Source organism: Rhinolophus sinicus, chromosome 5 (genome assembly GCF_057876585.1).
Source record: "Rhinolophus sinicus isolate RSI-liver-muscle chromosome 5, RSI-T2T, whole genome shotgun sequence".
Taxonomy (NCBI): domain Eukaryota; kingdom Metazoa; phylum Chordata; class Mammalia; order Chiroptera; family Rhinolophidae; genus Rhinolophus; species Rhinolophus sinicus.
The window spans coordinates 18763980-18834512 of record NC_142505.1 but is presented as its reverse complement, the minus strand read 5'-3'; the positions used below and the strand labels follow the sequence as shown (position 1 = coordinate 18834512).

The 70533-nt window shown below is 41.8% G+C and overlaps 1 long non-coding RNA gene and 1 pseudogene across 1 annotated transcript; one reads left to right on the top strand and one right to left on the bottom strand.

The window, feature by feature from the left end:
* Positions 1–21530: 21530 nt before the first annotated feature.
* Positions 21531–41136, bottom strand: LOC148758224 (uncharacterized). Its single transcript, XR_016021431.1, has 3 exons — positions 40749–41136; positions 22094–22222; positions 21531–21687 (listed from the first exon to the last, which is right to left on the bottom strand). It is a non-coding gene; the product is annotated as an uncharacterized LOC148758224 (long non-coding RNA).
* On the top strand, positions 29765–30238 carry LOC148758225 (UPF0538 protein C2orf76 homolog pseudogene; annotated as a pseudogene).
* Positions 41137–70533: the final 29397 nt, after the last annotated feature.

Here is a 70533-nt window from a genome sequence, read left to right as displayed (position 1 = left end):
ACCAATGGCTATAATTTTCAAAGGGATTATTATGTTAATTATTTCACATTTGTTATGAGTGACAGTGGGATGGTGAATGCAGAAAAGACCTTGACGACTTGAATTCGAGGGCACAGACCAATGATCTAGAATGAAATACCACTTTTCATTTATTGAACACAGCAATGTGGTCAGCATTGAACACGAATTTACATACCATTCGTGAGTAACCGCCTTGCAATCTAAATAGGCAGATACAAACCATCCCGGGAAAGTGCCCACCAAAGAGAGCAAGTGCCCACCAGCAGCAGACAGGAAGGTATTCCTTTATCCTGTAGTGTTATTTATACAAAGCCCACCTTGGTGTATACCTGCTAAGAGGACTTGTGAAGTCAGCTGTCTTCAGTCAACCAGTCCTCACCTATCATTCTGTGTCTCCCAACTAGATCAAAAAAGATCAAGCTTTTATTTTACTAACTAGGGAGAACCTCTGGTAAATTTGTAGGCAGTCAATACAAACATTGGTCCAGTGATGTGCACGGATCAGCTGGAGACAATCAAGGTGCCTACTCAATGTCAAGAGGGTTCCTGTAACTTTTGCTTCCTATGCAATGCTCCTTCCTACTTCCAGCAGTCTCAGAAGGGAAGAGGCTAATACAGAGGCATTCTTGGCAAGGTCAGAGTCACTTTCATTGGTCGCATCAGTGTGTGATATGTGTCTAGTATCAGTTGGCCTTCATATACTTTACTCCTAGGAAGTTAGGCCCAATTCCCAATATGGCAGGCTTAGAGCTCCTAAATCAATGAATAAGAGTCAAAAGGCCAAGGAAGTAATGAAGATTTGGACTGAGAATTTTAGTTCGATAAATACTGAGTGCCTATTATATGCTATCATAGTAAAAGATTCAGAAGGGGTTCCTCCCCAGATGAATCTTAGTGTTGAGGGGAGACCAACACATCAACCCAAGTTGTAGGTGAGAAAAAAAAGTAACTACAATATGGTGAATATTTAAGATGTATCTGTTCATTTCAGTTCAGCTGCACAATAATAGCATCAGGCATACATTAATGTCCCCGTGATACAGATAATAAAACTAGAAGCTCTAGAGGAAAGGTCACTGGTCCAAGTCTGTCCTGCTGGTAACTAACTAGTGGGACCCCAATCATCACCACTCAGTTTGAGAAGATTTCTGAAGACATGAGAAATGGGGAGAGGGTGGGGAGAGGCAGTAATGTCGGAAGAAGGGAGGAACCAGACAAGGAATCTTTTGTCTTAATCCCTCTTCCACCACCTTGGTCTGTTCCCCTACTATTCACCTGCCCTGCTGAATCCCAGGAAAGGAGGGAGGGGATGATAAACAGAAACAAACAAACAAATAACGCTGGAGATATTTGGAGAGCCAATAGACCTGGGGGAACCCTAAAGAGATGGCAATATCCCATCACGAAAAGGAGCAAAACGAATGTCTGAGGGTATGTGCAGGTGAGATGGTATCTTCCAAACATTTTGCCTGATTCGCAGTAAGAAGCGTGCATTACATAACAACTCAGTATATGTGTATGTTTATATAAACGAAACCGAAGACTCAAAAAAAGAATAGCTATTAGGTTCTCCACAGAAGCAAAACTAATAGTGTGTGTTTGTATCTCTGTGTGTGTGTGTGTGTGTGTGTGTGTATGAGACAGAGAGAGAGAGAGAGAGAGAGAGAGAGAGAGAGAGAGAGAGAGAAAGATCTGCAGAGCACGCAGGAGGCTGGAGACCCAAGGAAGAGTTGACACTGCAGTTTGAACTCAAAGACTGTCTGCTAGCAGAGTTCCCTCTTCTTCATATGTGGTTAGTCTTTTTCTTCAGGCCTTCAGATGACTGGATAAGGTCTACCGACACTATGGAGGTAATCCGATTTATTCAAAGTCCATTGATTTAAGCACTAATCTCATCTAAACAATTATCTTCATGGCAACATCAGACATATTTGATTGATACCTGGGCAACGTGACCAAGTTGACACATATAATTAACCATCACAGTTCCCTTAACTATGTGTGATATACTCTGATATTTTCCTTTCAATTGTCTTCTACTCTTGAAATTCTTTTTAATGCTTGTTGTAAACCACTAGATTGATTTAATGACTCTCTCAGGGAACACAACCTGAAAATCTGAAAAAGCTGACTTGGGAGCCCATCTGAGAGAGCCTCACAGACTTTCTTGCGGGGAAGGAGCTGCAGAAATGTTCTTTTGCTGTCAAGAGGCACAGGGGAGTGGAGTTTCCAGAAGCCCAAAGTGGAGTGGTAGAATGTATCCTCTGAGCCTGAGTGTGGCATGGAAATAGTTGCAAAGTTAATAGACTTGGAAAGGTCTTAGGTTTAGGAAGAAAGACAAAAGTGACCACCATGGAGTGGTAACTACAGACAAAACTGGAACAAAAAGCCTCAGTGGACACAGCATAGGTAGATGACAACAGGAAGGAAAGCATGACCAAATGCTCCCCATGATGGCAAAACACACCGGAACCCCTCCCAACCCAGACAATTCCATAGAAAGAAGAACAGCATGCTGAAATAGCTGAGCTTTATTTTTATCACCCAATGCATGCGAATTTGATATAGAAGTTGTTCAGTTTTGCATTGCTGCATAAAAAGCCATCCTAAACTAGTGGCTTAAAGCAACACCAATTATTTCACCTTTCCCCACACATTCCTGGGGGTTGGCTGGGCTTAGCAAGGCGGTTTACGTTCAGGTCTCTCACATAATAGACAGGTAGGGAGTGGCTAGAGCAAGAGTCTGCTGAAGACTGGCTCACTCACGTGACTGGTGCCTGGCCTGGACAGCTCCAACAGCTGGCGCTGCAACAGGTGGGACTCCTCCGGCATCTCTATCTCCAGCACAGAAGCCGCACAGTAGCTGGAGTGACAGAGCCAGGCAGAAGCTGTTTTGCTTTCTAAGACTTGGGCTCAGAAGTCACATAGTATCACTTTGCCATACTCTAATAGTTCAGGAAGTCACAAAAGGCTGCCCAATGTCACAGGAAGGAGACAGATGCTCTACCTCTTGACAAAGGAGGAGCGAGTCCTGATATTACATATGGAACCAGAAACACTGTCACAGCCATTTTTAGCACATACATTCTGTTCAAAAGAGCTTACTTAGAGGGGAAGAATAAATACATTTCTTGCAAATCTAAGTTGATGTACTGAAATTTGTATCTACACTCTAGTAACCATTTGAGTGAGGCTCATTCCTCACATGACAGCTGAGAACCACTGATGTAGCTCAATGTCCTCATTTTATAGCTGAGTAAACTAAAGTATAAATGGGGTCGGTTACTCACATAGAATCGATTACACAGCCAGATAATGTCAGAACAAGGCAGATCCTAGGTCTCTGAGCCCCAGATTAACTCTTACCAGTCTCTTCCCTGCCAGTTTTCCCACTAACCTTCACATGCTCACTTCTTGAGCAAAGCTGAGTGGGCAAGAACACATGAGTCCTTGCTCTTACATACCTGGCGGAAGTGGTAGTAGAGGTCTCTGTCAACAGGGCCACGCTGCATCCAGACATAGAATGGAAGGAAACCCCAGAGGTGAAGTGGGCAAAGACTTCCCCCAGCAACTATGTTCTAAACATGACAGGAAAACCCACCCTTCAAAATAGACACCACCACAAACAACTGCTCTAATGTGTTCCAACTGGGGAGTACCTTTGCCTCCCCTCTTAACCAAGTTAAAAAGACATTTTTTCTCTGTTCAAACCCAAGACCACAGCACAAGTCTTCATATATTTGGTCTAAGAAACTTCAAGCTTAAAATCCATTTGTTCTGGAGGAAAATAAAATGTGAGTTTCAATTTTCTGGCAGAAAAGAATGTTAAAGTAACTCCCTACATACTTTTTGGAAGTTAAATCACTTCTGCTGAGAAAAAAAAAAAAAAATGATGAGTCAATAGAAAATAAGTCATGATCAAATGGATTAAATTTTTCTCAGTAAGACAATTTTTTAAAGGAAGGGCAAAATATTTAGAAGAATAAGTTTCCAGTAAATTCTATATTAACAATCATCACTTTTCTGTACTTAAGGCTTCTCCAGCCGGTTGTTATGGAAATACAGGATGTGGTCCCAAATGCAACAGTATCATTTCACTGCAAGATTCACTGCAAGAGGACAGTAAAAATCCTAGTTAAAATATAACACTTTGGTATCCTATTAAGTACAAGGAAAAAGAAAAATACAGGAAGGAATCTACATTGATGTCTTACATTTATAAAGCTTTGGTTCCGATGGGGAGATTCCATTTGACTGCCTCTCCCTTGTGGATGGGCATGTAATGAACAATATGGACTTCAGAAAATCTCAGCATATTAGAGCTGGACAAGGTCTTAGAGAAGCTGGTGCCCAAATGCTTCATTGTATAGGTTCTGAGAGGAGAAGTCACTCACTGAGTCACAGTTGGCGGAGTGAGGACTAGAACACAGGACTCCTGATTCCAGTGCTGTGTTGTCCACATTACCACCCATTTAAACCTCTTAGAAACAGTTTAGCAAACACATGAACCATTGTTAGAAACCAACGACTCCCACAGGTAGAAGGGATTTTCATAGACATCTGCTCTTTGCCTCTCTAGCATTCATCTGCCTCTTCTGGCAACAGTCTATATTTTTGTTTGAAGACCTCTGGGTCCCCCACGTTGGTCCACAAGATTAGATAGTCATACTACTAGCCTAAGGCATGCAGCAGGTGACCCAGGTATAGCCAATCATCACAGTGCAACCAGTTCCACTGTGATTGTTTCAGGGATGGATGTATCACCCAACCTCAACCAATGGAAAACAGATTTTTTTTTTTAAGTTGGGAAAGTGTTTCATTTTCTGTCTTTCAGTTTGAAGGGGAGAAAGTATGACACTTGAAGCCACTGCAGCCATCTTCCCACAACGTGGATATTGAGAATAAAGCTAGCATACCAGGAAGCAGAGCCAAGAGATGAGAGAACCCATGTATGAGACAGTGTTTGAACCCTGAATCCATTCAAGTCTGAAACCAGCAATAACCATGTGCCTTTTAGTTACATGTGCCAATAAAATCCACAGTCACTCAAGCAGGTCATTTATTTGGAAGATGGTCTGAGGAAACACCAATGGAGGAGTGGAAAAAGGAGGCCGGGAAGGCAGAAAGCAAATAAAGAGGGTGCCACCAAGCAAGTAATCAGCATGGGCAACTGCAGCTTAGTCCTAGGGCCAACTCTGATAAACAGCACAGGACCCTTCCTTCCCCAGCTCAAGAGCTAACTCACCTAAGGGTCAAGGGAGCTGGGGTACTTCTACACCAACACTCATAAGTCATTGTTGGAGGGATATGAATTCGCTTCTGGGCACTTCTGGCCGGCTATGCATGTGGGCAGAGGGGGTTCAGGTGGCCAGAGAAGCCCTCAGGGAAGAGATTCATGTGGTGATCCTGGCAGTTGGATGTTGGACTGGCAGGTACTGAAATGGAAAGGACCAAAGCGATACAGGGGGTTGGGGTGGGGCTGAACATGCCTGCTGTACCGCCATGTTCAATACTCCATTCTCCTTCTTGCCTCTCAGATGAAGGGAGAGGATCCAGGCCTCAGAGGAGGGCGGATACACAGGACTTAAGCAGCCTGGGTCCTGACGTGATCCCCCAGAAAGCTGCTCACCAGCCAGGAACACCCAACTGGACTTTACATTAGCAAGAAATAACAATTGTACAAAGCCACCAAAATTTGGTGATGGTTTGTTACAGCAGTTAGCCTACCGTGACTAACACAGGGAGAAAGCAGAGGTCTGTACAGCAAGCCATATTCATGGCTGAAATCCTGGGATAAATGGGTGACAGATGATGCAGCCTTATCACTTTCTTGTTCATAAAAATCGGTGAGATGCCAGGTGAAAAGCCCTTGAGGCTACAAAGGCACGACATGCAGGCAGGCCTGAGAAAGAGCTCTGATTTATATGCAAAGAAAGCCCTGGCTCAGAAATGCAGAGGGCAGGCAGCTGGATAGCTCAGTTGGTTAGAGCGCGGTGCTCTTAAGAGCATGGTTGCCGGTTCGATCCCTACATGGGCCACTGTGAGCTGCGCCCTTGGCAACTAGATTGAAACAAGTACCTGACTTGGAGCTGATGGGTCCTGGAAAAACACACTTAAACAACAAAAGTTAAAAAATATATATCTATGCTTGATTCATCGTTTTGTTAGGAAAAAAAAAAAAAAAGAAATTCAGGGGGTTTCTTGAGTTTGTCCTTTGGTTGCATTGTTACAGTGTTCTCTCCAAGAGGAGAACAGGCCTGATTAAAAATTCCAGCATCTAAGATTGTGGAATAAACCTCCCCAGATGGCAGAGACCAGCACAGGATTTGTTCCTGAGCTTTAAACAATGACAAGGACAGCGCACTCTCCTACCTATGGCTCCTGCTCAAAAAAGAAGACAGCTTTGTCACGACAACCCCAGTGGGGCCAGTGATGACAAGGGGGTGAGGAACTCCAAGGAGGAAGAATCGGATGGGCTGATGGCTATGGTTAAGGGTTTATCTCAGGCCGGGGCACGCTGCCAGCCTTCCCCACAGAGGAAACTTGTTAACTGCATAGCACCTGCCAAGCACCGCTCAGTACTGTAACCCATTTAATCTCCTGACAGCCCCAAGAAGTATCACCCACATTTTTCAGATGAGAAAATTGAGGTTTGGGGAGGAAGAGTCCTCTGTGCAACGTCAAGAGCAAGGGAGTGACTGAGCTGCCAGACACAAAAACAATGTGTATTCCATCCGTCACGTCATACTTCCTCCTGCTGTGAGCTCTCTTCCACATGGTGCACAAATGTGAGAACCTGAACATCCTGGGAACTTGCAGGGTTGGCAAACTTAACATACAATCACATGTTTATCTTAATTTTCTAAGTACTCATCTAAATATGTTAAATATTAACTAGTTAATTTATGTAAACAGTTATCTCAGTATTTTCTTCCAATAACTTGTGTGCTATAAACAGACTTGTCTAAAAACCTTCCTGCTACAGGAATAAATGAATGCAGTACATGTGCTTTAATATCCTTTTTGTGTACTGACAAGTTTTCTTTTTTTTTTGCCATTCTCATATACAATTGGTAAGATTTCCCTTTCTTGGTAGCTCCTTTGTTTCATCATTGGTCCACCATTCCACCCCACTATCCCTTCCCCACCCCCAAGAATAATGATAGCAACAAAATAGCACATCTCAAAAATCTTTCCCAGCAGCTGTAATCCTCAAGACCCTACCTCCCCCTCCTTCATCTGCATTATCCCCTTCTTCCATGGCAGCCTTCTCCCTGAGGGAGACCACCCCGTGAATCATCCTTGACAAAAATGACCAACATTTTGTAAAACTACAACTCACAGAGCAATCTCCCCAAGGTTAAGTCATTCGATTTTCATAGCAACCCAGAGAGGAAGGCAAGACAGGTCTCAATCACTCTTGTTCCAAATGAGAAAACTGAGGCTCACAGGGGCTAAGTGATTTGCTCAGGGTGATGCGACTGGTAGATAGTGAGGCAAACACACAAACCCTGTTTTCTTCTCTCCAAACCCCATACTCTTTATTCCAGATGATGCCGCATCTCCTTCTGAGGCAGCTTGCCAAGTGACCACAACCCACCTGTCTCCAGGCTCTGCCACCTGAATTCAGCTACCAGCATCCACAGCATTGAGTTGGGTTCACAATGGAAAGCCACCTCCAACATCCCTCTTCCAGGAAACAAGATTGCCATAGAGACAGGTGAAGAAATGAGTGGAGCTGATGGCCGGAGAAGAGACTGTGGGGACAAAAGCTGCTCACACAAGCATGGCACGACCTTCTCCAGCTGCTCACAATCCCCTACAGTGTTCAGAGAAAAGCTCTGGGCCCTAAAAGACTTTGAAGTCAGGACCATAAGTGTTTAAAGTGAGCTCTGCAGCTTCTATAACCTTGGGTAAATTTTGACCTCTCTGATCTTCTGAAATGGGGATGAGAATGTTAACATCATAGCATTTTTTTCAGCATCAGCTGAGGTGGGTTAATAAGGTACTTTAGAATAAGATCTCAATAATGAGAGCTATCATTGATATTTATAACATAACTATGTATGTCATATTAATAATATACGTACATATAATACATAATAAAAATATACGACAATTGTGTCCAATAAACAAGACATGGAAGGACAAGGAAACAAAAAAACTACCTAAGGAACCTTTGATGATAGTTACTCTTTTCTGTATCACCACACAAGCATCTAGTATCGGTCCTGTTTCATCCTACCTGAAATTTTTCATAAATAATGAGGTGGAAACCCAAAATTCTTTGTGTGTGAAAGGAGCTGAAGAAAATAAACCTGTGCCATGCACTGGGTACCCCCAGTGTCTTTAGTCGCATTGTCATGACTATCTCCATGTCCTGAATCGATTCAAATCATTTACCTTTCACGGTCATTTTGACATTGGGGAAGAGCCAGGAGTCTCACGGTGGCAGATCCAGTGAGTAAGGTGGATGAGGACACATCATAATGTTTTTCTTTGACAAAACTTGCCGTACCAGAAGTGATGTGTGACATGCAGTGTTGTCATGAGGAGGATGAAGTAAAGACACTCACAAAAGAGGACTTCCAGAACTGCTTCAGAAAGAGGCAAGAATGATGAGATAAGTGTGTCTGAACTGAGGGGGAGTATTCTGAGGGGGATTAATGGCAGTATGTCTTTTACTGTAATAAATTGTTTTTGTTTTTTTTAATTTATACAGTCACTATATTTTTCGATCAACACCTCATATACACACTGACTGTCTTCTCTATTCCAGGTGCTGTGCTAAGTTTTGAGAATAAAGAATAAAATCTGATTCATATCTTCAACAAGCTTACGGTCTAGTAAGGCAGATGGATGTACATTAGAAAACAGTAAGTGCCAGATGAAACTGTGGTAGACTATGTTTTCCAGAGATGTTTGTAACAACATCTCCCATCTCACATGCTCTTCGAGAACCCTGCACTCTCCCATCAAGAAGTAGAGCCTAATTCCCCTGCACTTAAATCTGGGCAGGATGGTGACTTACTTCTAGATGAAAGAATGCAGCAAAAGTGACCCTGTGTGACTTCCCAGGCTAAGTCCTAAGAGGCAATGTAACCTCTGCTTGCCCTGTGGAAAACTCACTCTTAAAACCTTCTGCTGTCCTATAAGCCTTCTGACTGCCCTGAAGACGTCACATTGTGAGGAATCCCAAACTAGCCCATGCAGAGAGACCACAAGGAGAGGCTCTGAGGCCACCTTAAAAGACACAGCTGCTTGGCTAGCTGACAGATGCCCCAATACCCTCTGCCCTTGCTGTTCCAGCGGCAGCCACCATCTAACTACAACTTCATGAGGACCCTAAACTAGAAGCACCCAGCTGGAGCTTTCCTGAATTCCCAACCTCAGAAGCCACAGACAGAAAATGGCTACTGCTGGAGAGGTCTGTGGCGATTTATTACAGGCAGTCTTCACTGGAATGGGGAACCCTGAAGGAGAAGCCTATTTGCTTTGCTCACCCATGTTTACTCTGTGCTAATCACAGTGTTTGGCACATAGTTATCATTTCAGAAATCCTTGCGGAGTTTTGTTAAGTCCTAGGTACATTGGTAACATAAAGAAAGAATTATTAATGATATTGAAATAGGAAGTGTTTCCCAGAGGAAGTGATAAGTCAAGTGAATCTCAAGGGATGAAGCAATATTTTTCAAACAAACAAGGGATGGTAAGGGAATGGCAGGTAGGGAATGCGAGTGCACAAAGTCCCAAAAGAGCTAGATAGATTTCGGGAGGCATAAGTAATTGAAAACAGGCAGATAATGGGGGTAAATGATTGGGGGATGTGATTGGTAAGTAGGTAAGTGGGGCCAGATCCAGAGAGGCTTTGTATGTTCAAATGGGTCTCAGAGCCATGAGGGAGAGACATTACAGTCTCCCCCAGTCTCCAACAGAAGGCCTTCTTGGGCCAGTCAGGCCTGTCTTCTATGTCTTCTACTATTCCCATGCCTGTACTGGGCATATGGGTCTCTTCTCTTGATCTCACAGAGCGGGTGAGAACTCTGTGAAGTGACTCAGCTGTAGACACAGCTTGAAGACCTTCTTGGCTCCTCACTGAGCTAGTGAGGGCTTTTCTAGAGATGGACATGAATCCTTTCAGCTCTTGAATCCCCCAGCCTCTCTGGCATTCTAGAAAATCTTCCCACCTCTCAGAGACACAGATGGGGAAGAGGGTTCAAGAATACATTGGTGTCTAAGCTTCTTGCTTTCCCCACAATTTTCCATAGTTTTTGTTCTTTTGTTTTTTTCTTTCTCTAAGTTCAGGGAATCATTATTTTTCTAGCAAAGGATAGTTTGGATCTCCACCTGGTCTTTCAAATGTGTTATTTGTTCCCTCTGGGCCTTAGGCTTTTGAAACTGAAAACCACGAATGAGCTCCTTTGCTATCAGTGCCCTGCAGTGACATCGCTGAGGCAGTGAATCAGTTAGAGCAGGCTATATCATGCTGTAGGAACAGGTAGCCCAAGACTCAGGGGCTCGACACAGCAAACATCTATTTCTGTCTCTCTCACATCCAACGTGGAGGAAACTCTGCTCATCTGGTCACTACGGACTAGACATAACTTCTGTCTCAAAACGCACCTCCACAATCGTCCTGTCACAGAAGCAGAGAAGATGTTAAACTGTGCCCTCGCTTTTAAAGCTTCTGCCCCCAAAATACACGTCACAAAGGTAGCTGAAGAACAAACCCTGCTATAGAGGCTACAGAAAAGTACTGAGGGAAAAAAAGCCTTAGCTAATTTTCTTAGTCTGCTCAGGCTGCCATAGCAAAATACCACAGACTAAGTGGCTTAAACACAGAAACTTATTTTCTCACAGTTCTGGGAACTAGAAGTCCAAGGTCAAGATGCCAGCATGGTTGGCTTCTGATGAGGACTGTCCTCCTCGCTTAGATGGTCAGCTTCTCACTGTTATAACATGACCTCTTCTTCGTGCCTGCAGGGAGGGAGGGGGAGAGAGAGAGAGGGGGAGAGGGAGGGAGGGAGGGAGGAAGGGAGGGAGGGAGGGAGGGAGGGAGGGAGGGAGGGAGGGAGGGAGGGAGGGTGGGAGGGAGGGAGAGAGAGAGAGAGAGAGCTGGTGTCTCTTCTTATAAGGACACTAACCCTATTGGATCAGGACCCTACTCTTGTCATCTTTTGCAACGTAAATTACTCTCTTACTCCAAATACAACCACCTTTGAGGTTAGGGCTTCAACATATGAATTTTGGGGGGCCATATACACTCAGTCTACCACAGACACCATCTTTGAGAACAGTAAATATGAAGCCTGAGCTATGACTCTCCCTGTAAGAAAGGATTCAGTGATAATTAAGAGGGAACTATAAAACAATAATCATGGATATAAAAACTCTTTCTACTTTTTAGATAATGTAAATTGTGTGATTTTTAAAATGGAATTTATCACCTAGTAAATTATATATATATATATGTTTTTTTAAGTTTTCACTTAACTGACTAATCAACAAAGTCTAAACAAAGAAAAACCAGTTTTGGTTCCTCTGTGTTCTGCACATAAGTTATAGTTTTCAACTGATGTAAAGGGATAAGGATCACACTGTTTTATTACAAGAATCTGTGTCCCTATCGGAAATGCAAACCTCTGCTTTTGAATTATCGAAGATCACATTATAGCAGAACATCATTAAACGAGCCAGAGAAGCAGATTCTGATAGTTCGTAAACTGACATCACGGAACTGAAAACCTGAATTTTCTGCAGGGATTTTGTTCTTGTCTTTGGGTCATGGTTCTCTCAAACAATGGTTTTGAGATGGTTATTATGATTTGCTAGCTCTTTTTTTTTTTTTTTTTTTGCAGCAGTTTAACACAAACCTAAATCAAATAAAAGTGCTTCTGACTATTTCTAGACCTAAACATGATTCAGGATATAGTTTGTATTTCAATAAATCTTGGTCAGTATATCCAATTAATAAAAGAAAGCAGGGACAGGAAAGGACAGGGCACAGGGGAGAGACAGACAGAGAGAGACAGAGGGAGAGAGATACACAGACACCATGTCTACAGCAGTCCAAATTTTGATGTTATAGTTCCTTTGTCTCAAGCATCTCAATTTGAACACCAGCTATGTCATAGCTGGTGTTCAATAATAGCAACATCTGGACAATTTTGCAAACTATCAGGTCTACCCCAAAGAAGCAAATTTATGGGAAACAATTTACATGGAACCTTTTATATCTTCTGAAGGGAGCAAGGGTAGATTCAATCCTAAGCAGCTGGATGAAGAGATGAGGGAGAAGATACTTCCTTCCCAACCTGGTTTCATGGACCATGGAGTCACTAAAAAAAGAACTTTTTTTCTCATCCTGAACTCCTGTTGACCCAAAATTAAAGATCTACTCTCCCACAAGTATTTTTCTCTTGGCTTCTCCCCCAAGAGGAAAAGTGACATTTCTGAGTAGTGAGACAAGGAATGTATCATTGCAGCCACATGAGCTTTCTTGGTTATCTGTCTCCTCACCTGCCCTTCTCTCCATGTAGTAAGCCCTATGGGGAGGGCCGTGCCTACAGAGAAGGATATGAAGATGTCCTGTGGCTGGATGTGTAAGTTCAATTCAGAAGGAAAGAACAGAAAACCCATTTGGCCCCTTGTCTGTATGTCACACTCTGAAATCTAGCCCTATAGTAATAACACTGCTATTTTTGACCTTTGTATGAAAATATTAATATCCAGTCCTTATATAATGCTTACAATGTGCCAGACTCTGTTCCCAATGTTTTACATTTATTGATTTATTTAGTTTTCATAAAACCCTGTGAGGTATGTGGCAGGCCTTACAACGATGTTCATATCCTCATCTCTTAAATCTATGAATATGTTTGGTGACATGGCAAAAGGGGAATTAAGGAATTAAGACTGTGAATCAAGTGAACTTAAAATAAGATTATCTCAGATTATCCAGGTGGGCCCAGTGTACTCACAAGGGTCCTTAACAAAGAAGAGGGAGGCAAAAGAGTTCTTGCAGAGTGAAGCAACATTAGAAAGGCTTGGTTGACTGTTGCTGGCTTTGACAGTGGTGGAAGGGACCCATGAGCCAATGAGTACAGGTGACCTCTAGAAGCCAGAAAAGGCAAGAAAATAGATTCTCCCTTGGAGCCTCCAGAAAGCCTCTGTTCGGCTGTAGCTCAGGGAGGCCAATTTCAGACTTCTGACCTCCAGAACTATAGGACAATCAATGTGTGTTGTTTTTAGACACTGAGTTCATGGTAATTTGTTACAGCAGTAGGAAACTAATGCAAGGTTATCTCCACTAACTTGTTGATGAAATTGAGACAGGGAAATGTTAAATAACCCATCCAAGGTCACATCCAGTCCAACTGTTTCCAGAGTCTGCCTACGTGACCACTGTGCTAGCTAGCTGCCTTTCCAGTGTTTTCCTCACTTGGATTAGAACCAGGTAGGAAGAGGGGTGCAATTAATCTCTACCTTTATAAATCCCAACAGGGGAAAGAAGATCACAAACATTGTGTAAATATTTACAACTCGGGACATTTGGCATGCATTCTCGTATTTGACCCAAACAATCTCTTGTAGTAGACATGATTACTATTCGCATTTAGCAGATGAGAAAATTGAGTTCTGCAGAGATGAAGAAAGCTGTCCAATGTCATGGGATTACTAAGCAGTGATAGTAGGAGTTGAGCACTGCAGACTCACAGGCAAACCATGTCTGTATGTGTCCTGGTAAACCTGCTGAATCCACTTTCATAAGCCCTCTGATATACACAGACACATGCAGTACTGCTTCAGGGCCAGATGACAAAATGTCACGTGGATTAGGAAATGGGCGTTTTCAGCTCATCTGCATAGATACAGCCCCACCCTGAATCTCATGTGCCAATGACAATGCCTGTTCCTTTCAGCCAGGAAGCCAGGGATATCGGGAAGACATAACAGTGCAGCTGCTCTGACCTGGTTTGTGATTAGACCTGAGGCATCCCCAGAGGTTTTCAGACATATCTAGGGCAGGAAGCTGAACCTTAGGGAATAAGTGGGTGTCAGAATCAACAAAATATGAAATAGCATCGGTACTTTGACTCTATCCATAGCTGGTGAGCTTAGGAAAACACGGACATATTTTAATCAGTGAGCTATTGCTCTGCTATTTACAACCACAAAATCTCAGCAACATACAATGACAAGCACTTAATTTCTCACTCACATGCCTAGAGTTGAGCTGATCCAAGCTGGGCCAAGCTGGGCTTGGCCTCAGGTCATACGTCCCATGGGTCAGGTCCAGGTCTGCCCCGTGAACCTCTCATTCTGGGACCAGCAAGCTACCCAGGACATGTTTTTTTCATGGTAACAGTAGATATGCAACACAGACAAAGGGAACATATGATGCCTCTTAAGGCATCAGGTTTGGAACGTAAGGACTAGGTTTGGAACTTGCATGTCTGCCTTCCACCTCCTTTGGACATATCAAGTCACATGACCAAGCCTGACACTGCTGGGACAGGAAAGTATATGCTTCCCATGGAGGTAGCAGGAGAGGGAGGGAATATGTGCTGACCAATAATCGAGTCTGCCACAATCATTGCAAATCAAAACCCCCAAGGAGAAACAGATATCCTTAAAATGAAGTCTGCAAACATCATTCCATTGCAAACACAGAGGCTCTTGCTTCTGTTCTGTACCAACTGATGATCTGCTGTCAGAGAAAAGCAATATCGCATTCCGGGTCCTCAACTTCCAACACGTGTGCATGTCTGCTGAACCTGTACTCTGTGACATAATTTCCCCAAATGGGATCCAAGTTCCCAATTGACATGGCGCCCACTCACAGGGATAAAAAAACTCTCATATGGAAATGGTGCTCATATAACACAGTCTGGGAGCTTGTCATGCTGGGTGTCCCCCACCTTTACCACTGTCATGTGCAGCCTGTTGGAGTGTCCTCCTACCTGCGTACTGGCCGGATCATTGCAAACTCAGTCCTTTGAAAAGAACTTCTGAGGTGTGCTGCGCTCAAAGGAAAACAAGGGCAGTTTGTTTTCAATTATCTTCTCTCTCAACTGAAGACCAGACAAAAGAGCATAGAAACAGTGAAGCCCTACACTGTATAGTTCGCATAATAAGTTAAGAATGTGACTTATGAATGTTTAAAAAGGTAGGGAGAGACCTTGATCTTTTCTTTGAGAAAAGAAAAACAGACGATAATTCTGCAAATTATTAATATATGAATTGTCTATGGTTAGAAAACATGTTATCAGAAATAAAATGATAGATTTTCCAGTTTGTTACATTACAGGAAGCCAGGCTTCCCTTTCTTGACTCCCAGGAACATCACCAGAGGAGAGAACTGGAATTCCCTGAGCAAGTGAAAGACGTGGCTCTTGCAATTTTATACTGCTCTCATTTTTTCTCTTCATGTACTTTCTTTTACTTTCAAAATTAAAAACAAATAAACAACAGTAATGGTAGGCTTTGCCCTAGGATTTTATTAGAAATATAGGTGTCTCTAATTCTCTACTAATCAGTTCTACTACTAACTGTGCTCTGTATCCATCAAATTTCTGCTCAATAGGGAATAATAATAATAATAATAATAATAATAATGACATGTTTTGGAGTCAGACAGACCCTTGGGCAACTCCTTAGGCTGTGTTTCCTAATCTGTGGAATTGAGATGTTGATACCTGATTTAAATTCAAGAGGTTATTTGGGATATCCACAGGTATATTCCAAAAAGGTAGTTATCACATTGGGAAAATTTTAGTCTAGAGTTATCATGAAATTTTCTTATCTTCCTTATGCTTATTCTGCAAGGTGAACCCTGAGTTAAAGCACATGCCTTCCCCATTTGTTCCTTGTGTTAATGACAGGACTGTGGCTAATCTGTAAATCCTCCATGTTATAATCCATAGCCAATCCCCAGGCATCTATTCTTCATGTACGACTCAACAATGTCATCCACAGTCACAAAGGGAAAGAGAGCTGAGGTGAGGGTGGGGAGGGAACCACCCATGGGCTCTTAAATGCTTCGTTGTAGAGGCAACACACATTACTTGTCCTCATAACCCATTGGTCAGAACTAGTCACATGACCCAGACACCTTGCAATGGGACTGGGAAATGTGAAGGAGCAAATGGATGTTTACCTACCAGGAAATATCTCTGCCACACAGGATTTCAAGAGAACCAAATCTAATCTTTGATCACCCTGACCACATGTAACTTTAGATAGGACATTCATATCTCTGGATAAGTTGTACAGACAGACACACTTTAATCTCTCCCATCTCTCTAATGTAATCATCATTTTCTGAGCTCAACAACGAGACTGACTTTAAAGTTCAGGGGAGAATTTTGATTATTAAGAATATACACAAAAGAGAAAGAATGGTGCAATGGGCTGAGATTAAGGGAGGAAGCTTAGAAATCTAGAGCCTGGAACATGAAAGTTAATAGGATGCCAAAAAGAAAAAATATGTATATTGAATGATGTCAAGTTTTAAGAAAAATCTAGAGCACAGTTATGAACTACTGGTAGCTTCTAAGACACATCCATACTACAGATGTGTTTTGTTTCACTTACACAAGATTTTTAAAATGTTTTAATTAACTGTCAATATTTTAAAATGGGAAATTGTACATAAAAATTTAGATTTCCTACTTCTGTTCAAAAGTTGGAATATTAGGTAAAACTGAGTCTGCAGCAGTTTTTTTTCTGCAATGTCTGGCAACAATTAGCTGGAGGTGAGGGGCTGCTGCTCCCATTCACCCCAATCACTACCAACCCCTCTTCACTCATTTGTAGTATCTAATGACCCCAGTAAGTGTTTGGGTTTGCAACTTCTTGTCTAAATGAGCTGGTACAAGTTCTTCCTAGCAATATAAGCAATCGTGCTGTGAAGTACATAGAGCCTGTTTCAAGCAAGAATCTCAAGCAGACATCTCCAAGCACCATCACAGGCCAGCACAATCATTTGCAAAGCAATGGAGCAAATCACCAAGGAATTTACAAATGTTCACAGTCCTTGATCCTGCAATTTCACCCTGGAGACCATATCTTAAAGGAACCTTCCCTACAATTCGTTAAATAAAAATTCATCATGACTCTATTTATAATGGAAAACAACTGGACGCTACTAGAAAGTTTATGCTAAAATCTTTAGGCAAATTATACTATGCATACCCTTTGGGTTCTAATGCATAGATACTGACAAATATTAATTGAGAGTCATTCTACTAAACTACAGGACTGTTCTTGGCAAAAATGGTAATTCATACAAACCAAAAGACAACTGAATCCATTAAGATTAAAGGAGACCAAGAAGATGTGCCTATTAAATTCAGTGTGTTATCCTTGATAGAATCCAGTTTGGAAAAATATTGTTATTTAAGACATTAGTTGAAGCAATTGACAAAAAGTGAATAAAAACTTTTAGTAGATAAATCTAGTGTAACAACGTTAAATACCTTAAATGTGATCATTGCATTGTGAGCAGATAAGAGCGTGTGTCGTTGTTCTTAGGAGATACTCCCAAAATATTTAGGAAAAAGGATTATAAAGTCTTTGACTCAATCTGAAATGATTCAGAAAAAAGAAACAATAATAATAATATTGTATCTGTAACAGAGTCAGAGATAAAGCAAGTGTGGCAAAATATTAACAATTGGTGGATTTGAGTAAAGGATAGATTAGTATTTATTGTACTATTCTTGTGGTTTAAATTTTTTTTCAAATTAGAAGTTTAGAAAAAGATGATCATCTGGAAGATGCTTATGATATTGTGTTAAATAAAAAATTTAAGCTACATCATAGTCATGTATCCAGTGTGATCTTAATTAAGTTAGAAATATCTCTCCATATAGAAAACAGGACTGGAAAGGAAATACTGAAAAATCAGCAATATAAAAATTTGGTGGGTAGACTGGAGTGGGGATGCTTTTACACTTCCATTTTTTTCTATATTTCCTTCACATTTTTTTATTTCCTTCACATTTTTAATAACCATCCATCACTTTTATAATGAAAGAAAAACTAAAAAAAAAAAAAAAAAAAAAAAGAATTACCAAGCTCCCAACTTTGAGCCTAAAGCCAAAATCCAGAGCAATGACAGAGGAAATGGGTTCAAGCCCTCAGCCATTAAGTGTGAAAGACTGTGTCTCAGGGGCTGCCAAGTGACCTTTAATGAACACCTGTCTGAAACAGAAAAATCATAGTATTCCAGGCTAAGGACTTAATGTATAGCTTAGTTTTAGTATCACAGTGGGACCTCTGGGTATATCCCCAGATTTAAGATTTATAGACAAGCTGAAGAGTATTTCTGAATTCAGCTGATACTGCATGCCCTTGGACTTCAGGTTCACGTGCTGCAAAGTAGCTAACCTCAACTTCAGATCATAGGCCAAATGGGTCAGGCCTAACTGATTCAGAAGCCAGTGAGCCTCTTTCATCAATAGTGAGGTCAGCATCCTCTCAGTTCTAGGGGGGATCCTGGTGAACTAGCTTCATCTAAGTGAGCTTACTGTTCTGTCTCTGTCCTCTGGCTCCTATTCCCAAAACCCACCTCCTCCCCCTGAGAACAGGAGGCTGCCTCACTCTTGTCTGTCTGAAACAACTCAGCACCTTTAACAGCCCTCTTTCTTTCTCTGACCTTGGCAGGAAGTAGCCTATAAAAGTCTCCCTTCCCTACCTTCCACTGACTCCAGGAGTTCTCTCCAAGCTCCACCCACCCTTGCGTCTCACCCACATCCATTATTCTACCTTGCCGAAACATCCATCTTTGGAATTCCAGGCAGTTCCTCCCATTCACACAAGCTGGCATTTCTGACCACCCTCAAAGCAGTCCTGGCTGGGGCAAGAGTTTCCATTTAGACCTAAGACTTCTGCCTTGGACAAGCCTATTTTCCAGATTGCCTAGATCAGAGAAGCAGCTGTCACCATTACTAAAACTTCTCCAAAAGCCCAGAGCCCTTTTCACCTGCTGCTTGGGGGGTTCTCCCCTGGTGGTTGCACTGATTTTTAGCAATTCTCTGACAAATCAGACCATCCTGCCACTGCCTCTAAGCCCTCTTCCTGCTGACCTGGCAAGAATATCAATCTCAGTCATCCTAGAGGCTGCCCACTTCCCAGGGTTCTGCAAAGGTACATGACACCAAGGCACTGAGTTAAAAGCCTGGAGTAAGACCACCTTAGATCACATCTTACCTCTGCCACTTACCAGCTTTGAGATATTACGTAAGCTACTCACCCTCTCTGTGTCTCAGCTTCCTCATTTGTATAGTGGGAATAATAGTATCTACCTCATGGGGTTGTTGAGAGGATTAAATGACTTAAAAAACATCTAAAATGCAGAGAACAGTACCTGGCATATAACAAGTGTTGTCTGAGAGTTTTTCTTACTCTTCATGCCCTTGTGCTGATCATGGCCATCGTCTTGGAGCATACAGCCCTGGAGATACAGATGTTACATCACTTCCATGACACGTTTGGGGGTAAGGAATCCTTGGAAAGGCAGGGAACTCCTCGGGTGCCTGGACTCTAGTCCCCTTGGAGACATCTTCAAGCTTCCCTGGTAGTGCTCTGCCACCTTCCCGAGCCTCCGGAGAGCCAGCATACGCTTGTCACTCCAGGACCCTCAGACTCCAGGGGTCCCAGTTTCAGTACCCTTTGTTGGCTTTGCTGCTGCTCAAAAGACCACTCCTTTGTATTCTCACCTCCAAGACATGTAGCCTACTTATCTCAGTGGGTACTAACCCCCAAAACATGAACTTCTTGAGGATGCCACCGCCCAAATAATCATAAAGCCTGGGTGCTCATATAAAATGGATGAAGACAAATGAACTCAATACACTCTGCTGCTCTCTTCATGTCTACCTCCCACCTTCCAGCTCCAGAAGCTGTCTTACAGAGGCTGCATCAACAGGCATCTTTGCCTCTGAGTTGGAGTAAGCCAAAGGGACACAAGGGTAAAGGGCATCAGAAGGTCAGAGGACAAGAGGAGACATCGGAGTGTTCGTTCCCTTGGCTCCTCCCTGCCCCCATTGCAGCCATTGGCTCCATTTTGCACCAGAAGGGTCACAGCCCTGGTGGGCAGCCCGCCCCTGCAGCCAGAGCTCATTCCCATTCTGCTCATCGCTCTTCCCCTTGCCTCGTTAGGCAGACGTGGCAACAGCTTCCCCTCCCTCATTGGTTGCCCTTAACATGGCCCACACCTTCATAAACGGTCCCTGCTAAACTCCTGTCAATTACCTGATGAGTCACTGACTAACACTAAATGAAAAACACAGGGACAAGAAATGCATCAATATTTACATAAATTAGCTGCCACAATAACTACCATGCAGTTTGCTCTTACTATGGTCCATCCAATGGACACTACTATTACTTCTATTTTATAGGTGTAAAAATTGAGGTTCAGCTAGGTTAAGATACTTAAAACAGTGAACAGCCGAACTGGAAGTTGGCTCCAAATCTAACCAGACTCCAAAGTTCATGGTGTTAATTACGGCACTACACTGTGTATTCTCGGCATACATCAGCAGCTGGGTGGGCTCTTAGTTTGTTCAGGCTGTTATAACAAAAGAGTGAAGAATTTATAAACAAGAGAAATTTCTTTTTCACAGTTCCGGAGGCCAAAAGTCCAAGCTCAAGGCACAGGCATGGTTGCATGAAAGCTCTCTTCCCGTTTCACAGCCTCCGACTTCTCTGTGTTCTCACATGGGGCTAAGGATCTCTCTGAAGCCTCTTTTATAAGGGCACAATCCCATTCACAAGGGCTCTACTCTCATGGTTTAGGACTTCCCAAAGGCCCCACCACCTAACACCATCATCTTTGGGGGTTAGGATTTTGACATATGCATTTGGGGGAACACATTCGGACCAGAGCGCATGGGTTCCTCAACAGGTACTCATAACTGTCCCCATCCAACCCACATCCTAATATAAATTACTAGCTCTGCCAATTTTCAACATAAAGCAAAATGCCCATACCCATGGCCGTGTAGTGTCTACCCTTATACAACAGCAACCAAAAGTCACCTTCCCCCACTTATACCCCCTTAGGTTACATCCTTACCTGTAGGTCACTAAGAAAATAGAAACACTCAAACACGGTCTTTCTCACCTTTACATCACCACACATACCATACTCCCTGCCTTCCCTCCTAATTCAGTGGATGAACTATTCTTCTCCTGCCCCTTTGTCACATCTTCTGCATCATTGATTAACTCCCTCTAGTGGACCTTTTGCATCAGCGAACAACATGCTCCAGTACCTCCCGTTCTTAAGACAAACAATTCATTCCATACCTTCCTCCAGCTACTGCCCCATATTTGTTCCATCACAACAATATTTCCAGAGTTGTTTTCAGTGGTTCTATTTTTTCACACCCCCAAATTTCTCCTGAACCCACTCTAATTTTATGACTGACAACACACTTAAAGCTATCTGTACCCCTTATTACCAAATGCAAGAGTCACTCTGTTGCTCTCACCTTACTCATCCTCTCAGCTCAGCAGAGTTGACCACTCACTCCTGCTTGGAGTATTCACTTTTCTTGGTTTCCTGTGAAGACATTTTTATTCTTCTGGTTTCTTGCCGAAGCCACCGGCCCGTCCTCAAATTGTTCTGCTAACTCCTCATCATTTACTTGACTTCTAAATGTTGGAACACAATGCAGGGATCAGCTCCAGACCATGTGCACGTCTCTCTCTATGTCTCTGTGATCTCACCAAGACTGAAGGCTATGCCAAAGACTCCCAAATTGGTATTTTCACTCTGACCTCTCTGAGTGCCAGACTCAGACAGGAAGCTGCTTCTCTGGCATCTTGGATGTCTAAAGGGCACCAGAAACTCAGGACCTTTTAATCATAACTCTTATTCTCTCTCTCTCTCTCTCTCTCTCTCTCTCTCTCTCTCCTCTTTTTTCAAAATGTAATTTTCCTTTATTACTCGTTTCGGGTATACAAAACAACATAATGATTAGATATTTACACCCCTCACAAAGTGATAACCCCCCCAAGTCTACTACCCCTCTGACATCATACATAGTTATTACAATACCTTAAAATCCTCTTTTAATACAGGGTCTCTCCATCTCAGTTAATGCCTTGTCCTGAAAGTTGGTTGCTTGTCCTGAAATCTAGAAATCTTCCTTGATGTCTTCCTCCTCTTACCTCCTAACCGCCAAACCTGGAAACCAACACACAATCCATTAGCTTGCCCTTCAAACAACCTTCTCAAGTTCTTTGGCTTCTCAGTCCGTTGCTGCCTCCCGAGTCCCAGCTGCAGTGGTCGCTCAGTTATACTGGTGCAGTAGCTCCTAGTGCACTTCCCTCTGTCTAGCCCCGCTCCCAGGCAATCGATGCTCCACCACAGCCAGAGGAACCTTCTTAGAATATAAATCATATCACATCATCCACTTCTTCAGACCATCTAGTGCAGGGGTGTCCAAACTTTTTTCAATGTTTTTCGCCAAGGGCCATATGCGGTAAAATACACAAACAGCTGGGCCACTAACACGAGGTGAAGTACGTATTGCCTCACCTGGTTTATTTAAGTAAACTAAATATATTTTTGGAATTTGCTGCGGGCCAATTAACAATGGATCGTGGGCGGCAGTTGGCCCGCGGGCCGCAGTTTGGACACCCCTGATCTACTGTCTCCCTAGTGCACTTAAAATGATATCCAAATACCTTGCATGGCCCACAAGTACCCAGATGACCTAGCAATGTCTGCAGTCCCATCTCCTGCCCCTCTTCTCATCGCTCATCATGCTCTAGTCACATTGCCTGTCTCTGTTCCTTAAGCACATCAAGTTTCCCTGCCTTTGTACTTGGTATGTGTTCAGCCGGGACCCCGTGTCTCTAGATCTTCCCATCGCTGGCTTCTTATCACTCAGCTCCAGTCTGAGTCACCTCCTCATAGAGATGCTCCCGATTCTCTAACCTGAATTAATAGCCCTCACTTTGAGTTGCATCCAATAGGTCAACTTATTTTACTTTCCTCAAAGGACGTATCACCATAGAAACGTACCTTGTTCGTGTTCATGTTGATCGGTGCACTGTTGGCTTGCCTGTCAGAATGAAAGCTCCATGCGGGCAGGAACCTTACCAATCGAGCCACGTCTATAGCCTCACCCCCCAGAGCAGAGCACCACACAGGCCTCAACATAGGCCTCCAACCTGTGCTGAGTAAATGCACGAATGAGTCTCCAATGACTGCAAACTCAAATTAGACAGAGATGCACAGAGGTTTAGGTGGGAGGAAATGTCCGAAGAGAAATAGATTCGAAAGAATGACAATTGCATTCCAGTCCGTCTGGTCAGCTGGCTGAATTTGTGAGCATCTGGCCTCAGAATTTAGGGGAGAAAATATATGGTAGTGTTTTCCTCAAGAAAGTCTTTGTCTTCAGGCAGAACTTGACCAGCATTTGCTCCTTAAATAGCTGCTCACAGATCCCTGCTGCTACCAGGGCTACGGGCCAACCTCTCCCTGCAGTGGCCACTAACCTGTGGGGGCCTGGTGGACACGGGCAGGGTTTGGGATATTGGAAGTGTTGCCCTGTTACATTCACTAATGAGAAAGTCATCACTTGTTTCTAATTAACTTGTTTCAGTGGCACTTCCCATTCTTGTAAGTTTTCAGTATCACCAAATAGAATATAAATTTAACATAAAATCATCTGTAAAAGAATGCAGAGATATGGATACAGGGTATGGTTTAAAAGAGAGGATTTGCCTCAGTTCTAGCCTTGGTTCTGTGGCCAATGGTTTACAGATTTTAGTGCCTGAATCAAAGGAAGATCCCTCAACAGATTTACAGAGGGGAGAGAAAAAGGAAGGTCTCTCCAGTGGAGGCATTTCAGCACTGGAATCATGGACGGAGGAGATATACTTCTGGTTTGGAGGCAGGGTGTCTCATAATCCTCCTCAAATAACACCCAGTTATGGAATATCTGAAAGATGGTGAGATTCCTAAGAACATTTATGCTATTATTTATAATAGGTTTTTAAAAAAACTGTCTGCAACCATTGTATTCTACATGCTTTGTATGCCACATACTATATGGCTTCAGGAAAGTTACTGAAACTTCTTGTGACTCAGTTTCTTAGCTTATAAAATGGGACTGGTAATAGCATTCATTTCTACCCTTAGTTAAAATATAAAAAGCAAGAAAAGACCACTGCTACCACTCTAAGAGGTCAAGAGAAATTATCCGACTAAAACACACGAAGAAACAAATATTTAAAAATGGAAGCAGTATCTAAGATCTATAAAACAATATCAAATGCTCTAAAATGCATGTAACTGGAGTCTCAAAAGGTGAAGGGAGAGTGAATAGAGCCAGGGAAATATTTGGAGAGATAAACGCTAAGAATTTTCCAAAACTGATAGAAGACATCAAACCATATACAAAAACTCAGAGAACCCTCAGAAGGTAAAGACAAAACTCCACCTAAGAATTTCATAGCCAAACTGTTAGAAACCAAAGAGAGGAAGTCTTGCAAGCAGTCAGGAACAAAAAGACAAATACATAAAAGACGGGCTGGGGGTGGGGGTAGGGTTGTGGGGAGGAGACAGCAGGGGGACTTACTATAGATTTTTAATCAGAAAAAATGAAGCCAAGAGGACAATGGAGGGGCAACTTTAAAGTGGCAAAAAGTGAAAAAGCTATCTTAGAATTTTGTATCGAGTTTTGCTCCCAAACATCACCCTTAGCCAATACTGGTACCTTTATTGTACACTCAAGCCCAGGGCTGCAAGATCCTAGCTAAGCTTTTGCTTTTCATATCCAAAGCCCACTAAGATGGTCACCTGCCCACAGGACCACCCACTCAGTAAAGAGACCTTCTGATCAACACAGTGGTTTTCAGCCTTGATATTTACCTGGGGATCCCCGGGGAGCTTTTAAAAAACTATGCACATCCAGGCCCCACACCTTGAGATTCTGATTGAATTGTTTTGAGGCGTGCCCGGTTTTTGTTTTGTTTTGTTGTTGTTTTTGTTTGGTTTGGTTTGGTTTTAATGTAGAAATATAATTGTAATGAACAGCCAGGTGGTTTGTAATCTATAATTTAAATATAATAGGATGCTTTCTCCTTTTAAGGCAGACATAATTTTAAATACCAACATTATATCTTATGTTAAACATTATGTAATCGTTTTCTAATTATTTTAAAAGGCGGTAGTGAGAACTGTCTTTGGCAAGACTCGCTTTCAACAGTTGGATGCACAGTGGATCACCTGGAGAGTTTTAAAATATTCTGATGCCTGAATCCCCAGACATTCTGATTTTCTTGGAACAGGTGACAGCCTGGACATCTGGATTTTTATAAGCTCCACTGCTCTTGAGATTTTTGGAAGGTCTAAGTTCCTAATAAGAAGTTGAGAGATTCTGACCAACCAGAAGTTATTGTAGAGAGCCAAAAAGAACAGATGGAATCAGATGAACCCCAGGCCTCTCAACGTCTGTTAACGTTGTCCCATATTTGCTCAGCCACCACTTTCTTTTCTCAGAAGGACATCCTTGAGCACCCTCCGGCCCACTGCATACAGACATGTAGCTGGCTACCTGCTTACTGCCAAGAGCTGCTTTTTACAGCGACCTCGCATGTATTCCCCTGCTTTCTAATGTCCAGCCACAAAATGGAAACCTCATTACATCAAAGTTGAAGGGACTGTCAGAAAACAAATGGTTCCTGCTGTCTGGGAGTATTGGAGGCAGTCGGGCACGGGCCCACGGGGAGCATGAATTCCAAGCATTGCTAAAGGCTGTCAGAATACTCAGAGACTGTCACTGCTATAGGAAAGCTCAGCCTGATAGCTGAGCTGTGCTCCCAGATACTCTCATGGTTGGGCGGGAAGGTGCTTCTCACACGCTAAAGGTGCTTGTCCCCTGTCTTCAGCATGAGTGTTGTCTCCTTTGCTTAATTAAGCAGCCTCATTATGAGATCATATTATTCAGCCATGGGGAGAATTTAAGTGATGTCCAAATTCAAATGCTAAGTACCACTGATTTCTGTTAATCCAGTTTCTGTCCTCTTACATTACTGTCTCTGGGGCTGATAGCACAGCCACAATTATCCTCACCTTTGTTTTTTTCCTTAGTGCCTATTTCTCCTCTTTTTATGAGTTTCACAGTTTCTCAAAGAATGCTCCCAAAATCATACATGTGCATCACTAAGGTATGTGTCAAAAATCTCAAGATTTCGAGGCCTACCACAGCCCCATTGAATCATATCCAAGGCAGGAGCAGATATCTGTATTCTTAACAAGTACCCAGATCATTGTAAAGATTGAAAACCACTGATCTGAAGTGCTGTCCAGCACCCTGGGACACCAAGCTTCCTGGGTGCTGGTCCTGTCTTAGTTTACCAGTTGAATCATCTTGAGCAACCTCTGTGGGTTCCAGTCTCCTCCTCTGGAAAATGGAGGTGAGCATTATCTACTTCATAGGATTGCTGTGAGGATTAAATGAACTGAAATAGATAACATGCTAAGAAGAGCGCCAGGCACATAGTAGGAGGTCACCAATAGCAATCTATTCAGTAAGAGATTAACCTCATGAAACATCAAAGAATAAAGTAAGGCAGAAGGGTTTTAAAATGCTAAGTGTAAGACAGACATAGAAGCCTTGATGTGCTGCAGAAGTTGACATGCTGCCAGCATATCAGAGCGAACATAAGCCTTAAAGTCAGATTGGGATGGAACAGACTCCATTAACTAACTGAGAAAAGTTCAATTCACCCATCCAGAGACGGAAGCCCTTCGTACTACCTAGCTGATTTGTTAAGGTGTTTCTCCTTTTTAATTTCTTTATATGTAATTCAAATATATTATATATCATATATAGATATTATAGAATAATCACATATATACATGATTATATTGAAAAAATGAAATTATACGCACGCATTTTTCTTTATAAAATCTTTCAGGTTTACTGAAAAATTGAGCAGATAATACAGAGGTCTCACATACCTCCCCCTGCCATGATGGTTTCTCCCATTTTTAGCATCTTGCATTTGTGTAGAACACTTGTTAGAATTCATGAGCCAGTCTTGATACATTATTAACCAAGTCCATAGTTTACATTAGGGTTCACTCTTTGTGTTGTCAGTGCTATAAGTTCTGACAAATGTATAATGACAGGTACCCGCCATTATAGCATCACATAGAATGATCTCACTGCCCTAAAAACCTTTGTACTCCACCTATTCATCTCTTCTCCCCTTCCCCTCAAATCCCTGACAACCACTGACCTTCTTACTGTCTCTGTGTTTTCCAGCATGTCATACAGTTGGAATCATGAAATCTCGCTTTTTCAGACTTTTTTTGTTTTACGCTTAGCAATGTGCATTTAAGATTTCTTCATGTCTTTTCCTGGCTTAATAACTAATTTATTTTAATCATTGAATAATATTCTATTGTGTGGATGTACCAGTTTATTTATCTATTCACTTATTAAGGGACACCTTAGTTGCTTCAAGTTTTGGGCAATTATTACTGTAATAAAGCTAATATAAACAGTCATGTGCAGGTTTTTGTGTGGACATGTTTTCAATCCATTTGGGTGAACACCAAGGAGTACAGATGCCAAACTGTATGGTAAGACTATATTTAACTTTGTAAGAAACTGCCAAGCTGTCTTTCAAAGTGGTTGTAACATTTTACATTCCCACCAGCAATGAATGAGAGTTCCTGTTGCTCCATATCCTCACCAGCATTTGATGTTATCAGTGCTCTGGATTTGGGCCATTCTTATAGGTGTGTAGAGACATCTCATTGTTGCTTTAATTTGCAATTCCCTATTGACATACGATGTTCAGCATCTTTACATATGATTATTTGGCATGTATAAATCTTTGGTGAGGTGTGTATTCAGATGTTTCTGCCTATTTTCTAAATGGGTTGCTTATTATTGTTTTAAGAGTTTTTGTACATCCTTTGTCAGATATATTTTTGAGTACAAGTCCCTTTAGTGAGTATATATTTTGCAAATAGTTTATCTCAGTATGTGGCTTGTCTTTTCACTCACTTAAGTATAATATAATATAAGTATAATATGCTATATTATACTTATACTTATAATATAATTATATTCTATTATACGGGTCTTCTATTAATTTTTGCTCCAAAAGATGCATTAATGCTGATTGTCTGGGTAGGTCTTATTTTCGGGGAAACACGGTAAGGTCATTCTGCATGGGAAGAGAATATTGGGCCAGTGTGAGAAGGTAGAGAAAAATAAAAAGCTATTTCAAATATTTGAACAGTTGTCATGTGGAAGAAGGATCACATTAGTTTTGAATGGTCACAAATGATAGAATTACCATCAAAGGAGAATTACGAATAGGCAGAATTGGGCTAGATGTAAGGAAGAAAAGTCCTAACAGTCATGGCTGCCCTAAAATGTTCCATGAAATTTCTGGAGATGGTCAACATAAAGATGGCGAACACCAAGGAGAAGATATCATAGACAAGTTTCTATAATTCAGGAAAGCTGAAACCAGTTGAGGTATTTCAAAGAAATGGGGTTCCATACAGATAATTTGGTGGTCACAAAACTGTTGGAAGGACTGGAGAAGTTTAAGGCAGGAAGCAGGCATTGCATTCAGCTTCACGGCTAAATTAAGGAAGCTAGAGAAAAGAAAACATTATTAAGAAAAGCAGATGGAAGAGAAAATACATTTAGAGTATTTATTGAAAACAATCCACATAGTTCAAACATATGTTGTTCAATGCCCAACTATATAGTTCATAGACTTCCAGCCCCTAAAACTAAGAAGAGAGAAGAACATCTAGTGCAGGGTTCAAACAACAGTTTGGGGTGCAGATGGAGGGGTGGACTTGATACTAACTGGTCTGCTTAAAATTGATAGAAGTGGGCTCTCATAGCACTCTGCTCATACCTCCCTTCTGAATCGCTTTTAAAGTCTTCTCTACTCTATCTTCGCAGACAATGCAGTAGAAACCCAGTACTCTGTTCCTCATATACATTCTATGCAAATTCTACTTAAATAGGTGTCATTTCACTGAAGATGACCATCTGTGTGACTGCTAAAAACACAAGCCTATTATTCAATTCCATCAACATGCATTGAGGAGCTCCTTTTCTGAGCCATTGGAGTATTTTGAAAGCCTAAGAGATGCGGCTGATCACCGGTGGTGTAGGCACAACCATGCGCTGCCATTCTTTTCCCACCCAGCCATGGAATCACCACGGTGGCCTCTGGGTAGCAGGGAAATGAGGAACCGTAGCCTTCTTCCTTGGCTAAACCACATCATAATAGGTGGGTGGGTCTCCCACCTCCACTCCATTTATACACTTAATTTCAGGACCGATTCTACAAGGTTACATAGTGAAGATTAAGGAATAGATTTGATTCGGGAAAGGGAAAACTCACAAGATCAGGTCAGCAATACAGAAGTTCTTATTGCACTCAACTTTCATTATCCCATTGAGAGGCATGCTAGGGCCCGTGAGGAAGGGGTACCTCTGAGACCTTAGCTCAAGAGAGATCTGCCATGAGGAGTGCAGACAGCTGACAGCCTCCTCTCCTAGGGTTTCTGGGATCTACAGGAAGGCCACGCTCTCCTCGAGCAGCTCTCAGCCAATATCTAAGCATCGTACAGGTACTAGGGCCTGGCCATATTTGCTCAGCGTAGAACTCTTCAAGGGGCAACCTTTGTGCTGGCCAAAACTATAACTATCTCAGAGATGCATGGGGGATGTGGGGACAGTTTTCCTTGCATGCATATGTGAGAGATTCTCTGGGGTGCCTGCCTATGAATCAAAATACGGCATCAAAAGTAATTTCTTCACAGGGCTTCTAAAGAAGTGACATTACGTGTGGCCTCATTCATTCCAGCATTGCAATTTCAAACCTGTAGTATATCACAGAGTTAATTTGGGCCAAATTACAAAAGAATTTATAGTTTTCTCGAGCAAGATGTCCTTTTAAAAACCAACCTGCCACCCCCAGTGAGAAATGATAAATATGACAAACTAAAGACTATTCATCAAGCACATAAATCAAAGACAAATGAACTTTTGTTAAGCTGAGAAGATGTTGATAGATTCCTGTTTCAAAAAAAACAAAAAAAGGCACTCTAAAAGCAGCTGGAATAGCCAATGAAAATGAAATTGCATCCTTCTCTGAAGATTATAAGAACTACAAAGCTAATCCCATTTCATTCTGGTGAAAATCTCACAGGGGATTCCTCTTTGCGCACCTGTAGTAAACTCTTTATTCCACTAGCGAGCACAATGCACCTATCTGAACTTCTTCTCCCAAATCTGCCCGCCTTCCTCCTCTCTTGACACAGGAGTCAGGTACACCCTGTGGTCTAAAATCTTTATCTGCTGGTTCCTGTCCTCTTATCTTTCCCAGACATTATCCCCAGGAAATTTCTTGCATTCGTACCTGGGTCTTGGTGCATACTTTCTGGATGGCGTTAATGATACTGCCCTAGCATCTGCTAAACACAATGTGGGCTTTGTTCCAGGGGAAGTAGCCCTCCCCTCTTTTGGGCTGTCCATTTTCACATTGCTACAGTTGGGGGGAAGGAGATAAAGAATGCGTATGGCCAAGGAGTCTGGATTTGGGACGCCAGCTCTTTATACAAGTATTCTGAGACAGCCAGCTGCTCCGATTCTGTGGGGAATGTGTCTCTTGAGATGATGAGAGGTCGTAATCCTGTAGGAAGCTGATCTTAGATGTAGCCTCTTCCACTAGAAGAAAGGAGACCTAGTTCCAGGTGGCTGTTTGCCCAAGTAACCCAGGGTAACGCCCAGGGCAATTTGGAGATAGTTCTGCTCATTGTACGCTACACAAACAACATTGTTCACTTTCTTCATATATCATGGTAATCCTTTGGAACAGTTGTTAATTTGGCAATCCTGGATTCTATAGCTCTCGATTCCTAGTTTAAAGCAGAGCTATATGTGCATTTCCTGCTCTTAAAAACTTTCAATTAAAAAAAAAAGTTCCAACTGGAGAGATACACACAGTCAAATGTGCACCACGCTCTGTGCTCTAATTCAGAAAACAGGCTTTGCTTGTGAATCACAGAACCATTATGTTTTGCAAGGATTTATTTTCCTCCCTTTCCCCTCACACATGCCACCTCAACTCCTTTCCATCCCAATACCGTACAACCATCCTGGCTCTCTTCACTCTATTTGTATCTCCCAGTGCCAGGAAGAAAGAATTAGCACAATTTCTTGTTTTGAACAGTTCACATATCCCCATATTCATACCTCTTTAAGTTAGGAAGAAGGCAGAGGAACGGAGACACTAACAGGATAAAGTGTACTAACCAAAGTTATAGCAGCTTTTCTAGCAGGAGAATCTAATATTTGGGTATCTAATGTGGGTACCTCTGCCCCTCCCCTAAAGCCTAAGCACAAGGCTGCAAACATGAGACAAACAGAGAAACACGGCAGCATGTATGACAGTGGAAGTCACAGGTATAGTCTAAAGTCTTATGGGACTCATGATACATAGAAGGCAGCCAGAGATTTATATGGTCCAACACTGCTACTCACAGAAGAGGAAACTGAGGTGCTGTAACTTGCAGAGTTACACAACTAGTTGTGGTCTCTCAGAACTAGGACCCAGCCTTCCAGACCCCCTGATTCAGTGCTCTCTCCTCAATGCCTTATTACTTCTAGATCATTTAACATTTTTCTGCCTCACTTTCTCCAGATGCTTCTGTGTCACTCTCACCAAGAACAGATATAAACAAGGTGGCCCTTATTTCCTCTTTCCTCACAGCAAGGATGTGACAGAGTCAGCAGGCATCGTATGAATTGTCAACAGCACTGTAATCTTCTACCTGTGGGCCTATTCCTTATATTTTTACCACCTAACTTGCCCTCTTCTGTCTAACAGCCACTCTATAACCCACATTATTGCTTTCTGCGGAGAGGGAAGAAGCACAATTTCTAAAGTTGATGAGAGGCAGTGAAATCTTCAGTTCCAATAAGCAAGAATTGGCAGTGGCATGCCATTACTCCTCTCATTGAACCAGTTCCTCAAGTTATTATATATGGTCGTTTGCATTATCGACCCCTTTATTTTATCTCTTCCTGAATCCTCACCCTATTCCATGTGTGGCAGCTTTGTCATTTTCGCTAAGCTGAAACTATATTTCCCAAAATGGTCTTCTCTGTCTGGTTCCCAGCTTAAGTTTGCCACAGGAAAAAATTTTGCGAGTTTGGAAAAGGGAAGCAAAGCAACAGCCATTTTTTACATTCTGAAGTGGGTCCAGGGCCTGGCACTGCTGCTGCTCCTGCAAGTCTCCCTGACCGACTGGCTCCCCTGGTTGGCATGGAGTCACAGCCAAGCAACAGCTCCTCCAGCTCGGGTTGGAAATTCTCCTTCACCTTCCGCAGCTCCTGAGGCAGGTGTGTGTGCAGCTTGCTACACACACCAGCCAAGGCAACATCTCCTGCCAGTCACCCACGTCGCCATATTTGGAGAGAGTTAGAGACTGACGTGGGATCCAGCTGGCCCTTGTTCTCACCTATATTATGTCTAACTTTCTTTCCCAACTACTAGCCCTGATAACCTCAGGCTGAACATCACATAGAAGACAACAGCCTTACACTGACTTTGTAACCAGCTCCCACAGTTGCATAAGGCTGCATCCCTATAATAAATCCCCTATTCCGTATCACTCATAGGAGTTCTGCTTCTCTACTCAAACTCAGAATGATACACTATTGACTGCAGTCACCCCTACCTCGAATGGCTGAGTCAATTTCCTCACCTCTTGACTTTGGATCTAGCCAAGTGACTTGCCTTGGTGTGACACAAGTAGGGACTTGCCCAGTGGGGCTTTCCCCTCTTGCAGCTCTGCTGTCACCATGAGGAGAGCTCTGGCGAGCTCCTGGTCCCAGTTGGAAGATGAGATTTATTGGAGCATAGCCATTCCGGCCACTGACGTCTGAAGCACAACTGCCCAGACAACCCCACGGCCTCAGGGCAGAACAGAACTGTCAATCCCAGCACAGCCTAGATCAGCCAAACATCAGCTGACCCACACAAGCATGGATAATAATACAGCCACTGAGTTGTGAGGTGCTTTGTTATGCAGCAATAACGAACCAGTATACTGCTACAAAACTTTTATGTCAGAAAATGGATACTCCATGTCTCTGACTTTTGCCAAAGCATACGTTTATGTGTTTTGATGAGACATCCATTTCGTTTTATAACGTAGTCGTGACGCACAGAAACATTGGAGATAGTCTGGGTTTGAATTCAGACTCAAATATTTTTGACTTGTATGAGAACTTATTTAACTGCTATAAATAATATTACCTAACTGGTTGTGGTGAGGGTAAAGTGAGGTAAATTTCTTAACATAGCAACTGCATAGTATATGCTCAATAATCATTAGCTCTGTGTGTGTGCGTGTGTGTGTGTGTGTTCGCTAAGTACACTACTCCCAAGTGTTCATGTTTACTTAATATTTTGGTTGTTATTCACCATCCACCGAGTGTTGAATATCCATTAACAGTATTGTGTAATAAGCATCTGTAATGGGCTGAGGGAATACACAGATGAACGAGACCAAGTCTGTGCCCTTAAAGATTCCTGTCACCTTTGCTGTGTTTCAGCTACTCCCCAAATAATTAAATCACTTCTGAAAGGCAGTATTTCTACCCTGTGATGGCAACTGAGACTATAATGGTCAACAAGGGAAACATTCGACAATTCTATAGACCATTTCAGGAGGTGACCAGAAAGATAAAATGTTCAATGATTTGGGGGAGCTGTACGTGCTGTTCAGCTAAATTATCATTATCATCACTATCATCTTTATTTTATTTCAAGTCTTTCAACTATTATGTGGAATGAATATAGTATCTCCATTCACATTTGTGGCTTCTATTTTACCCCAAGTGTACATTATTCTTTTGAGTGTATGATTAAAAAAACAAACAAACCTGAATTCTCAAGTTATATTTTTCTATATATTAGGTCCATTTTTTTCTGAAAGGAACCTCATTAGTCTTATACTTTATAAAATGCTATTAACTCTTTGCTTTGCATAAATTTATCTTACTGACCTCATTGTAGGCTAATAATTACAACATTTATAACAAGTATACTAGCATAGGATTTAAATTTATTTATAATGACAAGTACATGAGCAGAATTTTTTAAATATTCCCATTTTGCGGATGAGGAAATGGAGGCAGGGAGATTAAATAACCTTCCCAAGGTCACACACTTAGTCCACGGCACAGGCAGAATCCAATCTGATGCCAGGCTCATCACTCCCAAACTCTACCACCTCTTTTATCTGCTCTATGAAGCAAGGAGTCTCTGTATATAGAACATACTGATGCTAAATACAAATCCCCCTCAAACTAAACATTCCTCAAAATAATTGCTTTATTCTTCTCAACCCTTAGCCTTAAGTTATGCTCTCTGTTGTTTTTAACCATAATTTCCATTAATAAATGCCTTCTTTGCATTTCAGGAATTTCATTAATTTGAGTATCTCTTGGGCCTGACAGAAATGATTATTACATTCAGGAAATTGAAGAGAAATGGGTTATAACTTTGGAGGTAAATAGAACAGGGGGCGGCGGGCGGGGGGAATGGGAAAGGCAGAGAGAGATAAGTGCCATGGAGGCAGAGAGGGAAATGGGGAACTGCAGGGTTGTGGTCCATGCAGGTCTCTCAGTTTCTGCCCTCCCTCCTGTTGTCAGACAATTACCAGAGGGTTCGGGGGTGACTGCTAGGCTGACAATATGGAGGTATCACAGGGAACTGCAGATTTTCCCCATGACCGCCCCATAAAGGAGAAATAAATGAGTGGCTACAACAGCTGGAGATGGAGGTGAGATGAAGGAATGAGCCCTGCACGTTTTTAACCTGAGGCTCCTGGAAACTTCCTTTTGATCTGGTTATTCCTGGGAAGCCACACAGGAAGAGCAATTGAAAGCATCCTTCCAACAAGCCCAGGAAGGAAGCTTAGTGGCAGGAGTCCTAAGGCCCTGAGTCATCATTTCCAGGCCCCTGTGGGCAGGTGTGTTCGTAGGAAACAGAGCATTCCTCCTTGTGCACTTGGTGACTTTCTGTGAAAGTATGTGCTGACACAGGTCTCTCTATCTGGAGAAGACTGTTTCCCTCATAAAGGTCACAGGGGCCAGCCTAATTTCTTCCCTGCCATTTGCAACAATTCTTATTAGTTGTGTCCTGGCTTTTGCCTAACCGCCCCTCCCCAGCACTCATAATACCTTAATGCTACAGGAAGCTGATGCAGTGAATTGACTCAGCAGCTACAACTCAATACTTAAAGGTGTAAACTTCCGCGGCCTCCTAGCTGGCCTCCTCATACTTTTCCCCTCCCCTCATCCATTATTGGTCCAGCAGCTAGAGTGTCTTTTTAAAAGCATAAATAACATTATGACACCCCCTATCCTTGCTGGAAACCCTTTTAGACACAAGGCAAAATAATTATCATAGTCTATAAGGATGTACAAGGAAAGGCCCTCCTCTCTCTCTCCACTCTCACTGTTGACTAGTCTCCCTTTTGATCTCAATCTTCCTGCCACATCCACCTGTCTGTTTCCATGTGGCATCACACTGTCTCTACCCAAGGACCTTTGCAAATGTTATATCGTTAGCCTAGAACTTGATCCCTTCACAAGTTAATTCTTATTTATCTTTTAGTCTCTGCACCAGATAGTCTCCATTTCCTCTGCAGATCTCCTCACCACCTCTACTTCCCTGTTCTCTGCCCCAGGGGGCTAATCTGTATGGACTATATTAATGGTTTCTTTTGCCCTCTGGTCTCTGGAAAGATATTGAAGGGAGAGAAGAGAGTAGAGTCAGGGCATTTACTTTCCTGGATCACTGTTTGCAAAGGTCAATTCTTTGCAACTGTCAAGGATGCTGTATTGGTCAGCTATTGCTGTGTAACAATCAAAATTCTCAGTGGCATACAATAATAAGCAGCCATTTCTCAAGTATCTGTAAGTCAGTTGTTGGGGGGCCAGGGACATAGCTGATCTAGGCTGCTGTAATTATAATTTTTAATATTCTGAAATTGATGATTTGGCATGTTGAAATCATAGGCCAAACTAACAGCTAAACGTGTTTACATCCATAACATCCCTGTCTTTTTGCAGGTTGCACAGACATCGTATTATAAACCCACTCATCAGCAACCCCAACACCTGTGTTTTGCTTCCTGCCCAATAGGGGAGGTCCCCACCTAACAACTTCCCACTACGACAGTAATGAAGGTTCTCACCCATGCTTTTCCTTCACTCCTTCTGCCTCCTGACTAACTCTGGTGCTTCTCCACATGGCCTCGTATGGCATGCCATGGCTCCTCTTGGGGACTATAAGTAATAAACTCTTCTTTTAATGGCCTTGACCTCTCCATGTTGCCACTCAGTCAGACCTATAAATTAAATCCCAGGTACATTTTAAAACAGCTATGCTCAGCTAGGCAACAAGAGAGCAAGTCCAATCACTTAAGTACTTTTGATGATTTAATTATGCCTCTCCTACTAAACTGCTATGCCATGTTTATTTTGCTCATCGTTATATTCTCATCACCCAATAAAGTGCTTGGCATATTGGAAATTCTTGATAAATATTTATTGGATGAATGAATAAAATAGGAAGCCTGCATTAGAGTCAACCTAATGCCCTAATGCAAACGGGCAGTGGAGCTATTCTATTCTTCAGATGGAAGAATTTTGAAAAGACACTAATTTCTTCTGAAAGCAGAGGTGACTATGAATGGTCACTTTATAAAAGTGACAATTTCTTCCTAAAGGTAGCCAACTAAATGTAGCAAACAGCCGTAATGCCATTAAAGTCTGACCCAGGCAGTGGTTACCAAGGCTTCAAAGATGCCTAGGATGCCTGGGGACACTCCACAGATTCTCATTGTTTAACTGGGAGTAGAAGGAAATAAACGATAGACTTCCAGTTTGCTGGCATGCCTTGGCTTGTGGCCACGTCACTCCAGTTTCTACTTCAATTACCACATTGCCTTTTCCTCTTCCGTGGTGAAATCTCCCTCAGCCCCCCTCTTACACTGACATTTTGATTACATCTACGGTCCACCTGGATAATCCATAATAATCTACCATTTCAAGATCCTTCACTTACTCATATTGGCAAAGTGACGTTTATAGGTCCTGGGCATTAGAATGTGGACATTTTGGGTGGAGTGAAGGATGGTGTTATGCTTACCACAGGTTCACTTTACAGAAAAGCTGGAGAAATAAACCCACTCATTAAAAGTATGAGAATCCTCATCTGCCATCCCCTGTCCTCCTTAGGGGATTAAATATATGGTGATGGAAGGAGAACTGACTCTGGGTGGTGAACACACAATGTGATATATAGATGATGTATTACAGAATTGTACACCTGAAACGTATGTGACCTTACTAACAATTGTCAACCCAATAAACTTTAATTTAAAAATGTGTGAGAATCATCAGTAACTGTACTCTTCCTACTCCCAAACATCACTATGTTTTGTATACCCTTCAGTTATATGAGGGGGAGAAAGAGGAAATGGGAAACCTGGGAGAGAGAAAATGACAGAACACTAAAACAATGAATGAATGAATGAATGAATGAATGAATGAATGAATGAATAAGCAAGCAAGCCGGCCGGCCAGCCAGCCCTGAACTATTAATAACCACAGCTGGTGTTTAGATATTTTGTTCAAAAGGAATCGCAAACAGAGCTGACTACTTCCTCTAGTGGAGTCACTGCCATAAACGTATATGCACATGACCGTACACATACACAGCGCTTCCTGGGAGGTATTCTGCTTTCCTTTTGTTTCTAGGAAGCACAGCTCTCCCCACCACCTGCATAAAAAGGCAGAACTCAACCATGTCATGTCATGCCTATCTCTCTAGAGAGATGCCACATCATTTTTCACCATTACCCAGCACTGCCCTTCTTAAATTCTAAAGGCTCAGGGACAATCAGCTCAAGTCTGTCACTCCATTATCTCCATTTAAGCCATAACATAGTGGAAGGAAGGAGAGAGCACGCCATGTCCCATTTGAAACTTTTCAATTTGAAATATTAGGCTGGTGCAAAAGTAATTGTGGTCTTTGCAATTATTTTTAACCTTTTAAACCACAATTACTTTTGCACCAACTAATAGTTCCCTGGGATCAGGTGAACCAAAAGAGGGTATTAGCACAGAGAGGCATTAAAAAAACAAAAGCAGAAGGGAAATTGTGCGATATATGTAGTGGAAAGGCCACGCAGATGTCTTTCTGTGTGTGGAAGGTAACAGAAATGACATATTCAGGAGGTAATCATACCTTGCAACTAACAAAACAAGATTTTGTTTAGAAAGTAGAGTCTCATTGTATGTATATTTAATACATTACAGATTTAATGAGAGAGAACAAGAGAGGCAAAACAACGATTTTCATGTGGGGAATTCTACCATTCTTTTAAATGAATGTGTCTTACAATGGATTTCCACTGAGAAGACTCTGAGACAAGAATTGGATGCATGATAGTTTATTTAAAAGAGATTCCAGGAAGTGTTGGTAGAGGACTGGGGAAGTGAGAAAGGGAAGAAAAGGAAACTAACATAGGATGCACTAATGAGCAGGATATTTCTGTGGGCGAATGGGACTCAATCCTTCGGGCTTCCTCTGGGAGACTGTGTAAAAGACATTTCAGAGTGTCTCACACAAAGGACGAAGCAGTTGGGTGTTTATCTTCCAATACCCATCCAGAATTGGTAGAGGGCTGCTCCTAGGGCATGAAATCCTCCATACGTCTAGCCTCCCCCCGTACGGGTGGAGCTTGCTCCTGCCATCAGAGAAAGCCCTCAGGCTGGGAGTCACAGGTGTTTGTAGCAAAAGTGATCCTGTGTATAGGAATTGCTACCGTTGTGAACTGAATGCACAGACCATGGCTGCCTCAAAGTCAGTGAGAGACGGTAATGCGAATCAACTCTGATCAGCCTCTCTTCTTGTGTGGCTCTTGTCACATGAGCATGACAGCATGCTGCATGTCATTGTAATATTTAAGCTCGGCATTTTTCCATAAATGCAAACAGGGGCAGTGGAGCTATCAGAGGGGCTTTATCTGCTTCATGTCCTTTACGTACTTTGCTGCTCACTGGAGCAAACAAACAGCAAACTCTTGCCATTTGGTGTGACCTTTCATACCCAAACTTTTAAGAAAGCCTTGGCAGCTTCAGCTTCTCTCTGCCAAGAGATCTGGTGGCAGGAAGGAGAGAGCCAGATCAGAGGTGGAAGTGGATTAGAGGAAACGTTATTGTTGCTGTTTCAAACAGATTGACAAAGGACAGCTGAGGCTTTACTTTTGTTACGCTGCAGCGAACAGAAAGCACTGTTTTCAAAGCAAGAAAAAAAACCCAGAACGAATATTACTTGCTTTATAACATTTGATACTTCACCTTTTTACTGTGTTCACGTTCTTATCATAATCCTTTTCTTATGTGATTGTGGGAATTCCACAAGCCAGAGTGTACCCAAGACTGACATAGTGGACACTCAGCGCGTTTCCATTCTTACTTTCAAAATTGGGATTTGCTGGATCAACTAACTTTTGCAGTGAGTTGTCTTGCATCTTAAAATTCAAGGCAAATCTGGTTGAGGTACCAGATATATTGTCTTCAAAATGTTGCCAGCGCAGAATCAACCCTGTAACTTCTCTTGCCCTAAGAAACACTTCCTACACCTGGGATGGGATCCTGGAGAGCAAGTTTTTCTTAAGCCAGGGAGCAGCTGAAAGGCGGGCTGCTTCTCACCTGCCATGAGGAGCATATGCTAAAGGCACCGGATGTGAGACGATCTGTACAAAGCAGATCTACTGAACAGTCTGAACTTGGCTGGGCACAAATGCAAAATTATTTCATTTTGTTTTTTCCAACCATTCTCTTCAGTCATTCTCTGTTGAATCTCCCTTCTTGCTGCTAATCTTGGGCAGATTTTATAATTCTTTGGCCATTTAAAAAGTCCAACAATTTTAAAGCTTGAATCATATATTTAATTTAGTAAAAGAAGAAGAAGGAGGAGGAGAGGAAGGAGAAGAAGAAAGAGAAGAAGGAGAAGCAGTAGCAGCAGGAGAAGGAGGAGATAGAGTTGTGGGGGAAGAGCAGCTGCAACAAAACTAGCTTGTATCCCAGCCCTCTCACCAGCCTCTTGGCCTTTTTTGTTTGGCAAGAGGGACCGACCGGGGTGGAGGAAAGGGAAACAATCAATGTCGCTGAGACCAGGGCGGGTTGTTCCTGCCTGAAGCCTGATAACTCGGTGCTAAAATCTAAGCCATCCTCCGTGTCTTCTCTCTCCCAACCCTCCTCAAAATCCAAAATTTGTTTTTTGTTTGTTTGTTTTGTTTTGTTTTAATTAAAATATAGTGGGGTGACAATGATTAGTAAAATTACACAGGTTTCAAATGTACAATTCTGTAATAAAAAATTTAGATTTTAATTGCCTGGAGAGCATCTCTACTAGGGTGTTTTATAGAAACCTAGACAAATAGAAAGCTAAACCCCTTGACTCTCCCTTAGCTGATTTTCCATTTTTGTCACCCTGCCATTGCATTGCCAGTTACAGAAGCTAGAAACCACTGGATCACTCTTTTCTCTTGCTTACTTGTTCAAAGTCCCTTTCATATGGCCAATACCCACAGCCTCTTGCTACTAGAATAGTCTTACCTGGGCAACACTCTTTGTTGATGAATAGAGGAAAAACAATTCAGCCACACTCATGGTAAACTCATATCTTCTTGTCACATCAAAAGTAGAGTCCTGTGGCTGTCCTTGCTCTCCACTCTGCAATCTCTCATTCTCTTTTCCACCGCCTCAGAAAGACACAGGACAGCGAAATGAGCAGAGTGCTACAGGCAGACATCCAACTGCACATCACCCTAACAGAGCACGCTGTGGTAAGAGAACACACACAGCATTCCCTACCAGGCCGGTAACTCAAGACTTCAATATCTCCCTCTCCCTCTACCTGTCCCAGTTTCCTGCTTACATAAAATTAGTGAGCAAACATGGGTGGAAAGGAAGGCTAAGGATATGGTTCAGGGCAGAAGCACAAGTTAAGTAGGTTGCCATTTTTTAATTTAGTTTTAAATTTTGCATACAGTAAAACTCACTTTTTCGGGGAATACACAGTTCTGAGTTTTGACAAATACCTAGAGTCGTATAACCATCACCACACTCAAGGTACGGAATAGCTTCATCACCTGCAAATGTTCCTCCAGGCTTCCCCTTTATACTCACAACCCCCCCCCACCCCCCCCACCCCCGCTGAAAACCAGGCAACTACTAAATTGCAGTCTGAGTCTGTAGTTCAATCTATTCTAGAATGTCATATAAATGAGATTTTTACCCAGCCTTTTGTCAAGCTTCTTACACTTAGCTTCTTAACACAGCAGGTCCTCAAATAACGTTGTTTTGTTCAAAATCCTTTCATTATAATGTTGATGAGACGTCGTAGAAACTTAACTCTTGTTTGCATCAGTTAGCCAGTGATGAAACTGGTTCCACTATAAGTCGTTTCACCGCAGTTCCAAGAACTTACTGAGGACACGATGTTAAGTGAGGACTTACTGTATATGTAAGATTCATCTACCTTGTTGCTTGCATCAACAGTGCGGTCCTTTCATTGCCAAGTAGTACTCTATTGTATGATTATACCACAGTTTGTTTATCCATTCACTGGCTGAAGAACATCTGGTTTGCAAGGCTATGGTGTTTGCTATTAGTATAGTCACTCCCGTTTTCTTCCCATTAATGTTTGCATGGTATATTTTTCTATTATTTACTTTTAATCTACTTATTATATTTAAGGTAGCATACTAGTGGACAGCTAAGAGCTAGGTTTTGATTTTTTTTTTTTGCTTGTTTGCTTATCCAATCTGACATTGACTGTCTATTTATGCTGTGTTTAGACTAGTTATGGTTAATGTAATTATTGATATGGTTTAATTTATAGTTAGCATTTTAATATTTATCTTATGTTTGCCCTTCTGGTTTTTGCTCCTCCATTCCCATTTTCTTGCCTTCTTGTAGATTACTGTAATATTCCATTTTGATTAATCGATTTGCTTTTTGGCTGTGTCTTTCAGAATTATGTTTCATTACGGTTATCCTGGGGATTAAAAATACACACATAATTTTTCATTTAGCATTAATATTTCACAACTTCTATAAAATAGAGAATCTTTATAAACATGGACCACTTTACTGTCTCTCTTTTATGTTATAGTTGTCTTATGTATCGCACCAGCATACACTGAAAATCAACCAGATAGTGTTATAATATTTGCTTTCAATAGTCTATTATCTTTCCCTAGATATTTACTAGTTTTGTTGCTCTTCTTTCATTCCAGAAATTCCAAGTTTCCCTCTGTATCATTTCCTTTTAGTCCAAAGAGCTTTTCTGTTAAGTCAAATCTTCTGGCAACAAATTCTTTACTTTTTCTTTATCTGGAAATGTCTTTATTTTATATCTACTTTTGAAGGACATTTTCATAGGATGTATCATTATGGCTTGAAAGTTCTTTTTTTCATCACTTTAAAGATGCTGTTTCACCATCTTCTGTCTTCCATTTTTTCTGAAGGAATATTCACAGTCACTCAAATAGTATGGATAGGTTTTTTTGTTTGTTTTGTTTTGTTTTGAGTTTTTTCTTCTTTGGGGCTAACTACCTTTCTTGATACTGTAATTTATGTCTTTCATCAAATTCAGGAAATTTTCAGACAATACTTCAAGTTTTTTTTGTGTGTTGTTTTTTTTTTTTCCTGCACGTGTCATTTTCCTATTTTCTGGTACTTCAGTAACAAGAATGGTAGACCATTTGATATTGCCCCACAAGAGCCTGAGGCCCTGTTCATTTTTAAAACTCTTTTGTCTCTATGTCATCCAAACTTGATGTTTTGTATTGATATATCTTTCAGTTCAGTGACTCTTTCATCTATGATCTCCACTCTTGTTAATCTCATCCAGCCAATTTTTTATTTCAAATATTGTATTTCTTCTTTCTCAACTTTATATGGGCTTTTTTTCAGTTTCTTATTTCTGCTGAGATCCTTTACTCCATTCATTTAAGAATGTTTGCCTTTACTTCATTGAGCATGGTTATAGTAAGCTTTAAAATGTGTCTGATAATTCAACTTCTGGGTAATTCATGTTTGACATTCATTTTTCTTTTTTTAATTTAGAAAATCTTTCTGGCTCTTTTTTGTTAAGTAATTTTGGATTGAATTGTCTCTGGACATTATGAAAATGATGTTGTGAGACCACGGGCCCTATTAATATCTTTAGGAGACTGTTGGAAGGAGGATATTGTTGTTGTAGCATGCAATCAACTCACTTAGGTTCAGACTGCATGTTTGTCCTCCTCTTCTGTGGATGGTGGTTTCAATATCAGCTGAGTTTCAAAGCCTTCGCTGTATTGTTTGGGTCTGACTTACATATCACACAGGGATTGATCTGAGACTTGAACAAAGATTTATGTTGTTGTTCAGGTCTCACAGCCTCTGCTTTTTTTGGGAGGGCGGGGGCAAGAGGGTGTATCATCCATGTACTTCTTGAGGATGAACCTAGGACTAATGTCAGTTTATATACAGAATAAGGGTATTGTTTGCCACTACTTTCCTGGCAGGAATTTCCCCCACTCTTTGTCTCCGAGGGCCCCCTTTTGGGCCTGGGAAACATAGTTAATCTCTTTACATCCCATAATGTATAAATAATTGGATACTGAAACAGTGACTATTTCTAGTGGCTTCTAAGGGTGATATGGAATACTACCCTTAACACTGATGAGCTTTGACTTAATGGCAGAGGGCTTGCTAAGAAAGTTGAAAAATAATAGTCTTTGTACATTAAGTTCAAGAGTACTGAAAGGCCAATAGATTTTCCCCAGAGTTCCTAGATGCCAGAAAACTTCCCAGAAATGAATATTTATATCAGTGGCCTAGCACAGACATCTATTTGCTGTAGAGGGAAAAGAAGAAAATTCAAGGTCACGGTGTTAAGTGCGTTTTTTAAAAAATAAAACCAGTAGTTAAGGAGACAAAACAATACATAAAATGTATGTGTCTACATATTCTCTTTGGAGCATTTTTATATTAGGAGAAAAAATGGAAACAACCTAAAAACTTAATTATAGGGAACTAATTAAGTTAATTATGGTACATCCACTCAAAAAATTTAATATGCAGCCAATAAAAATAATGTTTAAAAGAGATTTTATTGGCATAGCAAAGTCTATAGTTTCTTATATAAAGTGAAAAAGATATAGATAGATTTGTATATATACATAATACATTTCCCCTATATACATATATAATATACGTGTGTGTGTGTGTGTGCATGTGTGTGTCACAAGCTTGCTTTACAAAACTAACTATGGAGAATAATTGGCAGCTTGGAGACATTTTTAATGTCTTTATGAATCAACTATATAACTGAACTTGTCCATTCTGTTGTGATATCATAAAACACAAAAGTTAAGTAGAGGTATCCAAAGAAAGATTATGAAATGAGTCACTTAAGCTCTTAGTGAATAACTGGCTTGACGATAATGGAATAAATAGCGACCCAAAATCAATGAAATCACCTACAGTGAGCAATGTCCATGAGTTCACATTAGCCAACGGCTCTGGGAGCTCAGGAATAACAGATGGTATGGCTGGGTGATTCCATTTTATATCAGGGAGAGCAATTTAACTGTGTGCCCAATTACCACTGAGCATGTTCCTTGAACCCAACCCGGAAATTCACAGCAAAATTTGAGCCCTGGAGAAATATCACCTTCCCTGTCTTCACTGCAAAATGAAAAATGAGAGGAAAAGTGGGGAAAGAAATACAATGAAAAAAAAAAAGTGGTACCAAAAATAGGTTGGCAAATGTTCACCAAGAGATGACTGGATAAACAAGTGGTAATATATTCATAGAATGGATTACTACTTCGCAATAAAAAGAACAAACTATTGATACATGGATGAATCTCAAACATATTATGTTGAGCAAAAGAAATCAGACACAAAAGAGTACAAAGAGTATGATCCCAAAATCAATCTATGATGACAGGAACCAGATCATCGGTTTCCTGAGACAGGTGTTGGAGGGGCAGGAGGGGTTAACTGCAAAGGGTCACAAAAAAGCTTTCTGTGGTGATGAAAATGTTCTATGTCTTGATTGTGGTGGTAGTTACATCAGAGATGTAGAGGAGGTAAACTTTTACTTCTATCCCCTTAGGGATTTTTGGCTGGACCTGAGAATTAAATTGATGTAAGACAGATTAACAGGAGAAAAGCATACAAATTTATATGTTTTACATGATACAGAAGCTCTCGTGAGAAAGAAGACCCCCAAAATGGCAGAACCTACAGACTTTTCTAGTAGGTTGAACAAAGAGTGGCAATCATGGAAAAATAACTAAACTATGTGTGGAGGCTAGAGAAAGACAAAAATAATTTTAACACACTCCTGCCCAGAATTCCCTCGGTCTCAACTTCTCATCCTTGGTGATAAGACTGTTATTTTTCTTCTGGTAAATGGGAGAGATCAATTTCATTTCTGCTTTTAAGAAAAAGAAAGATGATCAGGGTTTCTCTTGTATTTGCTATATAGTTCAACTGCCTTTGACTCCTTATGTCAAAATAGCATACGTGGGGGTGGCATAGTTTGCCACCCTTTAGTGTGTATGTATATTTGTCAAAATTCATCGAATTACACATTTAAAATAGGTGCATTTTTATTCTATGTAAACTCATTAAAATGTATTGGAATTTAAAAAATAGGTTGGTAGCACAAAAACCAAGAAAAGGTATTACATATTAAATAGATAGAATTACAAAGTTCTGTTAAAGGGCATTTTATTTACAAGCATTTCCCTGAGTGGAGTTGCCTAAGATGGATGTTTTCAGTCCTAACTGAACATCAAGACCACCTGGATATCTTTTCAATCTTTTTATTTAATTGTACTGGGGTACAGCCTGGGCATGGGGATTTTTCAAAGCTCCCAAGGTTATTACAACATGTGGCCAGGATGGAAGGCCACCCAGGTTGTCTGAGTCCCCTTCTCCTGCCCAGGGGTCCTCTACCAGAGAATGGCACACTGTGACTGAGCTTCCTACCCTCCTTTTGTCCCAAGTGCTTCCTAAGGTCCCGGAGGTCCCTAAGCTCAAACCATAAGGGGTCAGATGTGGCATTAACCTAGATGATCCTATTCCAGTAGAAGGCTCTGAGAGGAAAAACAAATCACTGTCACATGTTTACCTGGACAGAAAATGCTCACTAAATTAATTAGCTAGACCTAACTGGTCCTGAAAAACAAAGAAGAGTCATTTCAACCCATTATTTGAGGGCTAGTGATATGTTCCTCCTTCCACAGAAGAATTAGATGGGAGTGGGTCCAGGGAAATCATGTATTTTATTTCCTCAACATGAGGGAAAATAATGAAATACGTATCAGGACAAAGAAATAGATGTAAAGATGCAAAACTCTGTCTTTCATGGGCCCTCCAACAATGGAGAAAAGAATGATTATATACTGAGAACTGCCAGTTGCTGGGCACTTTACATACACTATCTCATTCAGTCCTCACTATCCTCATTGAATATCCTATACGAGGAGTATGACTTTGCCCATTTGGTGATGCAGCTACTGAGGCTCAGAGAGGTCATTTACTTTGTCCGAGGTCTCAGAGTAAGTGGCAGAGCCATGTCTTGAGAATTCATTTTCTCTAAAACCTACGTGTGCTCTTCCTACTACGCCACACTGCCTCTTACTATCTTGAAAAGATGATAATAATAATAATAGTACTGATAATAAGAGTTTTCTATGTGCTAGAAACAGATCTTAGATGATATCTATATCTGTATAGCTGTGTCTGCATCCCTATCTAGACCTATACTTATACCTAGATACAGCTATGTAAAAGGCCATTTAATCTTCACGACAACTCTAAGAGGTAGGTTCTATTGTTATCCTCATTGAGTATGATACAACTAAGGTGCAAAGAGGTTCAATAATTTTCTCAAGGGCACAAAGCTGCAGAAAATAGAGATTATTTAATGATAATTCTCTCGTAAAAATCAGCCTAACTAACAATGCCAGCCAGGAAAAGAGATAAGCAAATTCTGCTAGCCTTGTTTCAACGTCAATACCCAATACATCTATGATTTTAAAATACTGCCTCTTTCATTCAAACTCTGCAAACTTGTGATCGTCCATTTTGACTTCAGCAATTATGGCATACGGGAAAGGGTTAGTTATTGCAAACTCTGATTTGCAAGATCAATGTGAATATTATTACCTATCATTTTGAAAATCATGGATTAGCAAGCTGGAAAAATACTCCTGACAGCTTCTGCAGCAAGAAAAGCAATGCATTATGTCTGTCTGGCACGGTGAAAAGGAGCTGAAGAAAGTAGTGCTTAGAGCAAGGATTGTCAGCTGGAATTGACTGTGGAAAAATGGGGCCTGCCTTCTTTATCAGATTCGCTTCCAAGCAACAACCCACATATCTGGGCTTCACATTTCACTGACATACGCCAGTTCTTACCTCGCTAAGCCCTGCAGGGCAAATGCAAGCGTGGAAATGTGAACTGGGTCCAACCCTGCCTCATACATCATCAGTATGACTGTTGGCTGAGTTTTCACAGAGGAACTTTTATTCCTAAGAATGCAACCAGAATTGGAAGAGAACCACAGAATCCATCATACTAAGAGCATTTTTACATGAATGTATTTCTGTACATGTACTCAGAGCGGTGTTAAACACAAGCAGGAATGATTCCCAGATCAAGGAAAGTTGATGTAAATAGCTGATGAAGTCTACCAATGTAAACCTTTATTGATTAAAACAAACCATTTGCACTTAGAAGTTACCCACATTCATTCAGTTATTCACACACTTTCAAATCCAAATCCAGATCCCATCTCAGTCTGAGGGTGTGGTCTCAGGGGTTCCTCCCCTTCTGTTTCCTTCTTGTCCCCCAGGCTTGGCAGCACATCTTCAGGAAGAAGAATTCTGGCACCTCCAGTGTGGCAGGGGTGCTTGTCTGCCTCACACTCTCACCCAGCAGTGTCAGCAGGCAAGGGTGGCCAGACAGCACCCCTTCTGTGGGTGGGAAGTCTGGCACCCCAGCTGTCACATCACTAGGGAAATTCTACGCTTCCGGATTCCACTTTTCTTTATCAAATTGGTTTGGGGATCACTTTGTTTTCAACAGAATAGAGACCCCTCAAAAAATGTTCTATTTTTTCCCATCTCTGCTTTTATTCCCACTTTACCAATTCCACATTCTCTGTCTCTTAACAACATTGTGGGGGAGATTCTAAAACTAGTTAGTCAATTTTCATTGTTAAAATTGGTCAGGACCAGTTTTATACATCCATCTTGTGAGCACATCAAAAGTCTCTACCACCTTCTACCCCCTGGGTTGGAAGTGTTGAACCTGGGGTTGCCAAACAAAATACAGGACTCCCACTTAAATATACATTTCAAATAAAGAACACATTGTTTTCAATATAAGTGTGTCCTAAATATCTCATGGGGCATTCTTATTTAATGAATATATTTTTGTGTATGTAAGTATGTCCCACACAATATTTAGGATATACTTATACTAAAAGTAATTTATTACTTATCTGAAATTGAAATTTAACTAAACAGCTTATATTTCCTTTTCCTTTTTTTCCCCTCCTTCTGGCAAACCTAATTGGGTCCCATATGTTTCTATTTAACTCTTTTCCAAATGTAGGGTACTCTTGTTTCCAGTTTTGGTCCACAGGCAACATTATGAGACCAAAAAAAAAAAAAAAAAAGGACCCCATCAGCAACCTCTTACAAAAAAACTGGTTTTGTCTCCAGTTTTCCCTCTTGCCCTCTTGGTGGCTCCAGGGCCACTGTGCCCAACGCCCCCATCTGTGCTCTCTTGAGTGTCTCAAGTCCCAGACAAATTCCTAGAGAATCTGCCTTCCACCTGCGGGACCACAGGCCCACCGTCGTCCTCAGGAATCACGTACCTGCTCTGCTTGTGATTACAAGACTGGGAGACCCTCAGGGGTTTCCGGAGATGCTGAGCTGCTGCCTTGCTGCTGGAGTTCTGTAGAGGAAGAAAGCTTTGCTTCTGCCGTCCAAGCTTCTATGGCTGGGCCTGAGAGTTAAAGTGACAGGAAACAGATGAACGGGAGAAAAGCATACAAATTGATTTAATGTTTTCAGTTGGACACGGGACTCTTGAGAAAGAAAATAAAGACTTGAGGAAGCCATTAGGCCCTAAAGCTTATCATATCTTTTTACACAAATCATGATAAATTGAGGGGTGGCAACAAGACCGTGTCTTGGGCTGAGAGCAGTATGTTGTGGGACAGTGGCTAGGAAATACGTGGGGGAGACTAATGGAAGATCAGGGTTATTGGAGGAGGTTTGTTTGTACAGGCCCATGTCATCATCAGCTCCCAGTCTCCCCTGATATGAATGTTCTCTTCCTGGTACAGGAAGGGCGCCTTCCTCATGGGAAACTTTAGGGCCTGTTTTCAGGTAGAAAGGGGAGGTTATAGAACCCTTCCTGCACCCGCTGTTTCTCAAGTGCCTTCAGCTCAACATAACCAATAGGAGCTGGGCCACCACTATCACACAGTGGGCAGGGTGGGCGGGGACATCTGGCAGCAGCCAGTGTGCGGCATGGACCACGCCCTTTGGCCTAAATGCCTCAAGTTCAGAGCTGCTCGGACTCCAATCCCTCTGCACACTTCGCTCCTCTGATTCCTGTAGTGGACTCTGATCATGTGCCACCCAGACCCCCCGTGTCCCTCTTACTGTTTCTGGGTGTCCCTTTCCCAGCTTCTGTTTGAGTTGGCTTTGAACGGTCTGCATGTGTGACTGATTCTGGACGACTGCTCTCAAGCTCCTGGAGCTGCTCTGCCTACACAGAAGAGCAGAAATGCCAGTTTCTACCTTGTCCCCAGCCGTGGGTCCCTTGACCAGTGACTGGTGGGTGAGGAGACTGAAGTCCAGCTCTCTATCCTCCCAGAGAGACAACTCGCAGGCATCGTTCATCCCCGAGCTCCCCTAGCATGGAGACTGACGCTGCCCTCTGTGGGTCTCAGCCAGCAGTGCCAACTGCTCAGTTCACGCCTCCTCCCTGCCCTTCCTCCACTGCCTTCCCAGTCTTTAACAAGCTACCTGCACATGATGTCTCATCTTAGGGTGTGCTTTTGCAGAAGGAGCCCCATCTAGGATACTCTATTTTGACCAGGAGACAGAATAACACAGAGGGAACACAACATACTCGAGAAGGCCATTGTCCCTTTGCCTTAGGCATTTCTATCACGATTCTCCATTCATGTGCTTAAGCTCCCTCCCACTGATGTGAAATTAAACCACTCAGAATAAAAGCCCTAGAAAAAAAACAAAACAAAAAGCTTTTTTCAGTTTTGAACATTTATATGAATAGATTATTTTGGAAGGGAAAGGGCGTTCTAATACACTTACAGAAACTATAATAATTAGCTCTAAGAGGAAACTCAAGAGTTTCAAAGTCACAGTTTTGGCAGAAAGAATTGAAACACTTGGAATGAACATTAAAATTGTAATTTTCTAGAGTAGTTAGATAATTGTGTAAGTGCGTTGGGGGGAGGAGAGTCGCTTTCTTTCTAATTAGTAGAAAACTTCTAAGAATCCCATGCCGTACAGACTTAGCATTTTTATGAAAAAGTCCAACTGAAATCAGGCAATGAAGTTTTTCTTGCTATTATTTTTTAACTTAGGATCATACGCAGGCAGCCAAGAGAACCACATTCTTGTAAGGAGCCTCTATATGCCCAGAATTCAGTTGGAATCTACTCAGAGGGCACAGTGCGGGTGAGAAGGGAAGGCAGCCCCTTCCCACTGCCCCTGATAATGAAGCCAACACTCCTGGTTACCTCCTTGATAAGGCAGGTGACTTGTCTGGGTTCTTCAGAAGCAGAGCCTGAGGCACGTGAATCAGGGAGAAAGTGTTCTCAGCAGAAACTTGTAGGGAAATGAGGGACACAGGATGAGGCAGATGAAAGTCTAAGCAAAGATGTGGTTTTAGGCGACTCTAGGTGACCCCACATGGGCTCTTTAAGCAAATTGCACCCTAGCTGTCCTGCCTGGAAGCTGGGCCTGGGCTTATATAATCTCAGTAACCGTCATTCATTGGCCTGGAGCTACCTGATGGGGTTCGGTGGGAGTGGGAGGTATGATCACCCACCATCTCTGGTATGACAGCATCAGCTGCCATAAGAGGAGAGAGAGTCTCTGGAGAAGGGACAATTGTGATCATTAGCAACCAACTTCCACAGCAGCTGGGGGTGGGCATGCCAGCCTCACAAAGGGGTGGGGTCACTGGGTGGATCTGCTACCCCAGGTTACCTCAAACCTCAACATCCCAGAAGAAATGCAAGTGTCTCCCTATGCTACACTAGCCTCAAGTGTGCCCCCACATTCAGTAGTTTTCCAGTCATTTTCTAAAGAAGGAAACCTAATCCTCAAATCAGTTAATTCTATAATTGTCCAATGCTGGTGCCTAACTGAAATAAAATGAACGTTTTTTTGCAGTTTAACAGTTCAGCCTTTATTAAACGATGTGTATCTCTTCATCTCCAAACTCCTCCCCCTCCCCTGGAAACCTCACAAGGCTGCTGCATACTCTAGGGTTTTGCTCTCAGTAGATGGAATCTTGCTCTGAAGAAGCCAGATGGGGCGGATTCTGGAAATCTGTTGCTCCCCAGCTCAGCCAAAGGGCTAAGTTTCGAAAGTGGAGATGAGCAGTCCGTTCAGGGTTTTGCCGTTTGATACTGAGGAGATTTAGGAGAGGCCTTTTCAGCATTTGGGGATTTCTATTAAGTATCAGGAAGCACAGAGTTTTGCTCCTGTGGGAAATTTTAGTCACAGGAGGTCAGTTTGAGAGCGCTACCACTGTGGCCATCTCTGATGAACAGAGGAAAACCCTGGATATGTGTGCACGCGTCCAGAGTCACCGGAAACCCTGCGGCGTGTGTAAGGAGCAACTGTGGGAAATGGTGCCATTGCAAGTGTGAGGCTGTGAAAGATGCTGAGTCGATGACTTACCTGGGAATTGTTTTCAGGATTAACAGAAAGCCTCAGGCACACCCACAAAGGTCAAGAAAAATGCCACATGGGCGTCCTAGACAATTCAGAGGCCTTTAAAAATGAAATAACCACCCTATGAAATGCTGCATTTTGAATGGGCCAGCTGAAGAATCAGCCAGCACTGACTCCAGAACGGAATGAAAGGGGGTGTGGTCCCTTTGTCATCCTTCTCCTACAAGATAATTGTGCCTATTTAGCTCAGGTCTGTGTTTAAGAATTCACATCACCATCCCTCCCACTGAGCTACTGAGCTGGGCGGGAGCTCTGTGCAAGGAGACCATTTTCACAGGAAGGTACATGAAAGAGAGGCCAGGTGGGTGGTGACTTTTGTTTGAAATGAATAGTGTTTGGGAGCCTTTTGAAGAGCAAAAAATAGACCTATTTATTGACCTAAAGCCATCCATAAAATAGGATATGATCTCTGGCACAAAGAATAGAATAGAAACTTCCCAAACCTGTAGCTATCTAGAGATTTTTTTTAAAAAAATTGCCTGGAGATGAGGAGACGATTTCTTCAAACACAGTTCCAATGCTGAGCCTCCTGCAGGATCCTGAACAGTATTATCTTTTTCTGGGCCATAGATATATAGATATAAATGATAAAGAGATAGAGATAGAGACATGATAAATAGATATAGATGATATAGAAATATAGATGCTATAGAGAGATAGAAAATATATAGATATAGATATAGATAGATATAGATATAGATATAGATATAGATATATAGATATAGATATAGATATATAGATATAGATATAGATATAGAGAGATAGAGCTATATAGAGAGATGTAGACAGAGACAGAGCTAGAGGTAGCTGTACTATAGATATCAGTGATAATAGATAGAAACAGAGGTAGAGAGAGAGTGAGATAGAAGGAGAGTAGAATATACCACCCCAAAATATGCCTCTTTGTTATAAGGATTATTTTAAGCGATTTTTAAGAAACAGCAGACACAGGAGAAGCTCTGAAGACGTGAGTGGAAGTTACCCTTTCGTAAGAGACATTTACATTTAAATGGGAAATCTCTGTTGTAAGGGTGTCTGGAAGAAAAATATGACTAAACCTCTAGAAACTCTTATTAATGCAGAAGACATTTAAATCTGTACAACAATCTTACCCTTTTTTACTGTGCTTTTCTGGTCATCTCCCATAACTGGCCTCTCCCTACCCAACATCTTCTTTGACTTTAGCTGGAGACATTATTTAAGGTGGTGGTGGACCTTTTGGGGGAGGTATTCTTGAGTATCTCCCATGCATACAGAAGGTGTACATGTTATTAAACTTCTGTTTGTTTCTCTTTTGTTAATCTTTCTTTCATTACAGGGGGGGTATCAGCCAAGCATCTAGAAGTGTAAAGGGAAAATTATTTTTCCTCCCCCACAATATAGACATAAGACAGTGATTTAGATATAGATATAGATGTTTTTTATTTTAATAGTCCTCTTTTAAGATTTTTATTAAAAATATAGCTAACATACAATACAATATTAGTTTTAGGTATAGACCATAGTTAGTCAACACTTATATACCTAACGAAGTGATCACTATCGTAAGGCCAGCAAGCATCTGACACCATACATGCTGTATTTTCTTAAACCCATTGTGAGGATGAGAAAGTTCACTCTGCCTTGGTACCTGTGTAGAGCACCCCTGGAAGCTGTTAGAATGAGTTTTGTGTGAGTAAGAGTGACTCCATTTTGGACATGCACTGAGAACAGACTCCACTTTGGACATGCACGGAGCTGCCCGGTTGCCCTGGTAAATGAGTGAAACCAGCTACACTCCGAAGGTCTGCTACTGAAGATAAGAGGACCTCAGGGTCGCCGGCTGGCTGTCCTGATCAGGGTGACATCAGGCACTCAGAACTGCATAAGAACTGAGGACTTCTGCAGCTCAGAGAGCAGGTCTCGACTGCGAGGTGACCACACTGCTCTGAGAACCCTCCCCTCTGCTCTGCTCCGCTTGGACAGAATCTCTGCCAGACCGACCTCCCGGACCAGCTGCCCTTCCTCACTTCACCAGGACGCTGATTGACTTTGGGACTGGTTCCTTACTCTGTTTTACCCAATTATTGTATTACTCTGTGTGCTTTACTGTTTGGTGTGTTGATGGTTGATGTTTGAGTAAAGAGCATGTTGAAAGTCATTTAAGATCTTGTGTGCTCTGTTCTTCCCTCGTGCCATGGCTACGGCGGAGGCCTCAGTCAGTGCCAGGTAGGTCCTGGGAGTCTGAGAGTCCCTCGGGGGTTAGTCCTCCTGAGTTGCAGGAAGAGACTGCATCACTGACTGTGAGCATAGCAGTGACAATAGCACTGATGGGCATCATTTTCTGAGCACTTACGGGGGGAACCACACACTGGGATGACCTTCTCCATGTATTAGCTCAATAAATCCTCAAAGCACCACCATAAAGAAAAAACCCTTAACTATTATCCACATTAAAAAGCTAAGGACACTGGGGCTCAAGGCATTAATACCCTTGCTCGGGGCCATGCACCCAGGAAACAGTGGTAAGATTTGAACCCTGCTCACTCTGGCCCAACCTGAGCTCTTCACCACTGTTTTCATTTCATTGAAGAAAAGTGTGCCTGGGTAGTAAATGCCATTCAACAGGAGCTCAGTGTGGCCGAGGCAGGGGAAGCAAAAAGAACCTGACACTGAGTGCACTTCAACGTTGGAGAGAATTGGTTTCTCAGACGTAGCAGCTTGTCTGTCACCAGTGCTGCTCACAGCTTGAAGTGGAGGGTGGTTTGTGGGCTGAGGAGCGGTCACCACTGACTCATCCAGTCCTGGGTCCTGTGTAGCTAGTCAGCCACTAAATACGATGGGTTCTACCTTGAAATAACTCATAACCACCCTTTCTCCATTTGCTGTTTCCTCCACTTGCCGTCCAGCCTTCATCTCTTCCTATTTTGATCATACCATTTTCCCCTCTGGCTTCTCTGACTCAGTTCTCTTCTTCGTCATCCTGTCTGCCTGTTCCCTGCCACACATGGCTTTAAAATATTGTGCATCATTTCACTGCCCTGCTCAAAAACACGTGGGACAGCTCTCTGTCCCCCACTGACTGATGCTCCTTTTCCTGAGATACAGTCTGACGTCATGTCACAGAACCAAAGTCCATCCCAATCTGCACCCAACCTCACAATTTGCCACCCTTGTATGTCTGGCCACCTTCACCGACACTGTCCTCCCCTTCCCACACTGCTACCTAAATCATATCCAAGTATCAAGGTCAAGTTCAAGTCTCACTTCAACCTTAAAGGTTATACTTTAAGCCAAACCACTCAGTCCTCAACTATCCTATAGATAAGGGGTCTGTTTTAGTTGGGGTTACTACCACAAGGAAATGCTCAGACAAGAATCCTGGTATACATGCTCCATTTGGAAACTACAGGACACACTGTATGGGAGTGGAGAAGAGGGACGGAGAGAAAAAGCAGCCAATAAATGGTATATTATCAAGCCAATTCTTCTGTGGACAATGGGAGCTTCATCCTGTGGGGAACGAGGGAGCCAGGGTAGGACACCACCTCAATTATCCTACCAAGAGGTAAGTGAGTTAATGGTCATTGCCGGAGAGCTGCTCCCAGAATCTCCCAGCATTTATTAGGTTGGTACAAAAGTAATTGTTGTTTAAAAGGTTAAAAACAATTGCAAAAACTGCAATTACTTTGGCACCAACCTAATAACTCCCTAGCACTTCTGGCCCATTAGCAAGGTCAGTGGCAAGAGAAAGGTCCAAATGAAAGAAATGCAGGTGCTGGAAGTTGAAAATCAGATGGTATACACTGAGGTGGCGAGACAGAGAGAATATGGATGGGGTACTGCCAGCACCTGCTACAATAATCATATAGTTTATCACCCAAACCAGGACACGTTTGAGAGTGAAAGGGAGTACTGTTATCAAGAATAACAGGAGAACTTCAAGACTGTCCCGGCAAAAATAGCATGTATGGTCTTGCATTTGTAACTGTGATACTTGTATCTATGTTTTTCCCCCTCTCCACCCAGATGATATGCTCCTCTAAGGTAAGTTCTGTGAGGTTCAGTTACGTGTTCTTTGCTGAAGCTAGCATAGTTCTCAAGACATAGTAGATGTCCAGAAAATACTGAATGGCTGGACCGAGGATGGGGTAGCCACTGAAAATGCAGAGTCGGGTGCCATCCAAAGAGTGCAGGCTTTGAAATCAGACAGTTCTGAGTTGAAACCCAAACCTCCCTGACTCACTGTGAAGCCTTGGTGTAGATATGACACATCTCTGAGGTGTGCTTCCTTGTCTCGGATGTCAGGATGATGATAACATCTTCCTTGTAGAATTCTTGAACATCAGAGATGACCTACGAAAAAGCACCTGGTATTTACTAAAGCAAACTACAGTAAGTTGAACTTCTATTATATTATGATTACACAAGCTAATAAGATTATTATTGATAACATTTTGATCAGTATCCCTCGGGTATTTATTTGGGACTGGTACTGTGTTTGCCTCATTGTGACATTTCATTTTCTTCTCTGTAGCTGTGAATCATTTTCACATAGCATGTCAACTGAGCCTTCATGAAATGCACTTCCATTCATGGAGACAAGAAAGCTGAAACTGACATTCTCTAAATCAGGGATAGATATGAATTTTGAAAGCAGAAAATATTTACCAGCAAAGAAGTTGAGAGGATAAGCCCTGGCATGAGATATTACCTGGACTGGCCAAAATCAGAATCTCCAGATTAAACTTCACTGTTTCTTATAGTTTAAAAGGCTATGAATTACAAGGCAAACTACAATAAAAAGCTGCCCAACTTCCCCAAAAGGAAATGTGTTAACACCGAAATTAAACAGGTCTGATGTTGAGCTTCTGAAATGTGTCCCTGGTTTATTACCATCACTATTGCTTTTGATGCCCCCTGGGAAGATTTTCTTTGAACTCACAGGAAAACAAGAAAAATAGAGTAGATAAAGGGAAGAATTTAGAAGCTTAAGTATTACTTCTCTGTAATTTGGAAACACATTTTCTTTAGTGTATGATGAAGCTTAAGAATACCAGATTCCCCTTATATGTAGAAACAAACAGGGGATAAATATAAGGCAAAAATGGACACAGCCTCTCCACGTGCATAGTCTGCTATCACATCCACATACCACAGGCCCCTATGATTTATTTTAACTTATTTATCCATATAATATATGCACATAATTTTTAAAAGTTAGAGATAATGGTACTAGAAATTTATAACAAAATACCGTGATAACATGTACCATTCCTCACCCAAAAGCCTCATCTCCAACTAGCAATACTTTCAATAAACTTAGACACTTCTTCTGGAATTGACTCCCACATTTCTAAATAATATGCATGGAAGACATGTCTAGTTTCCCCATATCCAGTATCCCATTCTTCCATAGAAATGCATACCCCAATTTTTAGCTGAGATTCTGACTTTCAGAGTAAAACATATTTTTTTTGAAACCTACTTTTAATTACACATAGCTGTACAATTAAATCCTGGTCAAAGGGATGTAAGCAAAAGCATTACATGTAACTTTCAGGAAACTGAAAACATATCCTTTGCCTGCTTTCTTTTTCATTCTCCCTCCCTTCTTGAGCTGAATTGAAGACACAATGGCTGGAACCTAAACAGCCATATTGACCCATGAGGTGAACTTGGGAATGGAAGCCTGTTCTGTCAGAATAACAGCATACAGGAAGTCTAGGTTACTGAGAATTTTATGCAGCAAAGCTATCACCACGACCCTGGACTGTCTAGCTGTTGAGTGAAAAATAAAAACTTTCATTTAATTAAATTCATAGCTATTTTGGGTTGCTGTTTTTCACAGTTAACCAATGCACAAGTTCTATTGCTTTCTTCGCTTTCGAATTCTGGAAATCATCTACTGATGACCTGTAATAGCAAGTAAATATTTAGCTTTCTTTAACCTCCACACCTCCATTTGTATGTCCTTCAATCTCAGTATACTTCCATTGTAATATTCTAGCTATATAATTCTTGTTTACTGCCAAACCAAGTAGTATACTGTCAATATTTCCTTTCCTGTACAACTTTTCATTTTATCTGGTGTAATAATTGTCTTATTTTTCATTTACTTAGTGAAAATCTATGGCTAGTTTTTCTGCATTGTCCAATAGCCTCTAAATTCATTTTCCCCACACAGAGAAATGTATCTGTTGATCTACCAGTTCTACTTTTATTTTTCAGATTCTCCCCGCTAGAGCCTTTTGTCCTCTTGCCCTGCAGGTCTGCTGCACAGCTGTCATCCCAGGGTTTCCCTTTATTCTAATCCAGCGCCTTTCCTTTGCTTGAATCCTATGTGGAGTTCTCAGCTTCCTTACTGTCAAGTTTTCCACTTCTTTTGTTTCTCATTTAACTTGGAGAACTGTTTCTGGTAGTTTCCTAAGAAAGGATGCCCAAAAGGTAAATTGCATTTAACATCTGTCTGGTGGGATATAGACACATGGATTGCCCCAGGATTTCTTCAGGCTGGCAGGACCCATCAGAAAACCTGGAAGCAGCGATGCTAGTATAATATCACCTCTTTTTTCACCTTCAGGTACAACTGTACCACTGCAGAAGAATACATCCAAGGCAGGGAACATACTCTCCACAATGGGCCTTTCCAGAAAGAGGCAAGAGGGATTACTGATGCATCTGGATGCAAGAAATCCATGAACTCTAGATGTTCCTCTTAGGAATGTGCTGCCTTTCAAAAATCTGACTTCAACTCTGTTAACTTACTCCCCAAGGGCAGAAGATGTTGCATGGTACTTTTTCCACTCGTCACCTAGAGTGAGAGAATCTGAAAGCTAAATTCTCAGAGCTCATTAGCTGTGTAATTAATCACAGAGCATTTTCCACTCAAAATCCCCCAGCAACGCACAATGAAATCAGCAGGTAAAACAGCCCGGCAAGAACAGGGCATCCCTGCTAGCCCAGGTGCGTCCCTCAGCATCCCAGGCTTTGCCCTGCTCTTCCTCAGCCTCTTCCTTGGCCTCTGATTTCAGAGAGAGACCAGTGAGCTACAAGGTGGTGAAAACTCCAGCCCGGGTTTTGTGCTGTGTCTCACACAAGCTTAGATGGGCAGCTTAGAAAGTCTGTTTTGCTCCAGGTAGAAAACCAGCCATGATGAATTAATCCAATACGCTTTCTTGTTTTTTAATTTAAAATTGTATCTGGAGGTGTATTTGCTGAAGGCAAACACACGAGGATCCAGAAAGCGGAAGGAGAGGCTATTTCCCACTACGTGGCTCTCTTCGACCCAGAAAATCAGGCCAGTGATGTTATTGCAGTGGAGTCTCAGTAACATCAGTTAATGGACTGCGAAGGCCTCCTTAATGGTTTAGAAAGTAAAAAGGATTCTGTGGGCACCGAATGACCCACATGCTCATCTCTAAGGATTGCAGAGGAGACAGTGGACAGGTTTCATGGCCTTCCGGCTGCCTTGCTATCAGTTCTCTGTTTTCAAAGGAGGAAACGATGGTCCACGGTTCTTCCCTTTGCCTTTGTCCCCTGCTCCTTCTCTTTCTCTTGCATTCCCTTGCAAGGTGGGGACTGCCGCTGTGCTAAGCCAACGTTCCCCCAAATGTACGCATTCCCCCAGAAGTTGCAGCAATGTTTCCTGGAAACATAACATCATGACTGGAAAGTACATGTAAAAAAGGTGGGCTTGACCTAAGTTATTTTCACCGGTAGAAGCTTTTTAGGTCATCAATGTGTTAATTTATGATCGCTGTCCAAGACCAGGCTTCTGAAAGTGGCATTTCCAAAATGTATGTGACCGCAGAACCCTTTATTTGGGCAGGAGGTGGGGTATGGATATTTCTTTAAATTTCACAGACTATTGGATGTATGTGTGTAGTTTAGGGAATGAAAGGAAATGCCACCAGAGCTAGCTTTCAATGTTTCTAGTCCCCATGGTGCGTTTCTGAACTAGTGTAATGTAGTCTTTGGATAGCCCAAGACACCACGATTTGAAAATTTATTTCACCATATCCTAGCTGTTTTGCCTCAGCCAAGTGCCTTCATCTCTGTAAGATTCATTTGCCCATCTGCAAAATGGAGACAATTATACTTACTTTTTAAAGAGCTATTTAGAGAAGACTGAAGGAGATACTATAAACAATGAAGCCATCCCCACCCCCACCGAATGCCTCGCCTTACGTGCACACCAACAATAGTTAGTAGCCTTTCTCTTTTCTTTCCACTTCTCCTTTCCTACCCACATCCACCTCATTTCGACAAAGACTTCAACATTACACACTTGCTTGAGGATGTTAAAAATGCCTTTTCAGGAAATAGATATGATGGTGTACAGATAAACAAGGAACAAGGAATCAACTGAAAGTTGTGACTCTCAGACTTTGAGGCAGCAAAATTATTTGGCAATATTTTTTTTTAAATAATACATTTTTTAAAATACCCATACCTTACGATTCTCATTTAGGAGATTTTGGGTGAGGCTCTGGCTTCTATATTTTTAGCAGAATCTCTAGAGTATTAATTATAATAATAAAACAAAAGTTTGGTAATTGTAAGATTATATCTATATACCAGGGGTGCCACAAAAATGTATACAAGTGGACACTTAGGTCAACGTTGCTCAAGCAGTAGTTTGCCATAATCAGAAGTGTCTGGATGCTGACGGTAACTGATTTGAGCACCTCTTGTAATTACAGAAATTAAACGTCACTTGTATTCATCTTTTGTTATCAGTATATATTGAGTATTACAATTTTAACAGTTTTCCTTTCTTAAAATGTGTATACATTTGTTTGGCACCCTCTGTATCAGTATCACCTAGATCTGGATAATGTCAGACGCTTCTGTGAGTCAAGTAGTAGGTAGAGGAGAGAAGGTTAGGGGCCTAATGACTGAGAAATGAAGCCAGAGAAGGAAGGCAGAACAAGCTCAGCACAGAAGCTCTGACTACGGGCAATCTTTCTCTATTTCCCATTTCTCCTGAAAATGTGCCCAGGATGGTGGCTAGGAGGTGAAGAAAATATTAAAATGACCAAGGGTGACTGCAACTTGGAGGCTTTGAGGCAGCCATACCCTTGGGCTTGTAAGCAGCCATCCTACTGGTCCCAAAGCCACTCGCAGCTCTGTCAGTGCTGACCATAGCAATTAGAAAAGCCTGGTGTCATGGTCAACAGTCCCTCGATAAGAATTTCTAGGGACCTGGGAAAACCTAGATACTGATTTACCTATAACTCCAAGGTCCTTAATGATCAGGTTGAACAGTCCCCTCCCCGGGTGTCCAGAATGGCTTCATGTCTCACTCTCCTTTGGTGAATGGAACCACCAAATCACTCACCTATTTTGCTAATCTGAATTTAGAATTCAGCCATCAATGAGAATGGTCTGAGACAAAGGAGAAAAATCACAGAAAGAGAAGCAAAGGGACCAAAAAGTACATTCAGGATTCCTGTGAGGATTTAATAACAGACACATAGTGTCCAACAGGGCCTGGGCCTTAGTCTGCTGTTCTGTGGGAAGGGGAACAACGGGTACTATTGTTAGATATCAGACTGCGGATATCTTCAGTGCAGGGACTGTATCTTTTACTTCTGTCTCCAAAGTAGGCCCAGGGCCTCGCAGACAGTAAGAACTCAATAAATTTTAACTGGCTGACTGAATAACTGATGCAGATGCTAGCACCAACCATCAAACGAGCAAGTTTTTATGACATATTTACTGTGTGGCCACAGCATGGTGGCCTCTCTATTGGCATAGTGGTTCAAAAGAGCAATATTTCATCCCAGCTTTAGGCATTTACAATTTTGTCTGGCAAGAAAGGCTTACACACACACACTGCTCTCTGAATACTCTAAACACTGTACAATCGGATGGAAAACAGTGACATGAAAACAAGATATGGTCATTTGGATTAAAGAAAAATTTGTGTGGGCTGGGATAGCCTCATTAGGGGAGAAGGACTCTTCATGAAATAGTGGAGGGAGCAGTGGCAGGCAATCATAGGCCCAACTTTAATTTTAATTTCCTCTTCTGTCAAATGAGCATAATAGCACTCAATTCATGGGGTTGTTGGGAGGATTTATGGATTTGGAATGTAGAACATGGTAATATCTTAAAACATATTTTTATATACGTTTTTCATCTTGGGCACTATGCTTGGCTGAATAATGGCACCGCAAGTTACCCACATCCTCATCCGTGGAACCTGTAAATATGTCACCTTATATGTAAAAGGGGCTTTGAAGATGTATTTAAATTAAGGACCTCAAGATGGGGAGATTATCCTGGGTTATGTAGGTGAGTCCAGTGTAATCACAGGGGTCCTCATAAGGGGGAGGCTAGGGGATCAGAGTTAGAGAAAAAGATGTGACGATAGAAGCAGAGGTTGGAGGGATGCAGGGCCACAAGCTAAGGAGTACGCACAGCCTCCAGAAGCTGGCAATGCAATGGAACAGACTCTTTCCTGGAGCCTCCAGAAAAAATGCAGCCCTTCCCACACCTTGAGGTGAGCCTCACGAAAGCCATTTTGGACTTCTTACCTTCAGAACTATAAGACAATCAATTTGTGCAATTTTAAGTCATTCAGTTTGTGACGGTTTGTTACAGCAGCAACAAGAGACTAATACAGGTTGTTTATGTTGACCTGTTGCTCTCCAGCTGTGGAGGTGGAGATGTCCATCCGATCACAAGGACAACAGAACTCAGACAAGAACATAGCATCTGATAGTCAGCTTTTAACATTCAAAATAGACCCCTGGAGCATATTCAAAGACAATCACTATGAAAGATAGGACTTTCGTTTTCTAAGAGCTGGATTTTTTGAGAGAGAAAGTGAAAACAAGTGATTGCTTGTTCTAAAGATCAAAAGCACGAAAACTCAGAGGATCAAGGGTGAAAGAAGAGGATATGTCCTGGGAGATGTTTGTGCAGGGAGAAGATAAATGCCTAGGGGATAACCTAGAGGATGGTGCAAGAGGACAAGATTATAGGTAAGATGACCATAAAGAGAGAGAGAGAGAATTATAGTTGACATTTGTGTTGTACACCTGAAACTAATAAAAAATAAAATAAAAAACTCAAGGTGGGAAAAAAAAGATTATAGGTAAGATGTAGCCTTCCTGTCCCATAAGGAAAATGGAGAGGCAGATGTGTGTGAAGTGCTAGAAAAACCAGGTAGGATAAATTCAGGACATGCCATAGGTGAAGGGCTTTGTACACCAACTCATTCCAGTAGTTCTAAGAAAAAAGAACCAAGAACCGCGAACCCCTCAGTGTACCCCATCATTAAATAGGAAGGTAAATGGAGGCTTGTGGCAGCAAGAGCACCTGAGACCACAGAGATCCCTAATTCCTTGTGCCACAGTGAGAGGGGGACCCCACAGAAGGCTGAGAGGATCCACGCACTGAGAGGGGCCTGGGGTCAGGAGGAGGAGGGTGTCAAGTACACAGAATTTATGACTCCAGTCTATGCTTGGTCCATGGGCAGCAGTAAACACAGCAAGCACGCAACCAGAAGTAAGGCCCACTTTCCATAAGCAAGGATGAGTGAGGTCAACTGAGGCCGGTGAGGACAGCAAATCCACCCTTCCCCTGCAGCTGTGCTGCTGTGCATGTTTTCATTTGTACTCAGGCAGCATCCTGGAGAGGAAGAGGGAAGGGAGAGCCCCTAAGAAGGGAGAACATCCTTGATAGAGAATTTCAACTTTGAATTAACTAAATTTATAGCCTGACTTGATAGGGTATTGATTCGAAAAGAAATTAAGTTTTAAGCCAGAAGAATCTGAGTTTCCTTGACGTGACAAAAATATTCCCCCGTCATGAAGAGCAAGTTGAGTTTGATTATTGAGAAATAAATTGAATTACACTGCTGAAGTTAAGTTTGATTATTGAGAAATAAATTGGATTATCCTGCTGTTCTTACAAGCTGTGACTATGAATTTAAGCCTGGTACATGGGTGTAAAGCTCTTGGCGTACAGTAGCTGCTCAATGATATTGTTTACTTCACCTACCCTCTGTGGATGAAGGAAGGGATTTGTCTAGGGGGAAATGAAGGGAAAGAACATATTTTGTGGAAGGAAATAGAAGCCAGTCTTAAAGGACATAGCAGATATCTACTGTTTCTGCCTGCGCATTTTAAGAACTGTTTTTTCTTTGGGATACATCCCCTTCCCTGTTCTTTCCATGTGCTTTGGGCAGGCTGACACCATCCCTAGCTCAGGGACTGGGCAATTGCCTAGGTATATTCAGTCAGAATATTCTAGCTTTATGTTCACAAGAGTCAACTCAGGGGAAAAGGGCACAAGCTGTGTGCCAACTAGAAAGTCCCATGGTTTTTCTTGCCACCATTTAGAATGAGATTAACTTCCTGTTAGGATCCAGAAACTGAAAACAAACAAACAAACAAACAAACAAACATAAGAAAGCCTGGATTTCTTTCCAGAACAAGGGCGATCCTGCCTGAAATTAAAGCCAATGAAGAGAAAAGAAGTCGTATCAGGAGATTTAGAAAGATAGGAAGCATTATCTATGCACCTGGATCCATTCATACTTGTATCGTTTTTGGCTTACGCAAATTATGTTTCTTTCACTAGCAAATAGAGAAGCCTCGGTAAAACACGGAGGCATGTATTTCCTCTGTCCATGCTTGGTCCAAACCACAAAGAAATCAGTCTCACTAGAAAGCAGAATCCAAGGTGAAAGCTGGTGTCAGAAAAGTCTGGACAGGTAGGGTAGCAAGTATTCTGATGGCTCTTGAATGCCACGCTCAGTAGTTTGATTTTGATCCAATAAGCAATGGGCAGCCAGAGCAGGTTGAAGAAAGAAGTGACATAATAAAAAGCTTATGTGGAGGAGATCGGCCTGACAGTTACAAGCAGACTGACAGAAGGGTCTCTTAACCTGGGATCCCTGTACCTAGGTGGAAAAAAACTTAACAGCTTTATTTACATTAATCTTTGATGGGAATGTAATATTTTCTTCTATTTTGAATGTAGGCGACAGACTTCAGTAATTATCAGTAGTCCTTGTATATTTGTCAGCATAAAAGTTATAGATATTTTCATATCTCATTACAGTTATTGCACATATATATAAACATCATTTACACTCATCACAGCTTTAACATTATAGCTTTAACTGAAACTATCACTGACTGGATCTTGTCTGAGGCATTAATACCGAAGCACATATGTTACTATAGCATGTGTGTGTGGGGGGGTTCTATTTTAATAACTGTATTTCAATATAATTGGTCTACTTTGTAATGCTAAGTATTTTCCTTTGTGTGTTTAAGATCATTATTTAGAGGAGCTCTTGTTGTGCCAAGGGCACACACACACACACACACACACACACACACACAACACAAAATTTATCCTTGCGTTAGAAGAGGCAAAAGGTCTGGAAGCCAGAAGGCTAGTGCAGAGGCTAAGACACAATCAAACCATGAAACTCAGAGGACTTCCAGTCAGGAGGAAGCATGGAAGGGAAGACATCTCCAAGAAACCTTGGAAAATTTTCAGTTGGATCCATAGGAGAAAAGGAACCTGTGTGAGTCAGGCATTAAGGAAGGTCTAAGAGAGTGAGGACTCTGAGTCTTCAAACCTGAATAAATGAAACAGAAGGAGTACTCAACTAATGACAAAATGATTAAAGCAGAAATTTTAGGACACAGAGCTGGTTTTAAGTTAGGTTTGTAATCAATTCTAAGATAATGGTAGGACTTCCCAAAGGAAATATTCTGTAGGACAATCAAAATACCTCCTAAGAGCTCAACTCAGAGGGCAGGTGGGGGCCACAGTCCACCACAAAGGCTTCTGCATGGAGGGGAAGGTATGGACATAAATGCATTCTCTTGGGGACAGAGTATGGAGGAAACCAAAAACCTGTGTTATCAGGGCTTGACTCTTGTTCTTTGGGATTCTCCCACCACTTCCTTCCTCTGTATTGGCCTTGTCACCCTCAGGTTGCAACATGACAACGCTGACTAGCAATTCCAGCCCAACAACCTCACAGAGCATCGGGCAAAGAGAGTTCATCTCTTCTGCTAGTCCCTGGAGAGAGAGAGCTTCTCCTTTCTCCAGCATTCCCAGACATTCATTCTGCTCAGACTGGCTTTGGTCAGCTGGCCCCTCTGAACTAGGGTGACCACACATCCAGTCCTGTCTAGAAGAGTCCCCATCAACATGTCCCAATAGTGCCCCCTTTTCACTCTCCAAACCACTCCAGTTTATATGACATAGCATATGGCCTGAACATTCACTGAGCAGAGAGTGGATTCACCTGGGCTATGTCCACCTCGTCCTGGGGTTTGGGTAGGGAAGGATTCCCAGAACAGAATCAGGACAGGTCCCAGAAAACAACACAGGGACAGCAAAACCCACAGATGCCCACTTTAGCAGATGTGAGAAAGCAGATTCCTTAAGTTGGAAAATAAATACTTATAGACAAAACTTAGGAAGCTAGTGAGGGGACATCAAAAGGAGAGATCAAAAGGGGGGCCTTAAGAAAGGTGACAAGCTCTTAGTAAATTGTGAATTTTTTTATGATTTTACATGATTTATTTCTCCTATGTCTCCTGGCGACCTTTAGCACAGTGCCTAGCAGTTTTTGAAACATCATCATTAAAAACATAACATCAGAGACTATTGTCCCTCAATACAGAGAATACTTTCCATACCTAGGAAGACTTCAATTCCTCAAAATGGATTTCTTCTGCATGCCACATGCACAGTGTGGGGTAAGATGGCAGGCAGCTCCTGCATTCCACCTTTTTCTGCTTCTCTGTGAGAAGTCCCGTGAGGACACACAGATGAGGAACTTGTCTCTGCCCTCAAATACCTCGCATGTTTTCAGCTATAATCTTCATAAAAGCTGGTACACAAACAGCTAACATTTTTTTTTCTCTATTTCTCAGTTTAACCAAATTCTCAAGCCACCATCTCTAACCAGAAAAAAATCTGACTCTTTTTCACTCAAAGTGACTCAGAATTTTTTGGACTTTAAACTTGGTCAATTCGGCATTTCAATTTTGTCTGTGGAAGATCTCTATTCAGCCACAGCTACGTAATTTTCAGGCCCCTTGTTCCAAATTATTAATAATTTCAAGACAGCAACAGCAGAGACTCCAATGAAGCATGAAGCCCTGCTGAGCACGGGACCAAGTACAGATCACAGGCCATAAAATCAGCCCCGTTTCTTATGCCCCATCAGATGAGACCTTCCGACTTTCCCTCTCCCCAGGCTCATGAGGACAGTTTGATACTTTTACTCGCAGATTGTTTCCGAGGTGGGAGGCCTGTTGTACATTAGAATCTTCATTTAGCACTTACATTACATATTCCCATTCATTCCACATTGGCCATTGCTTATCACTCTGGGGTCTGTTTGTTCAGAGTTCTTTCTCAGTTAGGTTACTCATATGGTGCATGAAAATCCATAAATCTTATTCTTTCATCCTGGCAAGTGAACAATTTCTTCGTTGCATATAAGATTCTTCAGGTACAGACCTTGTCTCTTAAAAAAATAAATTAAAAAAAAAAAAAAAAAAAAAAAAAAAAAAAAAAAAATATATATATATATATATATATATATTATTTTTTTCACTCAAAGTGACTCAGAATTTTATATATATATATATATATATATATATATATATATATATATATATATATATATATATATACACACACACCTAATTCCACTATCTTCTAATTTGCTGTGTTGTAAAAATACAGTTCAAATAAGTCTGATTCTTTCTCCTGTGTAACTTTTTTGCATCTTAAGTTTATAGGAATTTTTTCTTTACCTTTAAGTTCAGGAATTGTACCAGGATATGAGTATACTGAGTTATATGGCTGTTCTCTTCAATACTGTCTGGTACTCACGACATTTTTACTCTGCAGACTAAGTGGCCTCTTTAGTGTCATTCTCTCATCAGCTCAGATAATTTTTTTTTATTTGCTTATACATAAGCTCTCCTTCATCTGTTTCTTGCTCCCGCTGGAACTGATACTGCTCATATATTAGGTCTCACGGACCTGTATACAAGTTTGCTTATGTTTTTTTTCCATGATCTCCTTCTCTTTTTAATTTTACTCCAACTTCTTGCTCTGGATCTTCCACTTCAGGTCTCAACACTCACTCTTCCATTCATCTATAAAACTTTCAGATTAAAAGAGCAAGGAATTGATTCCAGAGAATTTTTCTTTTCTTTGTGCGTGGGCAAATCTCCGTTGGTGATCTCATCCCCCCTTCACCTGAGTTCTGGATCAGGGTTTGCAGCACTTCCATTTCTCTGAGCTGCCATGTGGACTGTGCCCTGCTTGTTCTTTCTTGCCCTGGATCCTCGATCGCTTTACCCTGGGCTCAGGCCGCCAGTGGCCTCCAAGAGCAGGGCAGTGGGAACAGACCCACCTGCCTGCCAGCTGCTAAGAGGTACAGTGTGTGTCAAGAAACAAAAAACAATAAAACCAACAAGAAGCCAGACTGCCTTTATTTTCACCTTGCATGGCAATTTTAACAATGTCAGTGATAATATATACCTCTCCCCCAGGAATCTTCTGTTGGTCTAAGTTTTAAACAATGGCTGTGGTTACTGGTGAGTTTTAATTATACACATATAAGATTCACCTTAGCACATTTTTATTACCTTTTTTTAAATAGACATTGTATTCTACATGAACTTTAATTTGGAAAATTCTCATTTATACAGTTGGCCTCCAACACATCGAGACTTTGTTTTGAGCTCCTATGAAGAATAAGTTCATAGTAGTTTGGAATTGTTCCAGCTCACTTCACACACATCTTGTACCTCCATCCCCCATGGTACTCCATATTCCTGCATCTGTCCAGTGGATTCTAAATAAACAATGATAGCACAGTAACGGTAACGGTCCAGAAACACAACGTGGGTCACTTGAGTTCTGTTACTACATGAGCATTTGGGAGTTTTTATGTGTGTTAAAAAAATTGTTGAGAAGTATGAACTGCAAGCCAAAATATTTTGAGAAATGAAAAGTTTAGTTCATACATGTAACGTTTTACTGAATTTGAAAAACATTTTGAAAACTGAAATGTATTCGGCTTCATGAATGGTTGTTTGTTTAAAACTAAAGGATAAATAAATAATGATTACCAAATACTTCATGATTATCAGTGAAAATAACATCATTGAAAGGAGGGAATATTACAACGTGACCTGCGTCGGGTATTAAATAGTTAGATACTTCCCGGTTCAAACCCGTGGGGCACTTAGCTGACGGTGATGGGCCACAGTCTGCCTTGGGTATCTGTGGTGACCCAGCTAGTATGTTGCCATGCCCATGAGACTCTCAGGGCAAAATATCTGGGCTCCCTGGCCACATCCACAAACATTAGAACTTCTGGACCTCAGATATAGTGGGGACTCACCCTACTTTTTCAGATCCCTCGAGATTTGGCACCAGCAGGAAGTCCCAGAAGCACTCACAGAGCCAGCACTACCCTCCCTCTCATGACCTCCAGAGCCTTGCCGTCCACGTTTGCTCCGAAAACCTGCACTTGGATCCTCACGCCCAGGCTCTCTGGTGGTGACCCCTGGTTCTTATTCACCTCGGAGATGAAAAAGTCTTAAGATAGCTTCCTCCCTGAACCCTACCAAAGGTCACGTTCTGCTGATACCCTTCAGATCCTCCTGTTCCTGCCTGCATAACAACTGGATTTCAGTTGGGAAGAAGTCAGCTGGCTGCCATCTGTCTAGAGTCCCCACCCCTGATTCACACAGTCAGAGCTTCAGATATGTAACTTTGTTTTTCAGTAGCTAAACTTAAGAGTTCTTTTGTCACTCTTTTTCTGCTTGAAATTTAGAAACTTAATTTTCCCAACCAACACTCTCAGTAACTGACAGATTTAAACATGATCAATTCAGGATTTAAATTCAATCAATTCAAGATGCTCTCTACCCCCCTTGCTCTCCTCTTAGTCCCTCAATCAGCCCAAGTTCCCAGAGACCCCTATGTCCTCATGGTATGGGGGAGAGGCATCCGGTGTGGGTCATCAGCATCTGGGCCTCCTCTGAAATAGGGGCTCCTCAGTGTTCTGCATGATCAAACTGGGGAGGTTTGAAAATATCCCTGCAAATTCTTTGATACGTCTTCTACCATCAAAGAAGGTAACCTCTTCTTGAACTTGGGCAGGTCTTTATAACTGCATCAATGAGAACAAAGCAGAGGGTTGCCTATGACTAGTTTAGAAAAGGCCATAGGATTTCTGTGAGTGACTTTGGGAGTTTGGCTCTGGGAGCCTTTAGCCACCATGTAAGAGGTCTGGGTCTGCCCTGTGGAAAGACCATGTAGAGAG